We start from the raw sequence: 71,742 nt of genomic DNA on the forward strand, positions 1-71,742 counted from the left end.
CAAGTGTGATCTCAACTTAAAATTTTCATGTTCGGCTAGGCTGGGGTGCCTCGGTATGCCCTTGCCCCACTATGTGGGTTTCACAGGGTACCTTATCCCTATCGTCCGCATTAATTTAGGGCGGACGCATTCGTGCGAGTTTTGGGCTCAAGCTGCCCATTCTTATTTTATTTAATTTATTTTTGTTCTGCGACCGTGTTGCTATGTTGCAAATAACCTACTTGCAACTTTCACGCGGCCTATTCGTATAAATTATGACTTGTACAAATAAGCATTAATATGGAAAAATGATTATAACAATGTTTGACTTTTTCATTAATCTGTCAAAATTACATTGTCATGGCCGTACGGCTTACATTGCTCGGTCAACAGACCTAGCTGTATACACAGCTTTTTGGCTAAGTAATTAAACATAATATTTCTTCAGATTGTCGGTGTTCCATGTACGCGGGATGGGTCGGCCGTTCATGGCTTCAAGACGGTAAGTCCCATCTCTGACCTCTTCCCTGACTCGATAAGGCCCTTCCCAATTTGGGGTCAGCTTGCCATCCTCATTTGCTCGCCCGACCGCTTCCATCTTCCTTAGGACCAAATCTCCCAATTTTATCGGCCGCTTTGACACTCGGCGATTGTATGCCCTGGTCATCCGAAGACGATAGATTTCATGCCTAAGCGCCGCATTGCCCTAGCTTCAGGAAGGAAGTCTAGAGCGGTCTTCATGGCTTCCCAATTGGCCGCTTCATCATATAGCATCACCCTAAGAGTGGGCTCATACATTTCAATGGGAAGGACCGCCTCAGCACCATATACTAGGAAGAAGGGAGTTTCTCCTGTGGAACTTTTGGCCGTGGTTCGTATGGACCACAGCACATTATTCAATTCGTCAGCCCACAAGCCACCTGCTTTTTCTAGCTTGCGCTTAATTCCATTGGAGATCAATTTGTTGTATGCCTCTACCTGACCATTCGCTTGTGGGCGGCCGACCGAAGCAAAGCAATGAGCTGTGCCTTGGTCTTCCAACCATTTTTTGAGTTGAGGCGTTTCGAACTGAGGTCCATTTTCAAACACCATAGACTGGGGAACGCCAAAACGCGTAATGATACTCTTCCATATGAAGGCTGTAACATCTGTCCACTTGATGCCTCGGACGGCCTCGGCCTCTACCCATTTTGTGAAGTAGTCAACTGCTACAAACACATACCGCCTCTGGCCGGACGCTGGTGTGTATGGACCTAAGATGTCCATCCCCCATTTGGCAAAGGGGAGCGGACTACTGATGGCCGAAAGGCTGTTGGCGGGTCGGTGAATTAATGTTGCGAACCTCTGGCACTTGTCACATTTCCTCACCATTTCCATCGCGTCCGACTTTAAGCTTGGCCAGTAGTAACCCAGGCGGGCAGCCTTTTCAGCCAAAGCGCGTCCTCCAATGTGAGAAACACACTGCCCCTGGTGAATATCATCCAAGACATCATACCCTCTCTCAGGAGTAATGCATTTCAAGTACGGCTTTATAAATTCCTTTTTGAACAACTCTCCTTGCTTAACTTCAAACCAAGCCACTCTCTTTTTCATCAACCAGCTCTCTTTAGGATCGGCCGGGAGTAATCCGTCCTTGAGGTAAGACAGGATCCCGTCCATCCAAGTGGAGCTTCTATCAATTGCATGCACTGGCTCAACATCAATGCTCCTCTTCTCCTTTACTTCCCAAAACACTGACCTGGGAGTATCACATGATGCTGAGGATGCTAACTTAGAGAGGGCGTCCGCCTGATGGTTGGACGAACGTGGGACCTGTTGTAGGGTAAAATGATCTAGGATCTCAGCCTCCTCTTTTACAATCTTCAAGTACTTTATCATGGCCGGCTCCCTCGCCTTGAAGTCTCCATTCACCTGGCCGACTACAAGTAGGGAGTCCGAGCACACGTCAATTTTTGTCGCTCCTGCCGCCTTACACATTCTGAGGCCGGCCAAGAGGGCTTCGTACTCGGCCTCGTTATTAGAGGCTTGGAACTGGAATATTAGGGCGTACTCAAACTTATCTCCTTCAGGTGATTGGCATATAACACCTGCACCGCAACCAGTGGCTGTCGCACTGCCATCCACGAACACTTTCCAAATTTGATCTCCGACCGTCTGAAGATCCGGCCGAGTCATTTCCCTAAAAAATCAGCAAAGGCTTGCCCCGTGATTTCTTTTCTTGGCTCAAATGTAATATCAAAACCTCTCATTTCCAAGGCCTAGTTGAGCATACGGCCGCTTGCCTCTAGCGTTGTAAATGGTTTCTTCAAAGGTTGGTCTGTGTAGACCACAATTGAATGTGCCAAGAAATATGGCCGCAGCTTTTTTGATGCCATGTACAATGCCAAACCAAATTTTTCAATGGGGGGATACCTTAGCTCAGCGTTATGTAGGACGTGGCTAACAAAGTAGACAGGGATCTGGCGGCCGTCCCGCTCAGCAAGTAGGACGACACTTAAGGAGTGCTCTGAGATAGCAAGATAGATGAACAACTTCTCGCTCTTAAGTGGACTGACAAGCCGAGGCAATGTATGTAAGCGGCCCTTTAGCTGTACAAATGCTTCCTCGTCTTCCTCTGTCCACTCAAACATAGCTTTCTTTTTTATGGTTTGAAAGAAATAGCGGCACTTATCCCCTGATCTTGACAGAAATCTACCAAGTGCGGCCAAACAGCCGGTCAATCTTTGGACTTCTTTAATTGTCCTTGGTGACTTCATGTCCAAGACAGCTTGGATTTTTTCAGGGTTAGCCTCAATTCCACGTTGATCAATTAAAAATCCGAGAAATTTACCGGACTCAACACCAAAGACACATTTCTTTGGATTTAACATCATCTTATGTCGCCTGAGTTCGGTAAAAGTTTCTCTTAGATCCTTCAAATCGCCGGCCGACTCTTTTGACTTGACAATCATGTCATCAATGTACGCCTCCATATTCCGGCCGAGCTGATCTATGAAGATTGTGTTTACAAGTCGCTGAAAGGTAGCTGGGGCATTCTTAAGGCCGAATGGCATGACTCTGTAACAGTACAAACCCTGCTCAGTCACGAACGTCGTTTTCTCCTGGTCTTCTTCCCATAACGGAATCTGATGGAATCCGGAGTATGCGTCCATAAAGCTCATCAGGGCATGCCCGGCCGTCGAATCAACCAGCCGGTCGATTTTGGGTAGGGGAAAGCTATCCTTAGGGCATGCCTTGTTTAGATCTGTGTAATCCACGCACATTCTCCAAGTTCCATTCAACTTTTTGACAAGGACCACATTAGCCACCCATTCTGGGTAAAAGCATTGCCGAATGAAACCGGCGTCCAGAAGCTTCTTAACTTCTACTGCGGCCGCCTGATTCCTTTCTTCTCCATGATTTCTTTTCTTCTGGCGGACAGGTTTAACGGTCGGATTTACCGCTAATTTGTGCACAGCCAGATCTAGACTTATGCCTGGCATCTCGCCGACCTCAAATGCAAATACATCCTTGAACTCTCTCAATAATTGAATTAACTCATCCCCAAGCACACCCAAAGCTATAGTGCCCACACTGACTGTCCGATTTGGTTGATCGGGGTCGAGCACTATATCCTGGTGACTGCCGGCCGACTGGGGTCGTAACTCTTCTGGCCGACCGACAGTCATTAGCTGCTATGCTTGCTCTATCTTGGCCGCCTTACGCTTCTGGCCGACCTGGTGTGTTGGGAGTGAGGTTCCTTCTTCTTTTGGCTCGGACGATTTTGGTCCGCACGTTGTAGGCTTAACCGCCAACTGATTACATTCCTTTGCCATCTTCTGACTTCCTTGGATTGTACCTATTATCCCGTCCGTCCTCTCAAACTTTAGCAGCATTAGGTGAGGCACAATGACTGCTTTTGCTGCATTCAGCGTAGGACGGCCGAGTATGACATTATAGCCAGTAAGCTCTTTCACAACCAAGAAGCGGACAACCATATCTCTTCCTTCCCCTTTTTGCCCAAATCGGACGGGTAAATCTATCCGGCCCACCGGGTGAATGACATTCCCCCCAAATCCGACCAACGGGTGAGTGATGTCTTGGAGAGCATCCTCTGGCAAGCTTAGATTTTTCAAGGCGGCCAGGCTGATGATATCAGCCGCGCTACCCGTGTCTATCAATATTCGTCCGTCCTTCAGATTGGCTATCTTCATAATGAATACCATGGGATCATTGTGCAAGGCTTTGACCTCCCCCCGATCGGCCTCACTGATAATTACCTCGGGGAAGGGTTCAGCCTTCACTGAATCCATCTGCATCACCTTTCCCAGGTTCCGAGCATCCTGCTTGATCCCTCTCATAGTGGGACCGCCTGAGGCAAATCCTCCTGTTATCACGGCCACAAAGCCCGAATCAGTGCTGTTGCCATCATCCTCTTTATCTTTGTTCTTATCATTCTTCTGTCTCTGCTCGGACTTGTTGTTTGTCCGTGTGTAAGTGAATTTGGACTTCATCACATATGAATTCAGCATGCCCTTCTCGGCCAATTTGTCCAGCAGTCTCTTCAAGTTGATACAATCATTTGTGTCATGTCCCACGTCCTTGTGGTAATGACAATACTTGTTCTTGTTCCTGTACTGAGTCGGGCCTCTCAGCGGCTGTGGCTTCTCAAACTCAAACTTATCCTTGATTTCCATCAAGATAGAATAACAATCCTTGTTGAATTCAAACTGGGGCTCGTACGCCTTGACCTTCTTGGTTTTCTGCGGCTAGCCATCAGCCACCCAGGCTTCCTTTTTCTTTTTTCCTTCTTTCTTTTGGCCGGCCGAGTCTTGCTGAGAAGATTTCTTCTCAGCCCCCTTGGCCGGCGCTTCTGTTTTTGTGAGCGAACAAAAGTCCGCCGCCTCAATGTAAGCTTCGGCTTCCCGCAGAACACCTGCGTATGTCCGAATCTTTTTCCTTACCAAGTCAAATTTAAAACCATTGTGCCTTAATCCCCGGAGAAATTCAGAGTAAGCCATTTCATCCGGTAGATTATGAATTTAGGCTTTTTCTTGGTTAAATCGCTGGACGTACGAGCGTAAGCCCTCATTTTTTTCTTGGACGATTGTCGCCAAGTTAAGGCTAGTCTTTCGAGGTGGTATGTTGTATGAAAAATTTCCCACGAACAGCAAACTAAGAGTGGTAAAACAATTGATACAACCGGCCGACAAACTATTGAACCAGTCCTGTGCCACACCCTTCAGAGTGGCCGGGAAACATTTGCACCACGTAGCATCGTCTACACTTTGCAAATACATCAGGTTCCTGTACGAGGTGATGTGCTCCTCTGGGTTGCCCGTGCCATCATAGGCTCCCACAAGTACACTCTTCACTTTTGGTGGCTGAGGGGCATTTAGGATATCTTGCGAAAACGGGGGCGGCTTATCTCCCAGAGTAAGTAGGCGCATCTGCCAATCAATGGGTTGCGGTTGCACGGACGGTCCAGTCAGATAGGGAGCTTGTCCGTACACCTGCCCATATGGCCCATATTGTACGTATGCCTGGGGGTTTGGCTGCATCAAGCCATTGAACCCCTGAGGTTGATATTGCAGTGATTGGGCCTGAACAGGAGTTGGAGCATGGAAGACTGGAATAGGAGTTGGGGTGCGAATTGCCTGACTTCCACTGGAGGTGGCCGTGTTGGTATGTTGGGAGAGAGAGTGATGTGAAAAATCATCCGGCATAGTTGGGGTTGAAGCCGTGTCCGAGTGGGCAACGCATTCCCGCTGCTTATGCCTAAGATACTCTCTTGCGTCCTTCCATCGTCTGGACGGTTCAGGCTCTTCTCTACGAGGCTGCCTACCCCTCCCCTCAGCCGACTGCGTTTTCGCCAACAAGTCAGAGAAATTAGTCTGCGGTACTCTCGGGGACCTTCCAGTCGGCCTTCGAAATGGAGTGTTTCCGGCGTCCGTTGCATGGACTGTTTTGCTGTGTGTCTTTCTTGGAGCCCTCTGTTCCTCTCTCCTGGGCGGCTGCCTAGAGGTAGAGGCTCCGTTTTCAATTTCTTTTCTGAGTTTGTTAAGTGCGGCCTTAAGAGAGGCTGCAGTAACAGGAGGATCATCAGCTTCTTCAAATGTGGCTATTAGAGGATCACTAGTACGGATCGTAGGGATTATATCCTCTACATGTCCATCCTCGCCTGGATTAGGTGTCTGACCGTCTATCGCCATAACGTACGAGTATCCCCACAGACGGCGCCAAATGTTTCGGGTCTTTTTTGGATCTCCTAGGATACTGGTCACGCTTTGCTGGCAATATGTTGGTCCCACCTGCAAAACCACGAATATTCCGTTCAACAGAATATTCGCCTCCGACGATCAAGTCAGTGATCAGAACGGAAAAAGGGCTAGAGAGAGAAAGTAGAGAGAAGTTGGAGCTATTTACTGCTCTATGTTTTCAATTGTCTGAAAAAATTCCCCCTCATCATAAATGATCGGGGTATTTATAGGGGTGGGATTCGTGCCCCTCTAGGGTTTATACCCTAAATTTGCGTGACGTGATTGGCTGCGCAATCAGCGATCGCCACGTGCCCCCTCTGGGGGCGCTGTTTTGCGGCTTTCAGTGTCATCTCTCAGAATTTGGGCCCTGACATTGTTAGGGCTTTTTGGCGTGCTCTTTTTTAGAAGCATCTTCCCGAGGTACACGTGTCGCCCTATAGCTGGGCCACGTGTCACCATGGGATTGGCCTGAGACCTTAAAAACTCTGGATTGTGTGGCATCTTCCCGTGGTGACACGTGTCACCCCATAATTGGGCCACGTGTCACTGTGGGATTGGTCCACGTATACGGGGTATTTTTACCCTCAACAGGTCTAGTTTCAATAGGCAGGTTAATTTATAAATGGTTAAGTCGAGATTCGAGAGATGAGATTTAATACCAGTAGATTAATTCTGTGATTGTAATACGTAGCGAAAGCCCTTTACAATCTGGTTAATTGATGCATTGATGATTGACTATTATTGATTATTGGTATTGCATGATAATTTCTTATTGAATTGTTTTAACGCTTTACAATTGCGGCTTGTAAAAGTATAGCAATATTGAATTGATGAATCGAGCAGATGTTAATTTGATATTAAAGGCTATTTTCAATAAGAACTTAGATCTAGTAAATTGCGAGAGCCTGTTAGATCTATGTTGATTAATAAATTGCGAGAGCCTGTTAATCATGTTATTTATGCAATGTCAATGATTGATTATTATGTTTTACCCTGGAGTATTATTTATTGGTGAACCTATGCCCTAGATCCTTTTATATATTGTTTTCTCCTTATTCTCAATCTTAGTAGTTTAGTTTCTTATTCAAATATAAATATTGGTTACTTCATAATCTAGATTATTTTAGTTAATTAGGAATAGAAAGACTTGTTTCCCTGTGGAGATCGACCCTACTTCCCTATCTTCTTTAGTTAGAGGACTTAGGAATTATTTTTGATTAGGGGATACGACTTTACCCTGTCATACCGCCACGTATTCAAACGTTAAGGCTATATCAGAAATTAGCAGCGGAAAAACTAAATTAGTTATAAATAAGTTGCAAAACCAACAAACAAAACCAAATTAAGTCTTACAACTTGGAACCATTAAGGCCTTTATTCAAAACTCAAACCAATAGAAGTAGTATAAAAATGAAATCGAGTTTAAGTAACTTCAAAAGTAAATAGCAAATAAAATGAGAAAAGCAACCAACACGTACTCCACTCAAGATCCCACCACTTAGATACGAATGCTGAATGTGTAAGAACCTGTGGTTAATCTGCTCCCCAATATTACAAGTGTAAAAATTGGATCGTCACAGGGTCATTGAAAGGCGAAGGTCATGTCCAAAGAAAGACACAAAGCACGCAATCAGCAAAGCTGAGTACACCAATACAAGTTGCGAAACATAATAAGAAATCCCTAGCATGCTACTAATATTCAATCATCACACATTATCGAACTATAGACTCAACACACGACTCAACTACCAGTTTACTAAGACTTCACTATTTCAAAGTAGTTAACTCATCATTTTTATTCATTGGATTAAGCAATAGACAAGGTTGTCCAACCCATGCTCCATTTGGAACATCAATAAAAGAAAAACCCCAAGCCTCATTTCGAAAACATCAATAAAACATCCAACGACCACGGGCGCGACTCCGTGACTGTAGCTAGTATGAGTTCTCATCCAACTCCTAGTTTTTGAAAAGTATTTGAAATAAGAGACTTGTAGATCAAACGACCTCAAGAAAATTGCACGGCTAATACCCCGTGTACCCCAACCCCTGATTGTCATTACTCTAGATGTGCACAAATCCAGAGTTTTATTGCTCATCCATCTTTCACTTTACATGATTTACATGTTTAGACTTGGTGAGGACTCATTTGCAAAACAATACAATCAATCCAATATCAATTTAATCAAGTAAAGCAAGCTTCCAATTTCAATTCTTGATTTATTAGTGATAAGCAACATTTATTATTTATTCCTTTAACTACCTCGGTGTATAAACACTTGAGTGCATAAAGCACCCCACAATCTTAACCTTGTCATATAAAACTTAAATTTCCTCCTTTACTCATTCTATCTCCATGATCATGAACGAGTAACAAATGAATCATTTCACCAATCACATACCTTTGCCTCTAAGCGCACCGTGCATAATTAGAGCATAAACAATACTTGCAATATAGAATAGTGCACAACATACGAAAATCACAATGTATAACCAAACAATTTAGCCTAGTCTTCTTTATACATGATACTAAGTTCTCGATCCGTCCCTAAACATGCATCTAAAAGCAAGGTTTCGTAACTCGTACATACCTTGTATAAACGATTCGATTCGCCACTTTAGGAACTAGAAGACGCCTTCTACAAAGTCTTCTCCTAAACCAAACAACAAGAATTTAATCAACACCCAAGAAAGTAAATTTACAGCAATACCAAACTACTTTGAACCCTCTTAAACCATCAAAATAAAGCCTTTAAATTGTTCTCATTAGTCAAATTTAAATACTATAATATTCCAACTATAAGTTTCTATGCCAAAATCATGAAAATATAGCGTATAATGTAAAATTCCAGCAAGTTTAACTTACTAACATATGCTGAAAATTTCTAGCATGCTACTAATATTCAATCATCACACATTATCAAACTATTGACTCAACACACGACTCAACTATCAGTTTACTAAGACTTCACTATTTCAAAGTAGTTAACTCATCATTTTTATTCATTGGATTAAGCAATAGACAAGGTTGTTCAACCCATGCTCAATTTGGAACATCAATAAAAGAAAAACTCCATGCCTCCTTTCGGAAACATCAATAAAACATCCAACGACCACGGGCACGACTCCGTGACCGTAGCTAGTATGAGATCTCATCTAACTCCTATTTCAAATACTTTTCAAAAACGAGGAGTTAGATGATATCTCATACTATATTTTTTTATTTAAAATTTACAAACATTGGTTAAAGTAGGTAAAGTGAATACAGGCCCGTCCCTAAGGCAGGGCAATAGGTGCCATCGCCCGGGGCCCAACTGAAGGAGGCCCAAATTTACATTAAAGCCATATTTATAAAAAAAAAAAAAAAAAGAAAAAGAAAAAATCTTAATTAATGATACTACCTACGCATGCTTTTCTCCAGTTTTCCATATCATGTTCATCAGTTCATATTCCCAATTCCCAAATCTCAAGTTCTCAACTTCTAATTCCTATATTCATTCCTAATTAGTTTCCCAAAAATATTTTAATTGTGATTTTCCAACTCCCCTTCCTAAATAATCTCTTTTCAGCCAAATTCAATTGATCTTCTTCCCGTTTTTTTTTTTTTTTTTTTTTTTTTTTGTAATTTTCAACCACATTAATCTCCAAAAACAACTCTAATTCAATAATCAAACGGTCTTCTTCCTTGATTTTCAATGGAATTCGCCTCACATTATTCACCTATAAATAATCCCCCATCCAATTATTCTACATCTCAATTCAATTTTCTGATTTATTTTCTTACTCTTTGTTTTGATTTAAACACTTGTAATGGGTATTACGGTGGACGAATATCGGAAATTTGGAGATCGATTTTGCTATGCTCGAAAAATCTGAGTCCTTTAGGTAATGTCAATTTTTTGTTTTTAATTTTTGAATTTAAGATTTTGTACAATAATTTATAATTGCAAATTTTTTTTTTGGTCTTGGGTAAAATTTAAATCAATTCTTTTGTGTGAATTATTTTATTGTAGTTCATTGCTTGCGGATTTGGAGTCGGAACCTTGGACTTCAATTGTTCAAATTTGAGGCAGCCTTTTTGATTTTGCAATATAAGAACACACAAATCAGGTTCTATTGTTCTTTAATTATTGTTAAAATTGTTGTTTTATATTTTTGTAGAATACTATGTTGCCTAGAAAACATTTATCTGGTAGTGAAAAAAGGAAAAAAAGAAAGCAAATCCAAGATTTTAAAGAATCACAAAAGGGGGCCTTGGACAGATATTTTCCTAGGAGAGTAGGAGAGTCTTCCGTTGGTGATGTTTTTTTTTTCACAAGTTTACTGTTTTTTTTTCCCTTTACTGTAAGTTTGCAAATTTTTTTTATTTTTTTTAATCATTTAAAAAACAAAATTTATTTTTCATTTTTTTACTTCACTCGATAATAAGGGCCCCAAATTTTCATTTCGCCCATAGGCCACCAAAAAACTAGGAACGGGCCTGAGTGAATAGTGCAAAAAGTCCTAATAGGACACTTAAAAAATCATAGGGATATTAAATATGAGTTTCATTCAATAAATCCATATTCAATTCTTCTATTGACATTTAAATCCAAAATATATATTTCCCACCCTCATGCAACCTCACTTGGCAAATTTTTTTTCCTTGTGTGTTTTTCACACTAGTAGAGTATCACACTAGTAAGACCATTCCCTAAGACCACGATCTTCAAATAAATGTTCAACCACTCCTTGTATCCTATCATTTCTATTGGAACGTGTTCAAGGTACCATACCATACGTATACAACCCAACCCTATGGTTTTAAGAGTTTCTCTTTAAAGATATGTCAGTTATACTGTATTAATATCTTCGTCTTCCACTCCCTAGCTACAACTACGGGCATGTTTCGTTCAACTTAATTTCAGTTTAATTCAATTCAGTGTATTTCCTAATTTCCTTCTCTCATTAACAATTTATATCAACTCTAGTCAGTTTATTTCAGTTCAGTTAATTTGTTTTCAGTAAATCGGAATAGACCTTATATCACAACAACATTTGTCTAAGGAATACAAATGTAAATTTTGCAGTATTTTTTTTTAGGAATGAAGCATGTTTTAAGGAGAAATAAGATTTAATATTAAATAAATAAAAAAAAATCCAAGTGTTTAGGGTATTTTTGTGATTTTCCCTGGGACACTGGTCGTGCTCTCTGGATAGACGGCACGGACACCTGCAAAACACGAATATTCTGTTACCGAAATATTTGCCTCCGACGGTCTAGTTAGAAACTGGAAAACGAAAAGGCTAGAGAGAGAAAGTAGAGAGAAGTTGGAGCTGTTATAATGCTCTATTGAATGTTATGTCATAATCCACCCCTCTCATCATAAATGATTGGGGTATTTATAGGGATGGAGAATTATGCCGCTTAGGTTTGCTGCCCTAATATTATGTGCTTTGATTGGCGGCGCAATCAGGAGAGGACATGTGTCCTAAGGGGGCGCCGCTTTGCGGCTTTCTCGGGATTTGAGCCTCCTAATGTAAGGAGGTCGTTTTCTTTCCTTTTCAGGTGCTCTTTATAGGACTTGTATACGTGTCTTCATCCTACGTGTCGCCCTTTGATTGAGCCACGTGTCACTATTGGATTGGTCCACGTTTTGGGTGTAATTTTAACCCTAAACATTTGCCCCTCAGATGGGGTGACTCGTACTCTATGGGCTGCCTCCTCTGATATTCTACTCGTCCAGATGTGTCTGAGTATTCGTAGGAGTTTGAGCATTTCTTTGCTATGCAGACAGTACCGTCCGCCTTAACTGGGGATTCTACCCTTGGGTTGAACGCTTTGTTCAGTTCGCTTGAAATTCCTCTAGGCGACATTCCTGAGTCTTGAGGTCGACGGAACATGTCGACTGTCCTTTGAGGGGGACACCTGTCACTCGAGATTTCGGGATGGCGGTTTGAATTCCGCTGCCTGGCAGTCTATTTTGACGCGCCGTTAGCTTGTTCGTTTCCCCTCTATTTAAATGACGGAATTGGTTTTAACCATTTGAATTCTAGGTTAACTTTTTAAAAAAGTAACCGTTCGAATTCTTGGGCGGAAAAGACGGATTTACCATTTTGCCCTCATAAATTCAACCTATAAATATAGGATATTTGACTTCATTTTGTTACTTTCGAACTTTGAGAATCTTAGAGTGAAGCCAGAGAATTTTAGAGAGAGAAAGTGACTCCTCCTTGAATCCTAAAGAGCTCCGCTGTACGTTTGACGTTTTCAGTCAAAGTTTTTGAGCTTTTCGGTCAACCTTCGAGACTTTTCCAACACCCTCCAATAATGTAATCCCTTGCATCCTTCCAACATCGAGATGGGTTCACAGACGCTAGCTTGTAATTTTTACCCTAAACACCAAGGTTCCATCATGAAGGGCGCATGAATTAAACTTTAATTTCTTTTGTTGTTGTGAGTGGTATGTTAAAATGTAATGGGTTCATGGACATTAGCTTGTAATATTGTCGACTGGTCTTATATTATATTCAAAATGGAAAAGAGAGAATAAAAGTTTAATTTTAAGGTAGAGAGCGAGAGTGGTGTACTTTAGAAATTATAATATAAAAAATGGAAAAACCAACATAACAATTATGGAAGTCAAAGAGCTTTTTTTTTTTTTTTTTTTTTTTTTTTTTTTTTGACATCAGCATAACACAATAAAATTACAAGTCTAAAGTAAAGCTAATTAAACTAGTCCTGCTGTTGTTGGCCAGAAAATGTGCTCGTTGAACCATATCCCTATCAACTTTCAAAATGTTACAACATCGAAAATTAAGTTCCAAATTTTTAATATCCTATAAGATCCAGAAAATACTAATATTATTAATATCTGTCTTTCGTAAGAGACTGATCAGATTTAATGAGTCCGAGTAAAGAAGAACTTTTGAGAAACATTGAGTAGTTCCCCATTTTAAAGCTTCAAGATAGGCTTGCGCCTCCGAGTGCAGAGCTGAAGTTGCTAAACCAAAGCCTGCTCCCGCATCCGTGAAATCCCCTCCATTCAGCTTGAAAGCCCAACAAAAACCACTTCGACCACTACCTTTCTCCCAAGAGCCATCTATCTGAATCGTACAATCTGGCTGTGCTATATTTGGACCAAAAGTAAAACCTTCCCGTCCTATATGTACTTGAGAGAATCCTGGCGGTTCATTGGAAACTAACAAACAAAAGAAGTAAATAAGTAAATGATATTACCTTTCTCCCAAGAGCCATCTATCTGAATCGTACAATCTGGCTGTGCCACTTGTTTAGCTTGAAGTCAAAGAGCTAAAGAGAGATTAGTTACAAACTAACAATCAAAAGGAGTAAATGATATTAATCACCAATAATGAATATTTACTTTATTCCCTTATACCGTCTTAATAATTATATAGATAGTATAATACTTCTCATTGATACAATAAATGTCTGCTTTATAGAATCATGAATTTTATCAATGAATGAGATTTCAATGTTTGTTAGGAAAATCATAACCTAGATAGGCAATAAGTTGACGACAACATAATCTGTGGTCAACTTGTGGCCTCATTTACATCTCATAGCCATCATGTGTGGGCAAAAGAAATCTCTAAGAGCACATGTATTCCTTGTCTTCGCTGGAGAGAAATGTCCCCAAACCAATTAACCTGCCATCCAAACGATTTCGCATATAATTAACATGTATTTAGCCCGAAACTATTAGTTTGATCTAAAATCAAACATTCACCCGAGTTGGCAATGCTATTGTCTATGCATGTGTGGGATTAAGGGGAAAGAGTCCATATTCAAATTGATGATCAAACTACATGAACAACCATTTTGAATGATATAAGTTCAATACGAAATCCTTGTTTGACAATTAGTATTTAGTTGTTGTCATAATTATTTTGATTAGTTGATTGTAATTAGTTCTTTGTGTAAATGTGTTTGGTAATTAACTACTCGTATAATTATAAGTTGTTTTGTATACATTAAACAACGAAAAAGCAAATTACTCTTTCAAAGAACTCTTCATGTGAGCTCTTTTAAATAGCTCCTATCTAAACACCCCAAAAAGCTTTTTGAAATGGTTAAATAACTCTTTAACTTTGTTAAAAAAAAATAAATAAAAAAAAGCTCCTAATCAAACACCTAGGAAGAAGTATTAACTTATTTCAATAGAAAATTGAAGAAAAATGGCAATTTAGCAATATTTTGCTCACTCGGTAAGATACTGCAAATTTAAGAGATTTTGGATTCAACTCATACCAAATGAGGTTGCTTAATTGCTTCAAAAAATAAAAATAAAAATAAAAATAAAAAAATGAGGTTGCTTAATTAGTTAATTTTAGTGAACTCCCTCTAATAATAACCGGTTCGGTCAAAACCCTTATTTCTCCATCCGTTTTTAAATACTTCCTCTACTTTTATTTTTCGGTCGTTTTTAAATACTTGTTCTATTTTCTTTTTTGGAAAGATTTTACAATATTTAATTTATTTTTCACATTTAGTGGAACTAACATAATACTCTCTCTTCCTATTCTTCCACTATTTTTGTTTTTTTATAATTTTTTATTTTCTCAACTACCCCACTACCTCAATATTTTATACTTTATCTAATTTCTCCTAAAACTCCACGCATGTAAGAACAAGTATTTATAAACGGATGGAGTACAATTTACAATGAGTTGGACTAATTTACTACCTCGATAGAAGAGACCACCAAAAGAAGCGCAGGTGTCTTTTTCCAGTTCTGCTCAACTCCCGTCAACAAAATCTGAAAGATTGTACTTTTCTCTTTTGATTCTCAAGCTGTGGTACGTTTACTCTAATCTTTGTTGCTTATACTTCAACATATATTCGTAATTTTACTGGGAATTTCTAGTACAAACTTTTCAAATTCTAAGCTGTTTTACGACCTTCAATTTCTCTTTTTTTTTTTTTTTTTTTTTTTTAATTTATTTTTGGTGGGTGTCGGATATATATGTCTGTAAGTTGGTATTAGATCTCTATACATTGTGATATTGATGGGAGTTAAACATTATGAACTAATTATTTGTTGTTATTTCATTAGGCACAATTGAAGCTTCAAGCTATCTGTTAATCTTGGAATTTGGGTATTTTTTTATTGAAATTGCGGATTTACAGTAGTGTAGTAAAGAACAACTTTGAATTAGAGTTGGAGTTTGATGCTCTCTATTGTAGTTTCAAATAACCATTGTACTTTTGATTGGGTTTGCGGTTTTGCAGATTTTTCTGGGAGTTTGCTGCTCAATGTTGTGGTGTTCATGGTAGTTCAGAACAGCAAGTCTTTGCTAGATTGGGTTTGCGGATTTAAAGCTCTCTATATATCGTGCTATCTGTTGTAGTGGGGATAGTTAGCTAAGTAGCTAGTGTACATTTGATTGGGTTTGTGGATTTGTGGGTTTGATGCTCTCTATATATTGTGCTATTTATTGTAGTCCAGGACAGCTATTGCATGTTTGATTGGGTTTGCGGGTTTTTGGGAGTTTGATGTTCACTATTGTGCGCTCTATGGTAGTTCAGAACTGTTAGTGTACTTTTGATTGGGTTTGCGGGTTTTTGGGAGTTTGATTCTTACTACCGTGTGCTCTATGGTAGTTCAGAACTGTTAGTGTACTTTTGATTGGGTTTGCGGCTTTGCAAATTTTTTGGGAGTTTGATGGGATGTCTTCCAATATTAGTGATAGTTGAGTGAATTATCTATTGGGGATGAAGAAGTGGTCTGGGGGCACCCTTATTTTAGTTTTGTCTTTCGTTCTGGTGGTGAGGTATACCTACTTTGGCAATCAACCACCTAAGCCAATTAAACAATCAGCTTATGACTTCTTTAGAAACCATCCTAGTAATGATTCACAAGCACAGGAAATCAGTTCGAGTGCAAAATCTTCTGAGATCAATGTGACAAAAGTAGAAAAGATTAAAGTGAAGCCGCATCTAATTGATGTTGAAGGGCTTAGTGACTTGTATAGTACTGTAAATGCATCGAAAGAAGATATGAAAAGCTTTGCAACATGGCCTCAGTTGCGTACTGTGTTGTTAAGGTCAGATGGGTTGCCTAAAACAAGTAAGGGCGTAAAAGAAGCTTCTGTTGCTTGGAGAGAGTTAATTTCAATAATCAAGTGGGAGAAAAGTAAATCTGCTGGTGATGACGGCAATGTTAACAGAACCAATGAAATAAAATGTCCTTTTAGTGTTAGCACTTTTGATGCGCCTTTGAATAGTAGCAGGAGACTTCTTGAGCTCCCGTGTGGTCTGATTGAAGATTCTTCTGTTACTTTGATTGGTATTCCCAACGGACGGAATAGAAGTTTCCAAATTGAGCTTGAGGGTGCGGGGTTTCCACATGAGCAAAAGCCTCCTATCATCTTGCATTACAATGTCTACCTTCCAGAAGAAAACAGTACAAATTATTCTGTAATAGTTCAAAATACATGGACTAATGAAGTTGGCTGGGGCAAGGAAGAAAGATGTCCTGGAGGAAGGTCAACAAACTATATACAAGGTGAATTTCATCTCATGTGTGTCAGAATATGTAACAATTGAACTGCTGCTAATTGCATCCATAAATATAATAATCTAATATTGAGATGCTTTGGATTAGTCCCTCACTATCTTTTTTGTATTATGGAGATTATACACAATCAATTAGGACAGTATAAATCATATCCTCATGTCTTGCAGTCCTGCACAGACTATTCATCTGTCAGAGAGTACAATGAACCACTTAATAGTTCAGAAACATTTCCCTTGACTATATAGGAACCCCTTTCCCACTCTCTGTCTTTTGGATGATAAAGAAAGGCTAACTATATTGTAATTGTAGTTGATGGACTGGCTAGTTGCTATGAGCAACTTATTAGAAGCGCCATGGAAGAAAATCAAAATAAGAGTCTTCCTGTTGGTGACAAGAAGATTAACAATTCCGTGGCTCATGCTCATATCAGAGCTAATTTCCCATTCAGTGAAGGGAGTCCATTCACTGCCACATTGTGGGCTGGTTTGGAAGGATTTCACATGACTGTCAATGGAAGGCATGAAACTGCCTTCAAATATAAAGAGGTGAGATCATAATCATAATAAACATATAATGATCTTTTGGTAACTTTAAAATTTAGATGACATATATGCACTCTGAATTATTGTGACCAGCTCATGAAGATAAAAAAATAAAATAAAAACTCAACATAATATTTCTGGACAAATTAATAGTGACAGCTGTTTCTTCTTTCTTTATGGTTGCAGAACTTGGAGCCGTGGCTGGTTAGTAAAGTCAAAGTGACTGGAGGTGTGAGCATCTTGTCTGGCATAGCCAAAGGTCTTCCTGTATCAGAAGATCTTGATATAGTTTTTGACGTTGATCAACTCAAAGCCCCATCATTGCTTAAAAGCAGAGTTGTGTTACTTGTTGGAGTTTTCTCAACTGGAAACAACTTTGAACGCAGAATGGCCTTAAGGAGGTCTTGGATGCAATATGAAGCTGTTCGCTCGGGGATTGTAGCTGTACGCTTTCTTATTGGTTTTGTAAGTAATGCTATTATTCTGAAGCATCTTTTTAAGCAATAAACTTATAGCTGATCCGGATGAAAAGTGTATTTATTGCTGCTAGTATGTAATAGGTACTTATAGCTGATCTGGATGAAAAAGTGTATCTAATGCTGCTAGTAAATAATAGGTAGCTATGCTTTAGAGATTTACACCCCTTTTACCACTTATTTTAAAGCTATGCTACTATTCATGAGCAACTATATGATCTTTTCATCTACTTTATGCAGCACAAGAATGCAGAGGTAAATCTTGACTTGTGGAAAGAGGCTCAAGCATATGGAGACATTCAGCTGATGCCTTTTGTTGACTATTACAGTTTGATCAGCTTGAAAACAATCGCGGTTTGCATACTTGGGGTAGGTGGCTGCTAATGCATTTTATTAACCAAGATATTCTTCAGTGAACAATGTTTAGAGACTATCTTTATTAGCTTTATAACTCATGCAGCTACTGTTCGCTTCTACCTGCTTAGATTATGCTCCAATCAAATATTGCCTTATTTTAGGATGTGTCTTTACCTTATCTGAACATCTGTGAATTTATTAGTCTTTAACTTGACTTATCTGAAGCTATCTATTGGCCATGAACTTGAATTTCCCAAGCTTGTTAAAACTTGTAGTAATTGTGAATTTTGCTTGTGTAGCCCTTGTTGGTCTTGAATTTTGAGTAGTTTGTGCTTATGAACCCTAAACCTAACACATCAAAACATATTAGCCCTTAAATTAACTTATTGGTAACATCTCGCTGAGTGGGGTTTGCAGAATTTGTTTGCTTTTACCATCTCGCTGTATGTCAGTGTTTAGTTTCTAAGCTTCAACCCCTAATCAGTCCAATATTTCCCAATATTTAAGAAAAAGCAAATGAAAGATTAAACTTGTATTAGTACTTAGCAAAATGTTCATGTATGAAATTGGGAATTCAGTACCGGGGCAGCAGAGATAATAACGGAGATAGGCTCCAGCAGTTTATGTTTATTTGGATGTTCACTCAGTGAAACGGTAAAATAATGAGAGGCAGTGAACAAAGATGGTAAGTTGTACTCTGGTAGTATCAGTCAAAAAGGATAAACACAAAGAGTCAAAGATTGTACAAGATTAGATTGTACAAGTTTATAATATATGGTAATATTATAAAGGGGTGAATAAAATTTGATAGATGACTTGCATGCATGACCTTCTTTTTTTCCAAAGAGATTATTATGGTATAGTAGGGATGTGAGAAATTTCAAACGGTGAAGTATTGTTAGGGTTATAGCTAAAATTCTTAAAAATAACTGCAAATCCAATGTACCTGATGCCTAATACTTTTGGGACAGTGGGAGTATTTCATGGGGTTTATCTTCTTGATTCTGCAAAAAAAGCATCCAAGCAAGTGCTATCTTAATTATAAATTATAAATTATGATTGACTTGCTTTTGACAATAGATGCAACTGGCAAGTAATGACTTCCAACCTTGTGCACGAGAAAAAGAAAAGAACAAGTTTTCATTTTTCTGTTATAGTGAGAAAAAGATGAGTTGCAATGAAACTGTAACAAAGGATTTATTACATTTAGATTAATTCAGAAGAGTATCTATTTACATTTTCCGCTAAATTGCAGACCAAAATTATCCCAGCTAAATATATAATGAAGATCGATGATGATGCTTTTGTGAGAGTTGATGTAGTGCTTTCAAGTCTTAAGGAGAAGACTGCTAGTGGTCTCCTGTATGGTCTCATATCATTTCAGTCATCTCCCCACAGGGACCAAGATAGCAAATGGTTTGTTAGCGAAGAGGTATCATTTATTGTCCTATAATGTTCATTAAATTTTATCTGAAGTGTGACATTTATGCATTACCTTAAGTCCTTTACCAAGCTCCTGCTTTGTAGGAATGGCCAAAAGATTCATTTCCTCCATGGGCTCACGGTCCAGGCTATATAATTTCCCGTGACATTGCCAAATATATCGTGCGTAGTCATCAGGAAAGAGATCTTAAGGTAACTGGTTATGTGAGATTTTCCCCCCTTTTATTTACATGAAGTGACATGGAGCTTAAGAACTAAACAAGGAAATGGGATATATAAACTAAACAGTATGGATAGAATTGTTTAAGAATACAAGTAAGGATAGAATTGTTTAAGAATACAAAAAGGTTTCCTTTTGTGTCTCAAATGATTATTCCTGTTGTAGTTTAATATTCTTATGACAGCCATCATAATATAAAAAGTAAAGACATGTAGATATATTTCCATTAAAACATTATGGAAAGGTGATGTAGCCCTTTAGAATTAACGTGTGCCCTAGCTGTTTAGCTGGCCTAGCTTTTCTTCAGTTTTTGCATTGATGGAGATTTCTCCTGCCTAATTGCACTCATTTTAATGCATGTTACTATATTAGTGATATGTTGTTTTTCACTGGATTAAACTTTCTTTTTTCTACAAGACCATGAACTGCACAAGGGCTAAGGCATATCTTCTAATACCACTTTATTTGGATTTGAAATTTTTTTATAGTAATTCTTGATTTGATACCTTGACATCACTTTATATCCTGGTACCCTTAACTTTTAAATATATTCATTTCTCTCCCGACATGTTGGAAAAACTTTTTTTAACCCCTACTTTCATGTAATACCTCCATTTTTTTGTGTTCTATTCAGTTTCATCACTTCATGTGTAGATTAAGAAAATTTTGGAAAACATGAGTGTTTGTAAGGAAAATGTTGTTTAAGTAGGAGAGAGAGAGAGAGTAAAAGGTCGGTGACTATTGTGAGTATAAGAAAAAAGATAAAGTAAGAGAGAATTTATTTATTATGCTGCATGTTTCTTTTTAATTTAACCATTTCCACTTTTCATGCAAGTGCGGAACTTCAACTATATTATTGATTTTCAATAAGTAAAAATTATAAAATGTTGATATTTCGAAACCATACATTGAGATGAATCTAATAATGTCTCATATGACTGTTTTTCACATTATGTAAATCACCAATATAGTCAAAGTGGGAAATGTGAATAGTGTAAAATGTCAAAATGGGTTAAAAAATAAAACCGAGGGACTATTATTAGGTTTTTTTTTTCTCTTCTCTAATACTTTTAAATTCAAATGAACATAAACTTATTATGTTAAACATTTATTTATCAAAGATCCTATTAAATTTGTTTTTAATGCTTATGTTTGATACTCTGACGATTATGAACTAATGTGTTTTCTTGGTTAACAGATGAATAAAAATCAAGTATAAATAGTGCATAAAGTGAATATTTATCTTTTGTATCAATACTATTCACTTTAATGTAGTTTTGCTTACTTTTGAGGGACGAAGTTGGATCTCATTTTGAACTTAATTCTAATTGGAACTTTGTTCTAATAAATAGAAAGACACCTTGGGAGAGTTTTTTTTTTTCCAAAGCAATACAATGGACATTAAAAAAGGACCCTGAAACCTTGATGTATTAGCCTGCTTTAATATTCTTTTTAACTCCCATTTCAGCTTTTTAAATTAGAGGATGTTGCTATGGGCATTTGGATTGAGAAATACAAGGACAGTGGCCATGAAGTTAAATACATCAGTGATGATCGTTTTCACCATACTGGATGTGATGCTGATTACATCCTCGCACATTATCAAAACCCAAGGAAGGTGCTGTGCTTATGGGAGAAGTTGCAAAAGGAACACCAGGCTGTCTGTTGTGAATAAGTACTGCACCAAGAATTTGCTTTCTTATATCCCGGATTTTTGAAAAGTTTTGACTTTTGAGACTGCTAGAAACTGCACCTTTTGTATGATATATCTGTAATTCTTTTATTTTAAAATTTTTAATTCAGTTCATTTTTGTTTGGTGCAAGATGCAGCACGAAAATTGTTGGACTCAATCTTGATATCTTTGTTACAACCTGCAACGACTTTCTAATTGACTTCAATGGAGTTGTCTGCAAATGTAAGAACCAGTGCACATTATACACATGTAGATATACTGTATTTTCTCTTGTTAACAATTTATTACAGTATTCTGTTTCTTTCGTCTTGATATATCTGGTTCAGTTCTTCCCGTTTAGACATTTGTGTATGGAGATTTGTTTTTTTTATTTTTTTATTTTTTTATTTTTTTATTTTTTTTTATTTTTTATTTTTTTATATTGGTCTCTTGCACCGATAGAAAAGTGATAGTATTTTTAAAGGGACATATAAAACTGATAAATGGGCAGTTCAACTACATGTGAATGCAGTTTTAAAAATATTAAACTATATGTCAAAAAAAAAAAAAAAAAAAAAAATTAAACTGATATACTAGGGAGGATAAATATTAAATAAATTACAGTGTTCATACAACTTTGGAAGTTTGGATACTTGCGCTGAATATGGAGGATTGATTCATTCCATGCGCGCGGGTTTGCGTTCGGTCTTCAAACAACCAACCAAATCATGTGGCTTTTTACTGTACTGTGAATTAATTTAAGGGACTTGTATAAAATTGGTCATTAGGCAGTTCAAATGCATGTGAATATAGTTTTTAAAATGTTAAACTTAAAATTTCTTTCCGTTAATCTTAGAGAGGACCGTTAAGCATCCTATGTAATCGAAACTAAGGTTCATCCGTTATTAAAAGACCATTGTAGAGCTTGCATTTCTCACCAACCAAAAAGATCTGAGTACCATACTACACTTATTAGCTTCATCCTTTTTCTGCCTTTTCTTCTTGAAAACTTTACCGTAACATGGACGCTGCTACTGCACTTGCTGTTGCTCAGACGCTGTTTGCGACGTTACAGTGTGCAGAAGTGCGAAAGCTATGCTCCACCATCAAATATGAATCTGAGCTTGAAAAGCTGATCCAAACTGTCGATACCATCAAGAGTGCTCTCCGGGATGCTGACTCCGAGTTTCAGGAACTCACAAATGGAGGCCAAAACTGGGTCAAGAACCTCAAGGATGCTGTCTACGAAGCTGATGATCTGTTGGATGAATTCAACACTGTTGCTCACCAGTTAGAAAAAACGCCCGGTGGTAAGGTTATGAAGAAGGTACGCCGTTTCTTCTCTTCTAATAACCAATTGAAATTTGCTATCAATATGTCAAAAGAGATTGAGACTCTTAGGGAGAAGTTGGATGGCTTGGCTAAAAACCGTAGGGATTTTGGGTTTAGTGAGCTTTATAAGCCTGTGAAAAGGAGAGAGGAAACCTGCTCTTATGTGTACGAGCAGGATATTATTGGGAGAGATATAGACAAGGAGGCTATTGTAGATTTGTTGTTAAAAGATGACTTGGAGGATAACATATCTTTTGTGACTTTTGTGGGTATTGGGGGGTTGGGTAAAACTGCTCTTGCCCAACTTGTGTTTAGTGATAATAGAATTAAAGAAGTATTCAAAGATGACATGTAATGGGTTTGTGTGTCTGAAAATTTTGATACAAAAGATATTTTAGGTAAAATGCTTGAGATGAATGAGCTAGGATTTGAGGGCCTGCACAAAGAAGTTCGAAATAAGATAGGAGGGAAAAGATTTTTGCTTGTTTTAGATGATGTATGGTATGAGAACGGTAGAAAATGGGATGAGTTGAAAAACTTCTTGATTTTAGGTGGAAGGGGAAGTAGGATTTTGGTGACTAGCCGCTCCAGAAAGGTTGCAGGAGCTATTGGAAACTATCCAATTCATGAGTTACCAGGTTTATCCGTAGAGGATTCTTGGGCATTGTTCAAGAAGATATCACTTGGTCAGAAGGAAGACGAAGCAACCACTGGCCTTGTCGAGATAGGAAGAGATATTGTGATAAAATGTGCCAATGTGCCTCTCTCCATAAGGGTGGTGGCCAGTTTGTTGCGTAATCAGGATATAGCAACTTGGCAGTCATTCAAAAGTAATGATTTGGCTAACATGTGTGACGGTGAGGGCGGCATAATGCCTACATTAATGTTTAGCTATTATCACCTTACTCCTGAGTTAAAAACTTGTTTTAGCTTTTGTTCACTCTTCCCCAAGGACTATAAAATTTATAAAGTAGAGTTAATTCAGCTTTGGATGGCACAAGGATATCTTGTTCCAAGTGCTAAAAATGAGAGCATGGAAGATGTGGTGAAAAATATATATCAATTTTATTGCATAGATGTTTTTTCCAAAACGTTGGAAGAGACCCACGTGGTGAGGTTTATTCATTTAAGATGCATGATCTCATGCATGACCTTGCTCGAAATGTAGCAACAAAAGAGTCATTGTCAATGACGGCTTATATAAATGATTTAGAAGGGAAAGTTCGGCATCTATCTATTGATAGTATTGAAAGTCTGACTACCTGGTTTCACTCAAGTAAGTATCCAAGTAAATCATTACGTACCTATTTGAACTGTCTTGTATCTATTATTAGTGATATGAGTGCAATTGCTTCAAATGAAGTGGATGCAATTATTTCAAATTTTAGTTGTTTAAGGGTATTGGATCTGCATGGATATTTAAGAAGAAACTTAACCGATAAAGTAGGTAAATTATTACACTTGAGGTACCTTGATCTCTCATATAGTGAAAACTTGGAGATGCTCCCTAAATCGATCACCAAGCTTCACAATTTGCAGACATTGAATCTGTTTGATTGCTGGAAACTAAAGGAGTTGCCAGAGGACACAAGTAAACTAGTAAATCTTAGGGTGTTGGATATATATGGATGTGGTAGCTTGACTCATATGCCAGCAGGGATGGTTAAATTAACAAATCTTCACACACTAACGATGTATGTAGTGTGTGGGGATGATAATGATTTGAAGCAAGATAAAGAAGGTAAGCTCAGAGACCTGATAGCTCTTATTAATAGTAACCTCAGAAATGATCTATACGTTAGACATCATGTGAAGTCAGATAATGTGCCATTAACTGAATGTATGTTTGTAAAACTTGAGTCTTTGAAGTTATGGTATAAACTTGAGTCTAATCACAAACAAAGTCAAGAAACATTTCTCAATAGCCTGCTATTTGTCCACCAATTTCAATTTCAGAAGTTGAGTGTGAAGAAGTACGGCGGTACCAAATTGCCAGGTTGGGCGTCAGGGCTTGTGAGTATTGACTTGACACGATGTAAAGAGCTGAAATATCTGCCATCATCACTGAGTCAACTTTGCCTTCTCAAAACCCTTCACCTTGAGAGTCTGGAAAATGTTGAGTACATAGAGAGCTATGCACCATCTCCATCAGCTTTATTCTTCCCGTCTCTTGAGAATTTAGAGCTCGTTAGAATGCAAAAATTAAAAGGATGGTGGAGAGATGTTACAGGGATGGAGAAGGAAGCTGTTTTCATTCCGTCATTTCCTCGTCTCTGTGAATTGAATATTAGACGTTGCGAGAGATTGACGTACATTCCTCCATGTCCACTTGTAAAAAAAATGCATCTTTACAATGAATCACTGACAAATTTTATGCGACTAGGTATAGTTCACAGCAATCCAATGTCTCAAGAGAGGTTAGTCATAGATAATTCATGCGTTTTCAATTCCCTGTGTAAGGAGTTTGTTAGAAGTGCTTTTTGTATAAAATTTAATGAGATAGATAATTTGGGAACAATTATGGAGAGATTACAAAGTTTCGCCTCTTCTCTTCAAGACCTCGAAATAAGGCATTGCTGGGGATTGGAGAATCTGGAAATAGAGCATCTCACCAACCTAAAATCCCTTACATTAGATGGCAATTCACAAGGGATTCCCTGGAAATCTCTTCACTCTCTTTCTTCCTTGAGATTAAGTAATTTCAATGATGTAATACTGCCAAAGGGGATCCAATACTTGACATCCCTTCAATCCCTCAAGCTTGATGGATGCTACAAACTGAAATCATTGCCAGAAGAAATGCGCTGCCTCACCCCTTCACTACATTTGGAATGAAGTTTTCCAACACTGAGCTCCGCTTCAGATGCCAAAATTCAAAGGGGGAAGACTGGCCCAAAATATGCCACATTCCTAATCTTGAAATTGCAGATTATTGAAGTCAACCATCATCATCAACATAGTTACACAGCAATCATCATCAAAGAGTTTAAGGTAACGTAACATATCATCTTTGTTAATCAATTTACTACTTGAAATAGCGGTTTCCCTATACAATGGTATTTTTCCCAACATAGTGGTAAAAAATGGTTAAAATGGTTTTACAGTTTTACTAGTAAAAGAGCCATTTCTCATTCAGCTGATGATTATGGATCAGTGAAGTGGTTTCTCATTCAACTAATGAATTAATTGCATTATCGAGGGAAAGGGCTCAGGTATTTGTGTTTTTTAAAAGACAAAAAAGTAAGAGTGATGCTCAATTGCTCATTGTTGACAGGGTAATAGCACATTTCTACTCCTAGTCAATCTGAAATGGAGCTTCTTTATGGATGTCATAGCAGCTTCCCAAAACTGTGTTAATCATAACACCTATGTATGCTTTGTATCGTCTTTAACAAAGCTATTGACTCATTGAGCGATTACAGTTTTGTGGTTGGGGCTGGCTAGTAACAGCTGACATGGGGTAAGTCAGTCCTTTAGTTGGGATATTTTCACAAGTAATAAACAGACATTGTGGATATTGTACTTCTATCTCAAACAAATTTTTTTCCTTATGGTCTTCTGAACTTTACAAGCAGGGGAAAAAAAAGCAGCATGTTGTTGGCTTAACTTGTCTTTGTCAGATATATTTAATGCTGTTGATGTTGAGTGTTGCTTTTTTATTTTTTATTTTTTCATTTTTGTTTATCTTACTCTTTGAATTAGGTGAGGGGAGGTCTACGTTCCCGACTGATTGGATGGTGGTATTGATCAACGTTCATGCTCAAATACAGAAGATTTTTTTTATGTTTAGAGGTATTTAAAAACATAGTTTATCATCAATCAAATGTGAATGAGTTTAAGATTAGATCTACCTAGGAAATAAGAATTTAACTAAGCGAGATAAGAAGGTTACGTGGACAAGTATTACATTTCCATTTGCTTTCTGATGCATCTATCAATCTAATTGTTTTATGATTCTGCAGAAACTATGCTGTTAATGGTTATTTGGCATAAGAATTTTCAGTAATGATGATGACCTTGGCAGGAAGCTCTAGCTGTCTTACATGTAAGCTGCTTTATTACTTTATCACTGCAACTTTTGTTCCTTTGAAGTACGTTGTCATTTCAACCAAAGATATAGTACTAATCAATAGCCCTACTTGCTCTGTGTTTGTAAGTGACTATTAGTAATTATTATTTCTGTGCGCCTTTGCAGAACATTCATTTGTGATAACGCATTAGATCAGATATTTCATGTGTTACATGAAGTGAAGCTTTTACAATGGGAGGAAAATTTACAATTTGCTGCAGGTTATTATTGTGACAAAATTATTCCAAAGAAAATGAGTTGGAGATGTGCATGCAGGTAAAATAGTGCAACGGACTAGCGTGTTTCACTCAAGAGATAGATAAAATAGAAGGAAGGTTGTAGTTTGTATTAGCTTAAAGCTTTCGAAAATGCGTTAATGGCTTTAGGCCATTACTTTCAAATGTCAAAATACAAATTATTTCTGGACAAACTTCTCTACTCTAGACCACTTCTATTTATACTAATACTACCTTACAAGGGTTGGCCAACACAGCCTTAATTGCTACTAGTACTACTCTTGTCTTCTTCTAACTTTACCACAGTAACAAACAATAGCCAAGGTTGCTTGTCTGTTGCACTTTAACGGTCCTCTGCCTGACCTTGTAGTGGGCACGGCTTGTTGTTGTTGTTGGTCGGCTGCTGCTGCTGCTTCTTCTGTCGCCTGCTATAGGTTAAGATAGTGGGTGGTGGTGTTGGGTTCATTTGCAAATAGATGTAATTTTGTCAAGCTTGGCTGCAGCAACTGAAGATCTTTGTACTAAATAAATTTCTGATTTTAGCAGTGCCTCAAAGTCTCGAACTATAGATTCTCTTATAAGCTCAAATCCCTTGGGCTTATGTAAGTCCAATGAACATGTACGTTTAATTGAACTTGGTTTTCACTAGTACTTTATGTTGATTCTGGTTTTGTGGCTAGTGCTATAACATTCTAATATTCATCTCTGCATTGCAGGGTATATATATAACCCTTGAAAATGGTGGTTCATGGGTGTCCCTACTTATATTGGAAGCTCATTGTTGACAGGGTAATGCATATTTCTACTCTTGAGTTTGAAATAGAACTTCTGTACAGTAGTCATAGCATCTAGCCCTTAGGCTATTAGCTTAACTTGTCTTTGCCGGATAAGTTCTGTGTAGTTGATGTTGATTTTTTTTTTTCTTTGCATGAATGAGTCACTTAGGTGAGGGGAGGTCTACATACCGAGTACCTGACTGATTAGATGGTGATATTGGTCGCAAATCACAATTCATACCTGACAAATTGGATGCATGTCTAGAGGTATTTAAATACATAGTTCATCATCAATCAAATTTGATGATTGATTGATTGATTGATTGATTGATCATCAATCAAATTTGACTGAGTTTTAAGATTAAACCTACCTTGGAATTTAACCAATAGAACTAAGAATATTACATGGATAATGTTGGTCAAGCATTTCATTTACATTTGCTCTCTGATGTATCTATCAATCTAGTTATTTTATGGTTCTGTAGAAACTCTGTTGGTAATGGTTATTTGACTTGAATTTTGAGCAATACCGTGAAGCGGTGGTGATTGTGAGCTGCAAATTGATGATAAATTTTTGTGATGACCTTAATTGGCAATAGGCTCTAGCTTTCTTACATGTGAGCTGCTATATCAAATAGTTTGGATTATTTGATAATAAACCTTAGTTGGGATTATTAAAAGTAAATCGCCTATAATAAATTTGTCATTGCAACCAAAGATTATTAAAAATAAATGAGGGTGGATATTGACTTGAAAATTATCTGTATTCTTGATTTCTTGTTTTTCAGAGAAACTCCTAGCTAACTAGTGTTGAATGTTGCTCAATTTTTATCAACAATCCATAGCTCTAAAATTTAAGCCTGAAAGTATTTCTATTATCTCAAACACATATAAATGAAAGATTTTAAAGAGTTTGCTTGATCAATTGAATTTGACGTTAGAACCTTACAGATTATATGCATCACACTAATCTATTATTATCTGTTTTCTTTGTAAGAGACTATTAGTAATTTTATTTTTATTTTTGTGAGCCCTTGCAGAAACATTTTCTTGCAATGATGCAGGAGAGAATTTACATGTTATATATCAATCAATCAATCAAAGCCTTAATCCCAAAAGTGGGGTCGGCTAACATGAACCAAATTTGATTATTCCGTGTAGTCATCAACATAAAATTATTCCAAAGAAAATGGGTTGGAGATGTGCTCTGCAGGTAAAACAATTGTGATTGCTGCAGCAACTGAATATCTTTTTACTAGTATATTTCTGATACTGCAGTGCCTCAGACCTGAGATGCCTCTTATAAGCTCAAAACCCTTGGCCTTAAGTCCAATGAACATGTATGTTCACTTCAATTTGGTTTTCATTAGTTCCTTACGTTGATTCTGATTTTATGGCTTATCCTGCTATATTCTAATATTCATCTATGCATTACAGGGTATAACCATTGAAAATGCTGGTTTGTGGATGTCTCTACATATATTGCCAATATTGGACGCCGTGAAGCTTGAATTTCCTTATTGGTTTCTCTTACGCTCTTACCATGCGTCCATGTGATGACTACTGCCGTACAAAAGATATAGAAATACCAAGTTACAAGCAAAATGCCGTCCAATAAGGTTGGGAATTGGGATTGGTAGATGCTGCACAAAAGATATTCCTAGAGTCCTAAATATACAAGCAGAATACCTCCTAATTAGGTTATCAAAGGTAAATGCACCACCAAAGCTAGTCATAGCTATAGAAATACCAAATTTACACACTGCATATCCGCTATTAAACATCAACATGACCCCAAAACCTTTATAATACACAAATCTAAGGTAATAGACATGATTAAGTCCCTGACAAGGAAGCTCCAAGCTCTGCATCATAAGTTGTATGCCTTGCAGCCTTGGCACGACACTGACATTGTCGTTTATGTGCAACAACATTCAGGGGATTGAGAAGACCAGTCTCTCTCAAAAAAGGTAATGAGGGAGCTCAAACTGAACATGATTGTAAATACTTGACAAGCATCAACACAAAACTATTGAACCGATTATTTGCTGGTCTCCAATAACTCAAAATCAATAGTAGTTAGATGCATATTGACAAGCATTTATTACAGTTATGTTGACCTTAAGTTTTGATGATGACTCAAGGAACCTAAGCAAACCCATATAAGTTTAACTTTCGTTTTTAGCTTTGATTAATAACAGGTTTATGCTATGAAATTCTGAGTAAGAATGGAGTATGGAACAAGGTCTAAGTCAGCTATGGAAGGATAAAGAAGCCAATCACAAGTCGTGTTCCTTTAATGAGGAACAAGCTCCAGAGTTGAATCTTCAAAGGCGAGTTCCTTGCATGAGGAACTGAAGCTTCGAGCTCAGAGTTTCAAGGAGTCTAATGTATTTTTATCTTTATTTTAGGCTTCTTGTATTTATGCTAAGTACAATGATAATTTAGGATTTAAGTGGATTTAATTTTATATGATATAGATTTAATTTTCCATATTTTAACTTGTTAATTTTCGAAAATATCTTTTTAAGTTAAAATATCTTTTTTGAAAAGATTTTCTGTTTTGTTCGTGCCTATCTTTTTGGAAAATCGGTTTTTGGAGAATCTTTATATCAACATATGTTTACTTTGTCAAAAGTGTTTTGAGAAAATTAAGGTGTAGACATCTACTTTTGGCCTCCTGTCTCGACAGGAAGTGCAATGACGATAAATAAAACCATCTTCGTGTTGGATCGAAGTTAAGAATACTTATGGATAATTGGATAAGCCACAAAACACAAAAGACTAGCCCAAATTAAAGAAAAAGCCAAAACAAAGGTCCAATTAACTATAGATGTTTTATAAAGAGTGATACTCTTAAAACATTCGGAAAACCATTTATCATAAGATGAACCATTCAGGTTTTGGAGTAATTTAAAATTTCATGCAATTTTTTATCACTCCGTTTGCTATTTAATTGTGGTTTAGAATTAAATAATGAGTCCATTCGATTCTTGGAATATTCAAAATATAGGGTATCAAGACCAGTCTTGGTAAGTGAACATTGAATATTATAATCGAAAATTATCCCTAATCGAGGTCATTTAAACGATGGACGATTAATGACCATTTGAGATTAGTGTGTAGTTTGATTTATAGCACCGTTTCTTGTGCTACAAGGACATGATTGTCATGAATCATTTGCACATGTATTGGTTTAGAACCATACTGGATTGACCTATAAGAATACTTTAAGAGATAAAAATCGTCATAAGTATATATACTTCTCATTATTGCTATCGGAACCTTTTTCCCCGACCATGAGTATTGTGAGCTTTCTTGTTGAGTACTAGTCTGCTTTGATGATTGTCAAACGTCTGCCGTAATAGGGGATTATAACGGCATCACTCGGGCGGCTATGTCCTCTTAGTAAGAGAAGCTACATTACAAGACTGGAAATGTCCCCCTACTAAAATAGGGAAGATGTCTTTGTTGTTTACAAGGCCTCTCGTAGAGCGAGACTGTAAAAATGCATGGCCGTGCTTGGATGGATTTTAGAAATAATTTGTTTATTGATAGTCGGACTCGGAATCGAGAAATAGTTCTGGATGTAATAAGGATGAAAAATAAATCTTACCTTGTAGTTCATGAAGAGGCATTAAGCGACATAGGAAAAGGGCTCTACACTAAAAGCATACTTGTTCGGAAGGACAAGAGGGAGATTGAAAAGAATGGTTTCCTTCGAACAAGTGTATTATTCTGATAGTGGGTTCAGAATTATTAGAAAGCTAATATATTCAGTAAGGTCAAGTGATCGGAATGCCTGGGTGGAGGCCGCTTCCGATCAGGAATATTAATGCATAATTAATATTACAGCTTAATCTTGACTGAACCCTTTGGGTCACACCCAAGCAACTAATGATCCAAAGCGACGAATTAATACGGAAGTAATTAATGAGTCGACCGAGTAATTTATATTTAGACGTCGGAAATTCGAGCTTGGAGCTTCGAAACCGAGCGTCGTAGAATCTTAAATGTCAAGCCAAAATTCAGGAATTGGCGAGACGGGAAAATGCTTCAAGTAACAAGCAAAAACCCTAGTCATGCAAAAATAAGGGAAGCGCGCCAAATAGGAGCGTGCCACGTGGCAGCAGCCACGCAGCATGCCACGTTGGAAGCGTGCCATGGTGGCAGCGCATGTGGCAAGGGGGTCATGGACCCGGGTGACGGGTCATGGACACGGGCCAAAAGAAAGTGGCCCAACCGAACCCAACTTGGGGCTCAAGGTTGGGTGACACATGGTTAGCTCACAATGCATGTGAGTTTCCTTGGGGACCAAGTGAGAAAGTGGTCCTCACCTAACCATGTGACACTTGTTACTTGTTCATATTGGTTTATTTAACTAAGGGTTGAATTCATCAATCTTTCCATGTGGGATATTTTTGTGAAAAAGTCCCACATTGAAAGATGAGTGGAATTTACAAGGAAGCTTTCCTTATAAATAGCCAAGGCATGGCTTGGGATTACTTGCTTGAGTAAGAGTTGGAAAAGGGATCACTAGATTTTATTTATTACTCGGGTTTCGGTCGGGCCTTGCTAACTCCAAGGCATTGGACCTAGTCGGTGTTCGAGTTGTGGGTGGATCATCGTTGGAGGCCTTCGTAATTTCAAGGCTAGCTATCAAGTAAGAGCCCTAGTGGTCGGGCGAAGCACTCTTCAAAGTTAATCTTATTATCTTAATTTTGTCATTAAGTTAATTATGTTTATGGTTTTATTTATTGCGAGTGAGGTCTTGTTTTTTGGGTATGTTTCCGCGGTGAGTCGGACTCACCAAACCCCAACATTGGCTACTGGTCCTATTCCCATGGAATTAGCAGCCGCAACAGTGGAAAACATGTGGGAAACTGATCATGGCTGGAGGTGGAACATCTTTACCCCTTACTTAGATTCGGATACCTTGAAGCTCTTACAAAATCATGAAGTTAGAGCTGACCCGCGAATATCAGAGATTTGATTTATTGGAAGGGAGACTCCAAGGGTAAATTTACAATCAAATCTGTTTTGAGCATCATGCACCATGAAACTGACAGCCTCGAGGAAGAATTCTGGAACCTTGTATGGAAGGAACCTGTTCAGCAGCGTGTGCGTGCGTTTTAATGGTTAGCTTGCCATGACAGAGTCCTTGGGAATCAAAACAGGTTCAAAAGGCAACTCACTAAAGATCCCAATTGCTTCATTTGTGGTCATATGGAAGAAAGTTCCCTCCACATCTTAAGAGATTGCCCAGTAGCAAAGCAAGTATGGAATTTAGTTCTCACTCCCTCTCTGGCACGTGATTTTTTCGGCCAGGAGGCTGCTTCCAGTTCAAGGCAAGCAAAACAGCAACAACATATCTCCTAGTTAGCTCCTAATTGGGGGTGGTATGTACTCAATTGTGATGGTACGGTGCTGCTAAAGGGTGTCCCGTGTCCAGGTCTGGCAGGGGATGGAGGGATCATCATAGATCATGAAGGTAACCTCATATCTGGCTTCTCTACGAACTTTGGTCGTTGCACAACTTTTAGAGCTGAAGTTCTAGCTCTTACACGAGGCCGAGGTCATAAACTAGCTAGAAATCTACATATTGAACGCTTGGAGGTACAATTAGACAACCTTGCTTGCATTCAAATCCTAAAGCAGGGGAAAGCATCAAGTGGTGAAAACGTACATGAACTTAATTGATGCTTGGATATGCTCAATGATGAAGGATGGGAAGTCAAGGTTGCTCATATTTATCGTGAAGGAAATCGCGCAGCGGATTGGTTGGCCAACCGCGGAGTCACTCAAGACACGTATTTTGATATTCTTAATTTTGTTCCTTTAGTTCTTAGTAGTATCTTAGCGGAGGATGCTAGGGGGGTGGCTTTCCCACGCTTAGTTCCTCCCTAATTTTTTAGTTCTTGCTTTTTGTTCTTTTTTGGGTTTTTGTTATTTTGTTTATCCTTGGCTTTGTCTCATTTTGAATAAAAAAAAAAACTACCAAGTATAACATATTATTTTCCTCCAAAAAAAAAAAAAAAAAAAACATATTATTGATATGTTGTTCCTCACTAGTTAAATTCATTGAACTTTACTTTTCTTTGGACCATGAACAACACAAAGGATAAGGCATATCCGATCCTTTCATACCACTTTATTATTTCATGTCTTTTGGATTTGAAATTTTTTATAAAGTAATTCTTGATTTGATACCTTGACATCGCTTTACATACTCTACCTGTTAATTTACAATAAATATTAAGACGTGAGCTATTGTAAGTTGCAAGAAAATTTAAGGTTAAGTAAAGGTGGGTGGGTGTATGAAAAACGATAGATCAGAGAAAGTTTGAGAGGGATTTCAGACACCGAGTATTACTCTGCAATTACATGCGAAGTATTTATTTTTACTTTACCCAATTTCACTTTTTACGCTTGTAAATGCGGAATTTCTACAAATATCCTTTCTTTTTGTTAAGTAGAAAGTATAAAATGTTGATGTTTGGAAACTATTTATTGGGATGTGTCTAATAATAATGTCTGTCTCATACTATAATGATTTTCCTTATACATTATATACTTCCTCCGTTTTTTTATTATTGCACCATACGGGTTGAGTTCTAATATTTTGGTAGTGGAAAAAAAGTAAGAGAGAGAAAGGTAAAACTACAAAATTACCGATAAACTAAAAAATAAGTGTGAAAAAGCAAGGGTATGTTGGGTATTTGTAGTGTGAACACAAATCATTTTTTTCCTACAGAGGACATGGTGCAATATTTGTAAAACTTCCTAAAAAGACAAGTGGTGCAATAATAAAATAACGGAGGAAGTATATATTACCAATATCACTAAAAGTGGAGAACGTGAACTTGACACAAACCTAAGAATTGTCCAACTTAATTTATTTTTAATAAGTTAATAAGATGGACCCTACTAAACCAGCACATTTCACAAGTTAAGCTAATCCAGCTCCGCAGGTTAATGCTTGAGAGTAGAGGGAGATGCAAGGAGGGGTGATGAATAGTGTAAAAGTCAAAGCGAGTTAAGTAAAAAAGAACGGAGGGAATATTTCTTTCCGCCACACAATAAATTACATAACATTCAGTTTTTAAAGCATTTGTCAATAGATAAACTAACTAATAATTACTATACACTCCTTTTTTTAAAGCATTTGTAAATTACCCTTTTTTTTTAAAAAAAAATGTTGGAATAAAGCTTATTAGCTTGATAAAGTTAAACTAACAAATAATTTCTTTCCTATGTAGGCCAAAAAAAAAAAAAAAAAGCTAAGGTCACCCTTTATTTATAGATGGACGTAGAGCTCGCATTTCTCACCCACCAAAAAGAAAATCATTCAATTTTTATTAGCTTCATACTTTCTCGCTCAGGTTTTTCTTCCTAATCACTTTACTGAATAATGGACGTTGCTACTGCACTCACTGTTGCCGAGATGTTGTTTGCGACATTACAGAGTGCAGAAGTTCGAAAGCTTTGCTCCATTCGTAATTACGATTCTGAACTTCAGAAGTTGCTTGATACTGTTAATACCATCAAGAATTTCCTCCTGGATGCTGACTCCAAGTGTCAGGAGCTGACAAATGAAGGCCAATACTGGGTCCAGAACCTCAAGGATGCTGTCTATGATGCTGATGATCTGTTGGATGAATTCAACACCATTGCTCATCAGTTGAAAGGAATGCCTGGTGGTAAGATTTCTAAGAAGGTACGCCGCTTCTTCTCCTCTAATAACCAGCTGATATTTGCTGTGAATATGTCAATAGAAATTAAGAAGCTTAGGGAGAAGTTAGGTAGCTTGGCTAAAAACCATAGTGATTTTGGGTTTAGTGAGCTTTTTAAGCCTGTGAAAATTAGAGAGGAAACATGTTCGTATGTGTATGAACAGGATATTATTGGGAGAGATGCTGACAAGGAGACCATTGTGGATTTGTTGTTAAAAGATGATTTGGAGAATGATGTATCTTTTGTGACTATTGTGGGGATTGGAGGGTTGGGTAAAACTGCTCTTGCCCAACTTGTGTTTAGTGATCGTAGGATTAAAGATGCATTCAAAGGTGAGATGTACTGGGTTTGTGTGTCTTTTAATTTTGACACGAAAGATATCCTCAGTAAGATACACAAGAAGGAGGAGCGTACATTTGAGGATCTATCTAGGAAAGTTCGAGAACAGATTGAAAGGAAAAGATACTTGCTTCTTTTAGATGATGTATGGTCTGAAGACGGTAGGAAATGGGATGAGCTTAGAAGCTTCTTGATTTTAGGTGGGAGGGGAACAAGGATCTTGGTGACTAGCCGCTCCAGAAAGGTTGCAGGGGCTATTGGAGTCTATCCTATTCATGAGTTAGGAGGTCTATCAGTTGAGGATTCTTGGGTATTGTTCAAGAAGATATCACTTGGACAAAGGAAAGACGAAGCCGTCACTGATCTTGTTGAAATCGGCAAAGAAATTGTGAAGAAATGTGCTAATGTGCCTCTGTCCATAAGGGTGACAGCTAGTTTGTTGCGTAATCAAGATATAGCCACTTGGCAGTCTTTCAAAAGTAATCATTTGGCTAACATGTGTGGTGGTGAGGACGGCATAATGCCAACGTTGATGTTTAGCTATTATCACCTTGCTCCTGAGTTAAAAAGTTGTTTTAGCTTTTGCTCACTTTTCCCTGAGGACTATATCATTAATAAAGCATACTTGATTCGTCTTTGGATGGCACAAGGATATCTTGTTCCAAGTGCTAAAGATGAGAGCATGGAAGATGTCGGTGAAAATTATATATCAGTTTTATTGCATAGATGTTTTTTCCAAGACATTAGAAGGGACGCTATTGGTGAAGTTTGTTCGTTTAAGATGCATGATCTCATGCATGAGCTTGCTAGAAAAGTAGCAGCAAAAGAGTCGTTGACATTGACAGCTTGTACAAATGATTTAGAAGGGAAAGTTCGTCATCTATACATTGACAGTAATGATGAAGATATGATGAGTACCTGGTTTCGCTCAAGTAATTGTCCAATTAAAACATTACGTACGTGTTTGATGAATTCTAAATCCACGGCTAGTCATATGGATGCAATTATTTCAAATTGCCGTCGTTTAAGGGTATTGAATTTGTGGGAATTTTCGAGTATTAGGAACTTACCAGATACACTAGGTAAATTATCACACTTGAGGTACCTATATCTGTCAGAATTTTATGAATTGGAGATGATCCCTAAATCGATCACCAAGCTTCACAATCTACAAACATTAATATTGAGTGGTTGCAGGAAATTAAAGGAGTTGCCTAAGGATACAAGCAAATTAGTAAATCTTAGGGTGTTGGATATGCATGGCTGTAGGAGCTTGACTCATATGCCAGAGGACACAAGAAAACTAGTAAATCTTAGGGTGTTGATTGTATCAGGATGTAACAGCTTGACTAATATGCCAGCAGGGATGGGAGAATTGTTACAGTTGAGGTACCTTGTTCTGCCAAGTGATTATAAATTTGAGATGCTTTCTAAATCGATCGTCAAGCTTCACAATTTGCAAATGCTAGACTGTGATTTCAGTATTTTAAAGGAGTTGCCTGAAGATACATGCAGATTAGTAAATCTTAGGAGGTTGGATTTATCTAAATGTAGGATCTTGACTCATTTGCCACAAGAGATGGGAAAATTGTTACATTTGAGGTACCTTAATCTGTCAGGTAATGAGGAATTGAAGATGCTTCCTAAGTCGATCACCAAGCTTCACAATTTACTAATTTTAAATTTGGATTACTGTTTACGTCTAAAGGAGTTGCCCGAGGACACGTGCAAACTGGTAAATCTTAGGGTGTTGGACATAGAGAGATGTCTCAGTTTGACTCATATGCCAGCAGGGTTGGGTAGATTAACATGTCTTCACACGCTACCAACGTTTATATTGAGCAAGGATGATGATAAAAAAGGCAAGCTTAGAGACTTGGCAGCTCTAATCAATAATCTCAACGGTGAACTCGAAGTTAAAGATTATGAGTATGAAGAATATCTGACATCTAGTACATGGTTGCATGTAAAACTAAAGTCTTTGAAGTTAAGTTGTGACCTTTTGTCTTGTCACCAATTTCATGAGACATTGATGGAGAGCCTGTTCTGTAATAGCCAATTCCAGAAGTTGGAGATGGAGAACTATTGTGGTACCAAATTGCCAAGTTTTTCGTTAGGGCTTGTGAGTATCGAATTGAGAGATTGTGATAAGTTGATATATCTGCCATCATCACTGAGTCAACTTTGCCATCTCAAATATCTTAGGCTCTGGTCTATGAAGAAAATGAAGTACATAGAGTGTAGTGCACCATCTCCATCAGCTTTATTCTTCCCGTCTCTTGAGATGTTAGATGTAAGATGGATGCCAGCATTAACGAGATGGTGGAGGGATATTGGATGGACGGAGAAGGAAGCTGTTTTCATCCCGTCATTTCCTTGTCTCTGTGAATTGTATATTAGAGGTTGCAAGAGATTGACATACATTCCTCCATGTCCACTTTTAACACATCTGGAGCTTATAGACATCAATGAAGCGCTAACATTTTGCATGAAAGAAGGCGCAACTCAAAGCAATTCAATCTCTTTGAAGTTCTTGAGTTCAGATAATTTATGCGTTTTCAATTCCCTAATTAGGGATGGATTACAAAGCTGCTCCTCTTCTCTTCAAAAACTCAGTTTTTCGAATTGCAGGCAATTGGAGAGCCTGGAAATAGAGAATCTCACCAATCTAAAATCCCTCTCATTATCAGGCAATATAGAGGGGATGCCATGGGAATCTCTTCACGCTCTTTCATCCTTGGAAATAATCAGGTGCAAAGAGGTAACGATACTGCCAAAGGGGATTCAGTACTTAACCTCTCTTCAATCCCTCATTCTTCGTGGCTGCGACAACTTGGAAGACCTTGGGGAATGTTTCAACTCCCTTACATCTCTCAAACAACTTGATCTTTCGTGGTGCAAAAAACTCAAATCACTGCCTGAGGAAATGCGACACCTCACCTCCCTCACAGCCCTTAAAATAATATATTGCGACAAACTGAAATCACTGCCAGAAGCGATGCTACACCTCACCTCCCTCACTACACTTGAAATAGGTACTCGTAATGAGCTTGCCGAAAGATGCCGGAAACCAGATGGGGAAGACAGGCCCAAAATATGCCACATCCCTAATTTGCGTATATATTGAAATCGCCCACTTTCTCATGTGAGGCATTTTCGTAAATAAACCAATAACTTTATTCAACTGTAAAGCCTACATGATTTATTTACGAAAATGCCCGTATGAGAAACAGCAAATTTCCCATTGAAATCTACCATCGTCAACATTATAGTCACATACGCCTCAAAGAGTTAAGGTAACATCATATTATCTTTTCAACACATTTATTAATATACTGTAGTTTTTGCTTAACCTTCTTAATAACTAGGTTATTAATGTGCAACTTTGTGGTATATGATTTATGTATTTTGAACACTTTTTCTGAGTTTAAATTTATATTTTTTATTCCAATATATTTTTATTTTATTAATAAATTAATCGCATTATTGAGGTCTTTTTTAAAAAAAAAAATAAATAAAGTAAAGTGATGCTCAAATGTCTGAAATGGAGCAGCTTCAGTATATTATATAGTCTTCAACTTGATTTTGTCAGATAATTCTATATTATTGATGTTGAATGTTGCTCTTTTTTTTTTTTTTTTTTTTTTTGGAATGAGTTAGGCAGCGAGAGGAGGTCTACATACCTGACTGATGGAGGGTGCCCATGCTGGTATTCAGATATTGGTAGCAGTTCATGCTCGAAAACAGAAATTTACTGATGTCTAGAGGTATCTAAATACCATTACATAGTTCATTATATCAATTTAATATAAATGACTTTAAGATTAAATTTATCTTTGAATTTAACCAAGGGAACTGAAAATATTATACTTCCATTTGCTTTCTGATGCATCTATCAATCTAATTGTTTTGTGATTCTGCAGAAACTGTGTTGGTATTGAATTTTGAGTTGCATTGTAAAGCCGTGGTGATTTTTAGATGCAAAGGATGATAAAGTTTGTGATGACCTTGTCAAGAAGCTCTAGCTTTCTTTCATGTAAGCTGCTTATAGTTTTATCACTGCCACTTTTTTCTTCTTTGAAGGACCTTGTCATTTCACCAAAGATTATAATATATGCATTTCGATTTCTTGCAGCTCTCAAGTAGGAAATATGATTAGATGATTGTAATTTTATCACACTTGGCTGCAGCAACTGAAGATCTATGTACTAAATAAATTTTTGATTTTAGCAGTGCCTCAAACAACAGATTCTCTTATAAGCTCAAATCCCTTGGGGTTATGCAAGTCCAATGAACATGTATGTTTACTTGAATTTGGTTTTCATTAGTACTTTATGTTGACTCTGGTTTGTGGTTGGTACTACATTCTAATATTCATCTCTGCATTACAGGGTACATAACCCTTGAAAATGCTGGTTCATGGATGTCTCTACTTATATTGGAAGCTCATTGTTGACAGGATAATGTACATTTCTACTCCGAATTTGATATGGAGCTTCAGTACAGAAGTCATAACATCTGGCCCTTAGGCTATTAGCTTAACTTGTCTTTGCCGGATAAGTTCTATGTTGTTGATGTTGATTTATTTTTTTTCTTTGGGTGAATGAGTTAGGTGAGGGGAGGTCTACATACTTGAGTACCTGACTGATTAGATGGTGGTATTGGTCGCAATTCATACCGACTGATTGGATGTTTAGAGGTATTTAAATACATAGTTTATCATCGATCAAATTTGACTGAGTTTAAGATTAAACCTGCCTTTGCTTGGAATTTAACCAATGAAACTGAGAATATTACATGGACCATATGTGTATGCTTCAGCATTAGATTTCCATTTGCTCTCTGATGTATCTATCAATCTAATTATTTTATGGTTCTGCAGAAATAATGTTGGTAATGGTTATTTGGCATTGAATTTTGAGCAATATTGTGAATCCGTGGTGATTTTGAGCAGCAAAGTGAGGATAAAGTTGTGTGACGACCTTGGGAAGAAACTCTTGCTTTCATATATGTAAGCTGTTTTAACAAATTTGTCATGCAACTTTTTTTTTTTATTGAAGGTCTTTGTCACTGCAACCAAAAATTATAATATATGCATTCCATTTCTTGCAGCTCTCAAAGAGGAGATATGCTTAGGTGATGGCCTTATGTTGGTTTGCAATCTGAGTTACTAGATTTACACAGTGCTTCTTTTCCAGTGCCTTGTCATAACATTGCCTTAGAAGTAATTCTCAAGAACGGGGAACTCCCTAGCTAATTCGTGTTGAATGCTGTTCAGTTTTGAATCAGACCAGGGGCGGCCTGTACACTTGGACTGATTGTCTGCTTTGGCATTTGTCGAAGTAAATATTGGAATTGTGAGAAAGATTGACCTAAGCCTGAGGATTTCCCCTGTTCGTTCATAATTTATCAACAATCAATAGCCTTATTATTTAAGTCTGAAAGGATTTCTGAAAGGTTGTTATTGTTATAAAATATTCCAAAGAGAATGAGCTGGAGATGCACTCTGCAGCCTGCAGGTAAATAGATGTGATATCTTTTTATTGACTGCTGCAACCGAAAGATCTTTGTACTGAATAAATTTTAGGTTTTTGCAGTGCCTCAATTGCCTGAAACCAGAGATGTTCTTATAAGCTCAAAACCGTTGGGCTTATGTAAGTCCAATGAACATGTACGTTTACTTGAATTTAGTTGTGTTTATGTTGAATCTGATTTTAAGTTTGTTGCAATGATGCAGCAGAGATTTCATATCTTACATGAAATGACACTTAAAGTTTACTGCAGGTTGTTATTGTGATAAAATTATTCCAAAGAGAAGTAGGAGATGGTAGAAAAATTGTGATGGCTCAAAACCCTTGGGCTTATGCAAGTCCAATGAATTTGGTTATATGAACATGTACGTCAGTACTTAAGTTCACTTGAATTTGGTTTTCAATAGTTCCGTACGTTGATACTGATTTCATGGCTTGTTCTGTTATATTCTAATATTCATCTCTGCATTACAGGGTATAACCCTTGAAAATGCGGGTCTGTGAATGTCTCTACGTATATTGGAAGCCCTGAAGCCTTGGATCTTACGGTTTCTCTTATGCTCTTACCATGCGATGACTAGTGCCGTTTGAAATGTCACATTAACAAAACATGCAGGTTAGAAGCACTATCTGTTATTTCTGTTTAATACTTGCATAACTGCTTAACTTGTATACATGTGAAATATTGCTAATTTTTGTACATGGTTTTGCACAGTGGATATTCCAGCTCGTTCACACAGAAATCCATGACGACTCAGCACATGGGAATCAATTTTCCCAAATCGACGTAGAAGATCATGTGGCAAACTTGAGATCATGGTGCTAATAACTTTTGAATCAACAGCTGCAGTTCCAGACTTCCAGCAGCACGTTTTACCACTTTGCTAGAGCAACAAGGAGATAACAGCTACTGATGATCCAGCCCACTTAGGCTCTATATAGCAGTAAAGTTGGAGGTAGTGGTTATTAGCGTTTTGATCAGGTCGAATGGGCTACATCCTCCAAGTAGAAGAGAATAACCCCAACAACGCTGATATTTTTACCGTTTGACAAAACCTACTCAAACGTTACCTCTATCACTATCCGCTATTTAAACCACTGAGTTGTTGGAAATAAGGAGCACACAGAAGCATCTCAGACACAAAATAGAGGAAAGTCGAAGAAGAAGAATGGGAGGTTCCCCATCGAATATGTCTGGTTTTTCACCTGATCGGGACCCAAACGAAAGTCGGTTGACGCCTAATTTTGACACGTTTCTGCCATCCCATGCTCTATATCCAATGGTTAGATTATACTTTTGTCTCCGAATGTTGATAATCTCTATTTGTATGGAGAATGGTTTGTTCCAAACATGTTGTTTGATGTTGTAAAGCCTCCAACATTTTTTGGAGGACAACTTGGTGTACCCATTAATTATTGAAGTGGAAGGGCTTGGTGCCGGCTTACGGTACCCGTGGTTTTTTCCCGGATTGGGTTTCCACGTATATCTCGGTGTGCTTTACTTTTATTGCATTTGAGTTATTTAGTATTGTTTGTTGTTGTCCATATTGCGTTTGCTCAAGATTAGTAGTATTTTTCACATTCTACAACACATTAGGAAAAATGAAATCGTTGTGCTTTCGCTTTTGATTATGTATTGTGTGTGCATCTTTCCCATTTTTCCTAATGTGTTGTAGAAATGTAGAATGGAAAAAACTACTAACTTTTGTATTGTGATTATCGTTGTGCTTCCGCTTGTGATCATGAATGTGTGTGCATCTTTCCCATTTTTCCTAATGTGTTGTAGAATTGGAAAAAAAAAAAAAAAAAAAGCTACTAATTTTATGTATTGTGTGTGCTTTCCCATTTTTCCTAATGTGTTGTAGAATGGAAAAATGAAATCAGTGTGTTTCCGCTTGTTATTATGTATTGTGTGTGCATCTTTCCCATTTTTGTGATTATGTATCGCAGTTTTTTGTTTACATCACGTTAGTTATATTAGAAGCACAAACCCATTTGTGCCGCCAGTGTAGTACCAAATATAGTCAAGTTCAAGTGCCAAATTAGGTCGTTTCAGAATACAAAACGTTCTAATTTGGGTCTTGCAATGCTGACTTCTACTCATCCATCACTCACATTAAATAAATAAATTAATAATAGGCAGAGAAATGCTTGTCTTTAGACTCTGAACATTGACCAAGCAGAGGATTGAGAGGACTAGCCTCCCTGCAATTAAGGAGATGAGCTCAGAGAGCTAAAACATGCAAGCAATTGTAAATCTGGATTATTTGCAAGTTAAGAGAATACGTTGTTTGTAAATACTGGACAAGCATCAATGCAAAACTATTGAACCGTTTATTGGCTCGTCTTCATAACTCAAAATCAATAGTAATGAGATGCATATTGACAACATGTAATCATGTATCACAGTTATTTGCTTCTGCAAAGATAATTATCATCGTATGTGCCACAATGGCATCAAAAATCTTGGAAATTAAGAAATTTGGGACAGTAATGAGAGAGTAAGCCATGAAATCTAAATGTGGATGGCTTTGTCATAAGTTGCCATCGCAGCTTCCTTCAAAGCCTCACTCATGGTTGGGTGTGCATGGCATGTACGTGCGATATCCTCGCTCGATGCCCCGTATTGCAATGCTAGAACAGCTTCATGGATGAGTTCACCGGCATTAGGTGCCATAATGTGAACTCCTAGAATCTTATCAGACTCCTTCTCAGCCAAGATCTTGACAAGTCCTTCAGCGTCATCGATTGCCTTGGCTCTACTGTTGGCCATGAATGGAAATTTACCCACACGGTACTCAACGCCAAGAGTTTTTACCTGCTCTTCGGTCTTACCCACAGAAGCCACCTCAGGATGCGTGTAACAAACCCCAGGGACCAAGTCATAGTCAACATGTCCATGCTTTCCTGCAATAAACTCAACACAGGCAACCCCATCCTCCTCTGCCTTGTGGGCCAACATGGGTCCAGGGATCACATCTCCAATGGCATAGACTCCAGGAACATTTGAAGAAAATCGTTCATTGACCAAAATCCGCCCAGCCTTGTCCATTTCTACTCCAAGGTTTTCAAGTCCAAGCCCAGATGTAAATGGTACTCTGCCAGCAGAGACAAGAACTACATCAGCTTCAAGTACTGTTTGTTCACCACCAGCTGAAGGCTCAACAGTCAGCTTCACACCATCCCCAGAGGTGTCTACGCTAACAACCTTGGTCTTCAGCTTAAACTTCATTCCTTGTTTCTCAAGCGAGCGTTGAAATTGTTTGCGCACTTCACCGTCCATGGAAGGAACAATATCTGAAGCAAATTCAACAACAGTAACCTCTGAACCAAGCCGGCCCCACACAGAACCCATCTCAAGGCCAATATAGCCAGCACCTATCACTACAAGCCTCTTGGGGATTTCTTTTAAAGCCAAAGCTCCTGTTGATGATACAATTTTCTGTTCATCAATGGTAACTCCAGGTAGAGACTTGACATCAGACCCAGTAGCCACAATGATATGTTTGCCTTTCACAACAGTATTTTCGCCTTCGAGAGTATCCACAGACACTTCAGAAGGAGAGAGAAATTTGCCATAGCCCTTCACATACTTGACTTTGTTCTTCTTAAACAAACCCTCAATACCTCGGGTCAGATTAGCCACGGCTTTGTCTTTTTGGCCCATCATGGCAGGCAAATCTACCTCAACTGAAGAGAATTTTACACCGTGGGAAGCAAAAGCATGCTTCGCTTCATGATACATGTGGGAAGAATGAAGAAGTGCCTGAAAAAATCATGCAATACTACAAAGGCTAAGATATACAAGAAAACTAAGGGAAAAAATAAATTGGGAGTAAAATGCAGAGCAAAATTCATCATAAATGAAACTAAAGATGAAAGTTGCCTCTAGCATCTGATTATATAAACTTTGAAAAACAGGCACTAAACTTTTGAAGTTTTGATAATCAAGGAGTATGTTTGATGTGCAAGTGACTAGTAAGAAGCTAGCTTAGGGCACCCCATTTCAAACTCACCCTTCAATTAAATCTAACCCCTTTGCAAATTTCAGCCAGCAAACTCAACAATTATGAAACCTAACACTTTATCGATATACACAACAAATAGACACAACCATCCATCCATATAATGGGTTAGTCAACATCATTTTCTTTGGCAACCCATTAAAATTATAAAAGTAGAAGACAGTAAAAGGAGAAAAAAAAAAAATCACCACTACAACACAGCTATACATAATAGAACCATACAACCCAAAAATCATATGTTTGGATAATAGGGGCAAAAAAAAACAAAAAACAAATCCAAGTTATCCAGCACAACTGAATCATACATCCTCCATCCTTTAAAAAAATTTAGTTTATTGCAACATGTCCTTATTGCACATAATTAATCTTACTCATCTCATCACAAGAGTACCTTTTAATTTCTCTATCTCTCTCTCATCATCACATGGACTCCTAAAATGTTGCAATACAAAAAGAATGGAGGAAGTACACCTCTGATAACCAATTCCCTCCCCCCACCCAAAAAAAAAAAATATTAAAAAAAAAAAAATTAAAAAAAAAACAGAAATTTCCGGTGCGACATCATACATACCATGTGTACAGCTGACTTTAATCAGTTACTATCATACTCCCGAAAATTCAACTGTACACATAAGATGGTTTGCATCCCTCCTCTAATGAAATAATATTGCCCATTATGCTTTCTTCCTTATTTGGGCAAGTTCATGTCTCTAATGCAATGGACCAGCATGAAGAATGGACTAATTACAATCAAACTCATTAATAAACACGATGGAAAAGTCATTACTGGCAAGGACTAGTGAATAACAGCACACTCAACTTATAATAACTACTTCAACTCATTAAGTTAATTTCAACAATAGTGGACTCCAGACATGCTCCTTCATTCTTATTCCCTTATCTCCTACTTAGAGACATATATCCCCTTGCCCATCCTAACACTTGACAATCTTTCTAATTTTGTTGAAATTTAAATCTTTAGAATTTTCTGTCGTAACATATAAACGACTCATACAATCTATAGAGACACTTCATATGTTATTCAAATTACTATCGCCATTTCTTATTATGTGCAACAAAGGGGTATCATTTGTGAAACATAAAGATATTCTTTTGTTGCACATAATAAGAAACGGAGGAAGTAGAATTTATTCTATCTCAGAAACAATATGCAGCAAAGACTTCAACCAAATATGTTATACACATGAACACCATGTCAACACTCTAGAGTAAGGGATTCAAAGAATAACACAAGCAAAAAAAGGTCAATGACCCTAGAATCAGTAGCTTCTCAATGATAAAGAAATCTTGTCATATTTTTAGTGCAGCACGAACAAGATCCCACGCAGACTGCAAGAATGGCACTACTCAAATAAAAGAGGAAAATTATTTTATTCTAATTATGAAATACGAAGTACGTAGCTAGGCATAGGCCCAAGCACATCCCTAGGTTTGTTGTGGCTAGTAATATAAAAGTTTAGCCGGTGAATACAACTTATGTCTTTCTTACATTCCCCAGACGAACAAGAAAGAACATAGTTTTAATTAGTAAAGAATTATAATTTTGCATCTTAGTTTCTAAGACACAGGATTCGAGTATGGCTAAGAGATACATTCCAAATGCACACACTGAAACCTGGTAGCCATATGCAAGGATTGTGAGCCTAACTCGGATAGGATGATGAAGAGGAACACATATTGAGCTAATGTGGAAGGATAGGCCTTTCAAAAGAAAGATATAGATGTTATAAGAATACAAGAAGAGATAATAACATGTGTCTATCACCAACCCAAAAGGGATTGCATTCTCGCGTCAATTACATACCTTTCTAACAATCATTGTCACAAATCAATCATTTTTGTCATGAGTTACAATAATATTAAGCTTAGGTACCCTTACACCAGATTAATATCACTTCCAATTCATAATAAGCATCAAAATTGCAACAATCAAGCACAGCATAAACTGAAATTCTATAAATACTCATTAAAAACCTAAACCACAGTTGAATTAATAACTTTATATGTTCTCCCCAAATAACTTAAATTTCCTTAGATTAAACATACAAGCAATCTCCATCAAACAATCCTAAAATCCATAATCATAAAATCAATTTCCATTAAATTAGATAACTGAAAAAACAGAACAAATCAACCCACGTGTAACCAAATCTACACTATCGCAAATTCACAATCCAGTTGACCAATTAAAACAAACACAAAAACACCCAGATTCCTTCAACTAGCTAAAATCACCCCCAATTATCATACCCAGATCTAAATCAAGCCAAAAAGATCAAAATTCAACAAACCCTAAAAAACCAAAATCACTAAAATATCCACCAATTACCTTAGAAGGAATACAACCAACATTAAGGCAAGTACCACCAAGAGCACCACGCTTCTCAATACAAGTAGTTTTAAGCCCAAGTTGAGCAGCTTTAATGGCGGCAACATAACCACCAGGACCACCACCGATGACGACGACATCATTGTCATCGGATCCAGAAGAGAAGTAGCGAGAAAAGGAGGAGAGAGAAAGTGTGTAGCGAAGAGATTCGGTGGAGCTGCAGAGGTTTTTGGAGAGAAGGGTGGATTTTCTGCGGGCAATGCTCGACATCGCCATTGTTGACGCTTTTTTTTCTTCTTTTTCTGTCGCTTTGGTTTTGAAAAATGAGGAAATAAAAGGGCTAGAAAATGTGTAGTGGTATTGTTATTGTCTTTTAGGCTTTGGTGAATGGCAATGTGTGAGTGTGTTTTTTTTGGGTTATGTAATTTTTTGGAGGAGATGATAAAGTTTTCAATTTTTTGCGGCCGCTAAGAGAGATCATGTTATAACGTTTTAGTGGAGTGATAATTCTAAGGAAATTTTGTCAATAACTACCAATTAAAGCACGTGTTTTGAAAACAACTATCTATTAAATTTTTTTTTTAAAAGAACTACCATAAAGATACAAAAAGTTTAACTAGCACTACCACTTTAACAATTTTGGCTAAAATCTCCGGTATTTGGGTCTCACTTTTTATCACTTTTTACCTTTATGAAGGGTAATTTAGTTAATTTAGATGATGATTTTATGAGGTAAAGGTAAAAAGTAGAACCTACATGCCGAATATTATAGTTGGAATTGTTAAAGTGGTAGTGCTAGTTAAACTTTTTACAACTTTGTGGTAGTTCTTTTTAAAAAAAAATTAAATAGGTAGTTGTTTTTAAAACACGCACTTTAATTGGTAGTTTTTGACAAAATTTCCTAATTCTAAGGTGATCAAATATTTCCTCTGTTTTTTTTACTTGACCCGCTTTGACTTTTACACTATTCACCATTCTTTTTTTGACCATCTTTTGTAAATTATATGTAAGTAAAAACGTATTCATCTGGGATCTTATTAGATTCATCTCAATAAGTACTATCATAATATATCATTTCGATAATTTTTACTTATGAGGAATTAAAGTTATTGGTCGTTAAAGTTTTGCATTGACAAGCGTGATAAAAGAAACAGGTCAAGTTAAAAAGAACGGAGGAAGTAGTTTTTATCACCTTAAGCCATATGACATGACTTCATCTAAGTCACATACTACCTCCGTTAATAGTTATGTGCAACTTTTACCATTTTTGTCCGAAAACGACAAACATATATAGCCGTCGTGTTATTGCAGAACATCACCATAGCCTTTATAAATTGAGTGATTGGAGTTCGTATTAATGGAGTCACCGACGGCCTTCCGGAATCTCCTCTCAACCATGGAGATTCTCTCTCTTTTAAAAATCCCTTTTCATGGAGTCATCCACAAAGATTGTCGTGATGATGGAGTCACTTTATTTGTATTTATTGAACTTCTGGCAAGTTCAGACTTCAGAGATTGTCGTGACGATGGTCGAATAAGTTAAAGAAGATGATGAACAGTAACTGTTGTTATTGGTGATTGCCACATAAACACTTGTACATCACCAACGAAAAATTGGTCTATGTGATGGGGTGGGTGGGCGGGGGGAATATATAAACTACGTGGATATAAGGCTTTTGCCAATACACAATATGTAGGTATTATCCACAAACAAAAGTGGTAGTTACCAGAATATATTAGTGGTGGTGGTCATTCAAATGAGAATGACATCAGTAACTTATATTTCATTATTTCATCACCGTAACAAAATCAATGACACACATGTTTCGGATAAACTTGAACTTTATATTACATATTGCTATTAACGTATACAACATATACACATATGTGTATAGGTGAATGCACTACATATATATACTATAACCGCGATGCTGCAACATGTATACTTATGTAGTAGGGGTGTAGACATCTACTTTTGGCCTCCTGTCCCGACAGGAATGTGTAATGACGATAAATAAAGTCATCTTCGTGTTGGATTAAAGTGAAGAATACTTATGGATAACTGGTTAAGCCACAAAACACAAAAGACTAGCCCAAATTAAAGAAAAGCCAAAACAAAGGTTCAATTAACTAAACCTGATCATAATTAGGCTTAAGCCCGTGCTTAAACCCTAATAATGACAAATTTAGGAACGCCTAGGTTAAAACTTAGTGTTGCCGCAGAAAAAGCCGCGCGCATCTCACAAAGTCGCGCTGGGCTGCCGCGCGCAACTATTTCAGTTGCGCACGACACCCAGCGAAACTTCCAGAGTTGCGCTGCAGAAGATTTGTAATTATAAGGAAATTATACGGAAAATATAAGATCGAATCTTACCATAAAGCCACGCGCAAGACCAATAGTTGCGCTGCACATAGCAACGCAACTCTATAACTTGCGCTGGGTTGCCGCGCGTAACTTCATCTATTGCGCGCGACACCTGCTGCGGCAGATTGCTCAAAACCCTAAACCTAATCCTTCTCTATAAATACGAGCTTAAACCGAGGCTTCAATAGACAGAAATTAACCTAAAAACTCTGGCGAATTAACTTGTGAACTTGTGCAACCTAGCCCTCTTGTCCTAAACACTCACCCTTTCGATACTTTGTTACTAAGGTGGTGGTTCCCCAACAAGAAGGTGTCCATAAGTGTTCTAAACGGAGATCTAGCAAAGAGAAGTGGTAAATTCCCGAGCACTTAGTTTAATCACCTTTATTTTCTTGTTTAAAAGGACTTTAACAAATTAATTAGTGTTGTTTGATCACTTTTAAAATAATTAATTAATCAATTCCATATAGTATCTTGCGTTAAATAAAGACTAGAATTGAATTAAATAATTGTTGGTTGATCACCTAAGCCAAGGCGAATCTTGTTTATGTATTGTTCTTCCACGAATTTAATTAAATAAGAATAACGACTTTGCAATGTAATTCCTACATGAATTAATGCTTGTAAATAAAATCAACTAACATAGTTTTAGGTATCACGTTGCATATATTGTTTGGTGATGAAATTGTGAAAAAGGAACGTTATCTTAGTACCCTCGCTCCCGAACTCATTTCTGGTTTATAGATCAATTTGGGCATGGGTAAACTTATGATTTGGGCTAATTATTCCATGAACTCCACATGGAAGAAAGGCATAAACGAGGTTTATGAGTTTTGCCTAAAGCTCATTGGCGACTCCTACTTGTTTCTTATAAAAAAGGGTGATGATAGAATCAATTCTAATTCAAGGTCCCTTAAACAGTTAGGAATTCAAATCCTACTACACCTTAACAAGTGTAAAGTCCTAGGCTTTTAAGTGGCCAAGGGCATTTAAGGAGAGTACTCCTTACGATGGGATCACCCTCCTTACAGTGGCGACTCCGCTGAGGACTTAGAGGTTACATGATTAATTCGTATTTATGGTCCAAGGTATCCAACACTAGGTTGCCTATGGGTTGTAACGAGAATTAACTTGGATAATCTCTAGTTAGAGAGCGAGACTTGAACGCATAATATCTTCCTTTTGCACAAAAGTAAAAAACCATGCATAAGCATAGCACACTTAAACCATTGGGGATTGGCTCATTGACTAGGGGTCGCCAACATTAGGCGTCTATCCCAAAATCAATAACAATCATCCGACCCATATCACCAACAAAATGTTGAGAGGGCGATGTCATGGGTCAACACGTTGAGTGATTGATTTATGCGTCGTTTCTTAAGGTATGGTACCTTTGGACATCTAAGCCTTTTTTTGACCTAAGAATGGCATTGCGTGAATCTTGACTTATAACATGCTTATGTGATTATGTGACTATGTGCAACGTGTTAGGATAGTCTTCTTTTTCTTTTTTTGGTCTAGGTTCCCAATTACGAAGTTTTCTCTTCGTGATTTAGCGTCATATTCAAAAGGATAACATAAAAAAAAAGGGGTCAAATAAAAAATCGATTAAAAAAAATGCTCGAATTTAAAAAAAAATACTACGAGCAGGTGGCGCGCGCAACTCACGAAGTCGCGCGCCCTCCCAGCAAGTTATTTTGTTGCGCGCGATAGCCGCGCGCAACTTAGTAACTTGCGCGTGCCCACTGGACGAGTCAGTTTTGATTTCTCAAAAAACAAATTGACTTGTCCGAATAATATCTTCATTGAAGAATTGTTAAGGGCAATGTTATCTGTTTGAGTATATTTTGCGTCTTTTTTCTTTTTTTTTTTCTTCAAAATCAAGCGTATCGATTTACTTATCCTTTCGTACTCCTTTAGGGCCGGTTTTCAAGCTTGGGAAAGAGGACCCCCGGGCACTCGAATTCTACGTTTACCACCCAAAGATCAACCCCTTTCAAACCACTTTCATTCGACAACTAATCCTAGTCCAACAACAATGACAACCGTCGAAGAACTTCAGCAAGAGATTATTCGTATGAGAGAGGAAAAGGCTCAAGAGGCCGAGGAGAGGAGAATTAAGAAGATGGAAAATGCTGGAAAGAAAAAAGTTGAAGCATTAGCCTTACAAGAAAAGATGGAGCAACTATCCATCAAAGAAAAGTCGTTAGAGAAGCTAGTTCTTCGTTCTACAATGGGGAACAAGTACTTTGACGCAGAAAAGTTTGCTCCTCCCCCAGGACTTGCTTTACCAGAAAAGTTTGTAGCTATGGACTTGCCAATATTTAAGGTGACCAATAATCCACAAAATCACTTAATATGTTTTACTGGCACTATGGCACTAAAGGGAGTTGATCCTAAGCTCTATGCTTTGACTTTCCCTTTATCACTAGTACTAGACCCAACTGCGAGAGAGTGGTACTATGGGCTAGATCCAAAATTCAAAGCAACATAGGAAGATGTAGTTTCGGCTTTCATCACCCAATACGAGAGTAACGTAGAGTTCAAGTCAACTTTACGTGAGCTCGAGATGCTTAAGCAAGGCGACGATGAAGGTTTCCTTGCTTTCTATGGTAGATGGCGAGAAAAGGCGGCCCACCTTGCCCAAAGGCCTCCTGAACTCGAGTTAGTACAAAAATTCTTTGACAATTGTCATGAAAAGTACAACAAACATCTATGTTACCTTGGTCTAGACACTTTTCAAAAGGTCTATTATGTGGCTTCTAGGATTGGAAATGATCTTGCTAAGGAAAAAACAAACAAACCTCATTATCATCATCAACCTAAGAATAAATACAAGAAGGGGAATGATAATGCATCATCCTTTATTGACGTATTTGCGACTTCCACGCAATACAATAACACTAATCGATATGATGATCCTAGGAAAAGATGGACAAAAGAGAGAAAATTTACTCCATTTCCTGTAAGTTATAAAGAATTGCTAGAAAAACTAAATGAAAAAGGCTTACTTGCCCCAACAGGGCCAACACCACCCACTTCACCAGAAAAGAGGTTTCCTCAATGGAATGGTAGTGCTTATTGTGCTTATCATAGAGGCGTTGGACACGATACTGAACGTTGCTGTGTTTTAAAACACAAAATACAAGATTTAGTAGACGATGGGAGAATTCCCACGCCTAAACCTAACAATAATGCATCCCCCTTAGGGGTGTTTCACATCGAGGAATACTGTTATGGATAAAAATATGTAAGAGTTAGTCAACGGTAGTCAATGAAGATCAATGAAGAAGACTCTCCTCGACGAAGCCGTAAGCTCGACGACGCACTGTTAGCATCGACGGAAGACCAAGTCAAATAACAACTCCCTATTTTTTAGGAACCCTATTTTCAGTAACTAAAATCCGAGAATCAGGGGCATGAACTTATCTCCTTGCAACGGCTAGGGCATAACTTGGCAGACCGTCTATATAAGGGTTGCAGCAACAGCAAACATGGCATCAGTTCCAAGTCTTCATCCTACATCACAAACTTGTAATTCAATATCATTTTTTGGCATAGTGAAATTTTGGTAGATCCTCATTCTACCCGCGGTTTTTACCTTCTTTGGATTTTCCGCGTCACCAACTCCTTGTGTCATTTATTTTTCTCCTTTATTTTACATTATATTTTGCTTAGTTGATCCGTAGCCTAGATTTTGATATTCAATCCCACTTAACAAAAATTAGCATAAACAATTTGGCGCCCACCGTGGGGCTACAACTAGGTAAAATCAAAAAATTTCTCACTAAGCCTTCATCATGTCAGCCGACGAAATGACCCCAGAATAGTTAAAAGCTGCCTATGAGAAAGTTCAAGCCGATCTCGAGGCTGCTAGGGAATCTAACGAGCGTCTCAGCAAGGAAAAAGAAGCGTCAAAGTCCGATGCCGCCGCTCTCCGCCAACAGCTGGAATCCACCCAAAGCAATCGTCGCCGCCAGCCGAGGCAGCTAGACCTGATCCCCAGAATGCCGTCGTTCGATGTCATTGAGTCCCCCCATGATACCGATACTGAAACCAGTGGCGAGGAAATGGACGTGGACCCTCCCGTCAGAAATCCTGGGCAAGGAAGCATCCGGACTCCAGGCGACGACCAAGGTAACCCGCAACCTGATCGAACTGAAATCCTACTCCAAAGGTTGGTTGCCCTAGAAAAGCAGAATTCCAGGGTCCTGTCAATGATGAAAAAGATGCCCGGCGTGCCAATCCCCGTCCAGCGAGAAGCCCCGGATGGATTTGCAGCTACCCCTTTCTGCGACGAGTTGGCTTTGGCCCGGATTCCCAGAAGATTGTCGCTCCCGACGTTTACGTCGCTATATGATGGAACGACCTGTCCAGAGCAGCATGTCGAGTATTACAAGCAGCGAATGTGGCAAGCTTCTATCCCGTTCGAGTGCTGGGAGGCATGCATGTGCAAGTCATTTGGTGCGACGCTGACAGGCCCCGCCCTCAAGTGGCTCGGCAAGCTTGAACCAGGTAGTATAACTAGTTTTGCTATGTTAGTTAACAAATTCTACTCCCATTTTGAAAGTAGCAGGCAGTTCGACAAGCAGACCAGCGATCTATATCGGATCGTCCAGGGTCCTAAGGAGACCATCAGAGCCTATTGGTCCCGGTTCAATAAAGAGAAAGTCTCGATCAAGAATGTCGACAACAGGACTGCCATTGAAGCCTTCCTCTGCGGACTGCATACGGATTCGGATCTGTATAAAGATATGGTCAAATATCCATGCTCGACGTTCGAAGAGGTCAGGACCCGAGCCGTGGCTCAAATGCGCTTCGACGAAGATATCGCCAATCGCAGCTCCTATCCAAGCTCCAGAAGTTCGTCCGATCGAAAGGCCGCCAGCAACCCCCGAGGGTCATGGCGACCTCAGCCTTACGAGGCGACAGGTAAATCACGTTCTGTTAATGCTGTGCAGGTAGAGGATATTCTCGACGCCCCCCAGTATCCCGATATATCGGAGTATGGCTTTGACGCGAATATCGTAGCGGTAGTGAAAGAATTGGAGCCTTTGGGAAGCAAAGTTCGTTGGCCGTCGAAGAGCAACAAGCCAGAATCAGAGAAGGATATGAGCAAATGGTGCGAGTTCCATAGTGATCATGGCCATAAGACGGAAGACTGCTATGCCCTGCGAAGAGAAGTCGCCTTCCAGCTGAAGAGAGGCAACCTCAAGCATCTGCTAGGAAAAAAGAAAAGCAGTGACGCAGGTCGCCGTGAGCCAGAAAAGACGACGACATCCGGACCTCCCAAGCCCCCTGTACCCAGGGTAATAGTTAATGTTATCACTGGTGGTTCCGATATTTGTGGACTAACCTACTCTGCAGCAAAAAGGGTCGCAAAGTCGACAATAGAGAATGCAGTTGTCCCGGACGAGATCAGAGACCCCCTGGAAAAGAAGCTAGAAGCAATGTCGATTACTTTCGACGATGATGACGTCAACAACATCAGCAGGGATCATGAAGATTCTTTGGTAATTTCTTTGGTCGTCGGGAATTGTCTGCTTCGAAGGGTGCTGGTCGACGGAGGAAGCTCCGCAAATGTCTTGTTCAGGAGAGCCATGGAAGATATGGGGTTGAAGGATAGCGACATCACCAGAAGGTCGACGACTCTGGTCGGTTTCAGTGGGGAAAGCATGTCAACTCTCGGAGATATAACCCTCCCAACCTATGCAGGAGGCCTAAACCCTCAAACCAAATTCAATATCGTAGATTGCCCATAAGCCTATAATGCTATATTGGGACGACCCTGGATCCACCGATTAAAAGCCATACCTTCCACTTATCACCAATCAATCAAATTTCCTACCCCGTGGGGAGTCCAAGAAATTAAAGGAGAGCCCCGCGAAGCCAAACACTGCTACAAAACAACCCTTAAACCATCCATGAGAACAGCATAGCAATTACAGCATGGCCCGACACCAGACAATCCCAACGACCTCGAAATCGACGAAATACCCTTAGACCCTGATATGCCTGATCAAACCGTTCGTGTCGGAGCCAACTTAAAACCTGATCTCAAAAACAGCATATTAGCCTTTCTCCGAGAGAACAAAGACTGTTTCGCCTGGTCGCATAAGGACATGACTGGCATAGACCCAAGCATCATCTCGCATAAGTTGAACGTCGACCCCAATCATAAGCCCGTCAAGCAAAAGCGTCGAAAGTTTGCGCCAGAAAGGAATAAGATCATCAATGACGAGGTGCAGCAGCTGATCGACACAGGAAAAATAAGAGAGGTGAAATATCCAGATTGGCTCGCAAATGTTGTCGTCGTCAGCAAAAAGAATGGCAAGTGGAGAGTGTGCATCGACTTCACCGATCTCAACAAAGCATGCCCTAAGGATCCGTTCCCGCTCCCGCACATCGACGCCATGGTAGATGCAACGGCAGGTCACGAGCTCTTAACATTCATGGACGCCTACTCCGGTTGCAACCAGATCTTGATGCATCCCGATGATCAGGAGAAGACGGCATTCATGACCGACAAAGGTATATATTGTTACAAAGTTATGCCATTTGGACTAAAAAATGCAGGTTCGACGTACCAGAGACTCGTCAATAAGATGTTCAAAGACCAGCTAGGAGAGACAATGGAGGTATACATCGACGATATGCTGGTGAAATCTAAAAAAGCCAAGGATCACGTCGATCACCTCAAGCAAACCTTCGAGGTATTGCGGAAGTATGGTATGAAACTTAACCCTACTAAATGTTCATTTGGAGTATCTGCTGGAAAATTTTTGGGCTATGTAGTAACACAAAGGGGAATTGAAGCTAGCCCTGACCAAGTCAGAGCCCTAATAAATATTCAATCCCCTCGAAATGTTAAAGAAACCCAAAAATTGACAGGACGAGTGGCAGCATTAAATCGCTTCATCTCCAGGTCATCAGACAAATGTCACTTATTTTATAAAGTTTTAAGAAAAAATAAAGGTTTTGAATGGACTGACGATCATGAGAAAGCTTTGCAGGATTTAAAAAAATACTTAATGACGCCACCCCTCCTGTCGAAACCCAAAACTAACGAACCTCTGCAGCTTTATATTGTCGTCAGTACTGTAGCCGTCAGCGCAGTCCTGACCAGAGAGGATGATGAAGCTGGGAAGCTTCCGGTTTACTACGTAAGTAAAACCTTGCTCCCAGCCGAGGTAAGGTACACTTCCTTAGAGAAATCAGCCCTCGCCTTATTTACTGCTGTTAAGAAACTGAGGCACTATTTTGAAACCCACCACATAGTGGTGATGACTAACTACCTGCTTAAGTCTGTCTTGAGAAAACCAGATCTGACAGGGCGTTTGGGTAAATGGAGCATCTCGTTGAGCACGATGGACATCGAATACCAACCTAGGAAGGCAATTAAGTCCCAGGCTCTCGCAGATTTTGTGGCTGACTTCAGCCCCAATTTACAGGTTATAGCCGACAAAGAGCTGGAAGAAATAAATAGCGTCCAAGGCAAAGAAAATTGGGTCTTATTCGTCGATGGATCATCCAATCAACGAGGAGCAGGACTGGGAATGGTGCTAAAGTCGCCACAAGGGGACATGATAGTAAGGTTTGTATCTTGTGATTTTAAAGCAACTAACAATGAAGTAGAATACGAAGCTTTGATTGCAGGAATGACCGTCGCCAAGGACTTAGGCGCAACATCCCTGGATGTGTACAGCGACTCTCTCCTCGTCGTCAGCCAAGTAACAGGTGACTTCGCAGCAAAAGACTCCAAAATGACAGCATACCTTGACATAGCCAAAGAAAAATCCAAACACTTCGATCCTTTTACCATCTCTCAAATTCCAAGAGATCAGAACACCCAAGCCGACGCACTAGCAAACCTAGCCTCCGCCCTCAAAAAAACCGCCTTCACAAATATCCCTCTAGTCCATTTACAAAAATCGTCCGTATCTTTTAAAGAAATCCTACCAGTCGACGACGTCAACAACGACGATGACTGGACCAGACCAATCATAGACTACTTAACCAAAGATATCCTACCCAAGGACAAAGCAGAATCGCGAAGGCTAAAATATAAAGCCTCCCGGTACCATATCATCGACGGAGTCCTATTCCGCAAATCGGCGTCGGGGTTATCCCAAAGATGCATCCGAAAGAGCGAGCAACAGTCCATCCTCAGCCATTTACACGATGGGATATGTAGCAGTCATGTCGGAGGGAGAAGACTAGCCAACATCGCGAAGCGACAAGGGTACTTTTGGCCTACACTTCATGAGGAAACAATGCAGTACGTGATTAAATGCGATAGTTGCCAGCGATTCGCCAACACCGTTCATAAACCATCGGAGCCCCTCCACCAAACATTATCTCCGTGGCCCTTCATGAGATGGGGAATGGACATCGTTGGGAAGCTACCCGCGGCGCCAGGTCAAAGAGTATATATGTTAGCACTAACTGACTATTTTTCTAAATGGATTGAAGCAATTGCTTTGAAACAGGTGACAGATAAAGAAGTTATTTTGTTCATATGGACTAACATCATATGCAGGTTTGGAATTCCATCGGTGATCGTCTGTGACAATGGATCACAGTTTATTAGCGACAAAACTCGTTCTTTTTTGCAGAAATTTCGCATAGAGTTGAGGACGTCGACACCAAGGTATCCACAAGCCAATGGACAAGCTGAGTCAAGCAATAAAGTAGTCATGAAAGCCATTAAGAAAAGGCTGAAGGCAGCAAAAGGCAAATGGGCTGACGAGCTCCCAGCAGTTCTATGGGCCAACCGGACAACGCCGAGAGAGGTAACGGGGCAGACGCCCTTCTCCCTTGTCTATGGATGCGAAGCCGTTCTGCCAGTCGAGGCCGACTTTCCAACGTCAAGGTTCGGACTCATGACGGAGGAAAGGAATCAAGAGGAAATGGAAGATAGTCTGGACGCGGTTGAAGAACTAAGAGAAGCAGCTTTAATCAGAATGGCAGCACAGCAGCAGATCGTCGCTAGGAGCTTCAACAAAAACGTCAAGGCTAAAACGTTCCAATTAGGGGACTGGGTACTAAGGAAAGCATTCCAGAATACAAAGAATCCGGCCGACGGAAAGCTTGCTCCCCCATGGGAAGGGCCATATGAAATTACTCAGGTCATCGGCAACGGTGCATATCGATTAACTAATCAGCAAGGTAATCCTGTTCCACGAAGTTGGAACGCAACCCATCTCAGAAAATACTACTTTTAAGCAGACGGTAAAGAGTGTTCGTCGACAAAATGGTAATGTCTAAACTAAAATATTCTACTTATTTTGTTCTGTCAAAGTTTTTATTACGATTAAGCGTACTGACTTAAGCATCGGAGGGCCGTTGGCCGTGCCAACGGCCAACGGTGCTTTAACCACATTTGTTTTGCAGTACAAGCGACAGATGGAAACGTTCCGCTAAGAAAAGAGAAAGAACGACGACGGACGACAGCACCCCTAACAAAGCAAGCATAGAATTTTTACAACCGACAGTCGAAAGCGCAACGAAGCCCAGGGCAACATTCGACCTTAGCGTCTGACGCCAAACACCCGATACCTGAACCAAGAACTAATCTTCAGGATTCAGCGTCGACGCTGGGACGCAAGGGGCATTGGCAAACAAAGCAACAATAGGCCTAAAATCACAAAGTCTTCGACAAGGCATATTGAATAGCTACAAAAATATATTATTAGTAAAGTGTGTTATCTTAAAGAGTTAATAAAAAGTTTTTGTTTCTCAAAACATTTTCACTTGTTGATTTCCCATTTTTTTTTTAACAAATTTTACTACCCATTGATTCATCCCATTTTTTAACACTTTTTGCCTTACGTCCACAGCAAAAGTAAAGGAATACTTAGCATATTAAGAAAAAGCAAATCGTCAAAGGGAACCACTTGCCCCCAAGTGGAACAAAAAGATACAAGTCAAATCAAAACATAAATTCTGCAAGCAAAAGAAAAACATTGTTTAAAAGCACACAGCAAAGGTGAAACCGTCACAAACGACGACCTTCAAACATCGGCCTCATCAGCAGCGAGACCGTCGACGACCTCCTTGACGACCTCATTAACCCGAGCATTATCGTCGACGACTTCAACCCGCGGCTCCTCAGCACCGTCGACGAGTTGGTCAGCAACAGTAGCAAGCTGATCTTCGACAATGGACGGCTGGTCGTCGGCAATCATAGGCTGATCCTCGACGGACTGAACATCAGGTGCAGCGACCGACGATGCAATAGTAACAGAAGGACCAGGACCCGAATCCGCGGTCGACGCCACCGCAGCATCCTCTTCCAGCTCGTCAAGCATCCCGCCATTTGCAAGGAAACGGTCGATCATCTCTTGAGGACGCCACTCTGAAGCCTTTCCATCCAAAAACTGTTTCATCAGCTTGGCCCTTACCTTGATATCCAATTCAGCATAGTCGTCCAACGCGTCGTCCAACTCCTTCTGAGTTGACGTCAGCTCGTCTTGGACCTTCGACAAAGCCTCGTCCTTGGCAGCAATGATCTCCACCTTATCCTCCAAGTGCTTGGCCTGTTCTTTCAGCTGATCCTTGAGTTTTTGAGTCTCCTCCTCCGTCGCCTTCGACTGATCTTGCAGTTGCTTCTCCAGGTCCTCTACCTTCTTCTTTGTCTCGTCCAGTTCATTCTTGGTCATCTGAAACACATTGACGGCAGTTTTGCGTTGAGCCTCACTGTTCTTAGCAGCACCATCCAGCCTTTGCATCTCCTTGGCTAGCCCAATCACCCTATCCCTCAACAACAAAGAATTTTGCAGACACTGACCAAACACATACCCAATTACCAACTTTGAAGATAACCAAATCAACAGGTAAAAACAAAGCTAAAATGAAAGCTTACATATAAATGGACGGAAGCCGCCTCAGATGCTATGTCCAGAACGGACGAACCAGCTAACATCTCCCTAGACCTGGGAAACAACAGTTGATTCAGGGTAGGAAACAAGGAACGTTGATCATCCTTGCGACGATCCAAGAAATTGGCTGGAAAGCGCATCAAGATGTCAGGAGCCGAGGGCTCGTCGTTAGTTTTCTGCTGCTTGCGTGGAGGGGTTGCCGACAGCGTAATAGTTCCCGATTCGTCGACCGTTCTCTCAGGCGGCGAAGCCAGAACAGGCTCCACCTTCTCGGCCATTGGCGCCGGTTGCTGCTCTTGAGATGCCAACCCTCGCTTTCTCCTCATTCGCAAGTCAGCCTCTTGTTGAGTCAAGCTTCGACTTCGACGAACGCCTTGAGCAGCCGATTCTAGCAAAGCATTAAAGACCGTTAATCGCAAAGCAACGACATAAGTGTAACGTAATCAAGCAATTACTTACGAGGCGACATTGTCTCCTTAGAATCTTCCGCCTTGTTTGGTGTGCTCAACGGAGTACTTTGCTCTTGCCCTGCTTGGTCACCCGTCGACTTCTTCTTCCACGCAAACGTTCTTGCTGAAGGGTTGATGGCGAGGAACTTTTTTACCTTCGACGAAGAGGTTTCCGACGACTCGAGAAAGTCCAGATCCAACTCTGCATCATGGAAAAAAGAATCAAACCATTTTAGCTAAAATCAAGCCGTAAGAATACGAATGCCATAGATGAACTTACCCTTTGTCGGCCATCCCTTCGTCAACCACAAACCATCGTTACCCAACGACACCCTCTTTACAAACAGGAACCACTTCTTCCAACCCCTGTCATTCACATCAGTATTTAAAACCAACCGATCTCCTTTTTTGCACAAACTGACGAAACCACTTTCCGCCATTTTTATCTCATACCCTGCCGCCAAATCTTCCAAAGTAAAAGGATCCTCCCAATCTTTGGTCAACTCCACTATCACCGACAAAATCCTCCAGCCAGACGGCATTAATTGCCCCGGGCTAATGCCTAGAACCTCAAAGAAAGAACGAACCAGAGGTGGGAAAGGGAATTTAATCGTCGTTTCAGCAAAAGGGTATCTAAAGAAAACCACGAAATCCTCAGGACAATCCGCCACCGTCTGGCCGGGTCCCGGAATATAAGCAAAGGTAGTGCCGGGGAAACCCGCCATCTTGATGAAATCGCTCGTCATGTTTGGAGCCATCAACGACCTAGACTGAGACTCTGAATTCTGTTGTGAAACAATCGTTCCTTGTTTTTCAACAACGCGAAGAGAAAACCTAGTTCTAGTTTTGGGAATTTTGCTCGACATTGCACCTAAAATTGATTAATGCAAAAGGAAATAGAGTAGATTACCTGGAAATTGAAGATGCTGGAAGTTTGAAATCGCCACCGCACGCTGCCACCAAACCACCGGAGAAAACTCACAAGGAAAAGAGGAATTGAAGAGAAAAGAGTGGAAGAGAGTAGAAGTTTGGGGAAGCGCGAAGCGTGTTGCAGAATTAATAAGGGATGAAATGACGGTTAGAGTGAGGAAGTGGGAGAAGTTGAGTAACTGCTCTGAAGAACGTGCGAGTCAAAAGACGAAATCGCCCTTCAGATAATTCGAATTCTGGTCATCTTTTGTTTCTTTGTTTTTTCAGTCTTGCATTTTTTGTATTTTTATTTTTTAGTAATTGCCCAAAAAGTGTATAGTCGCCCACGTTTTTAGCAATTAGGGGCAAATTGTTATGGATAAAAATATGTAAGAGTTAGTCAACGGTAGTCAATGAAGATCAATGACGAAGACTCTCCTCGACGAAGCCGTAAGCTCTACGACGCACTGTTAGCATCGACGGAAGACCAAGTCAAATAACAACTCCCTATTTTTTAGGAAAAGGATAAGCAAGGACTTAGTCCAAACTCAGCCAAATTAGTCCGATAGAATTCAAAACAGAAGAAGAATATTTTCAGCAACTAAAATCCGAGAATCAGGGGCATGAACTTATCTCCTTGCAACGGCTAGGGCATAACCTAGCAGACCGTCTATATAAGGGTTGCAGCAACAGCAAACATGGCATCAGTTCCAAGTCTTCATCCTACATCACAAACTTGTAATTCAATATTATTTTTTGGCATAGTGAAAGTTTGGTAGATCCTCATTCTACCCGCGGTTTTTACCTTCTTTGGGTTTTCCGCGTCACCAACTCCTTGTGTCATTTATTTTTCTCCTTTATTTTACATTATATTTTGCTTAGTTGATCCGTAGCCTAGATTTTGATATTCAATCCCATTTAACAAAAATTAGCATAAACAAATACCATATGGGAAGTGACACGTTCAACCCATTGGACTATATCACACCCATAAGAGAACCTCTATCCACAATACTCATAGGGGCAACTAATGAAGTATGTGGACTATGGGACGACGACTTTCAAGACTTATATGTCTCTAAGTATGCCGCCATCCCCCCTCCATCTTGTTTGCAAAATGAAACAAATGGAGCGCTTAATTGAGATCATTTCTTGGGGAAATCGCAAGACTTATCAAATCTCTCCTTAGATGAACAATGGCATCAAGCACAACTCATGGAGCATCTTGAAATGGAGGCACATCCAAAGCCTCTAGAAGAAAGTTGGTTTATGAGTCCTATGATTAACCCAAGTGAGATAGATCATTTAACTCGTTCTGGGCAAGTCTAACAAGCACCACCACCAAACGGATCTTCGACCACACAAAATAAAACTCAAAGTCAAACACAAAATACAATACCACCTCCACTTGAGGTGGAAGATCCATTGGTCAAACAACTTCGCCAATCCAAGGGGAATGTTAGCATTTGGGAACTCCTAAGTACTTCTAAAGGACATAGGAATTCTCTCATGAACGCTCTAACGACTTTGTCTTTAAGTACAAACACAACCCCTCAGGATCTCGTTAGCTTGCTTACTAGCGAAAAATCCGACAAGTCAATCATTTTCACTAATGATGATTTGCCTTTAAAAGACATTACCCACAACAATGCGTTATACTTAACTGTGGGATGCAAGGGATACAACATCCCTCTAACTTTGGTAGACAACGGGTTGGCTGTAAACGTATTCCCATTACGAACGACATAATACTTAGGCCTAAATCGAGAAAAAGATTTCCAATCAACAAAACAAAGCATAAGGGCCTATGACAATTCGAGAAGATTGGTGTGTGGAACTGTTAAGCTACCAATTACCACAAGCCCAATTCAAAAGATGGTTGAATTCCATGTTATGGACATAAAAACTACATTCAACCTTTTACTTGGACGTCCTTGGATACATGAGCTTGGTGCAATACCATCCTCACTTCATCAAATGATTAGGTTGAACTATCAAGGGCTTCCTATGGCTATACATGCTCCTCCACTCAAAATAGAAATAAATGATCAATCACTCTTAGAAATAAACCATGTTAATGATGAAGAGAACATGTGGGGATTTTCCGTGGAGCCAATATTCACAATCGAAATGGAAGAAGACTCGGAAGAACCATTCAAGCTTGATCCATATTCCACTCGGATAGTGTAGACACCTAAAAATGTCTCCCCAAAACCAAACCCGATGATGAACAACCTTTCACCGCCATTATTGGTCGGGTTGAGTATTTAATCTTGGAGTGCTTAAATCCATATTTCCATTTCATAAAGCAACCCAAATTCTAGCCCATTTCCCCAAACCATAACTTATTTTCCTCTTTTCGTGCCTTTAAACCCAAAATAATTCATTTCGTGTCCTTTAAAATCATTCATTTCGTGTCCTTTTTATAAAAATGTTTAATACAGTTTATTTTGGTCCATTATATGGGTCCAATGATTAAATATTTGGATGGGGCTTTAAAAGATCTTTCCAACGATATATTATAAGCCCAAATCCGAGTTATAACGAATAAGTTATGGCCAAAATATTAAACTAGCCCAAACCGAACCTAATCCCACCTTACCTACGACCCAATGATCATGTGGAGGGTCCAAATTATTTGATCCAATTCCTAAACCAATTAGGATTAATTAGTAGCTTCTATAAGTTTCTAAAAGATCTTAATTATTCATTTTTGAAAAGATAAGATTAAAGAGTTTGAAATTGAATAAAACTCATTTTTTTTAAAGTCCTAATTCTATCCGAATTGAAAGACGTTCAAATATAGACAGATATGAACTTCGTGCCTCATATTTTTTATCTTAATTTTATATTTTTGGATAGCCCTTGAAATTATCTTTCCAATGATATATTATAATATCAATTCCGAGCTATAACGGAAAAGATATGAATAAAATGTCAAACTCTATCCAAAACTGACACCGTCTCACTATTTCGGCTATATCTTTTTTTATACAAAATATTTTAATCTAATTATAATTGGGTTAGAAATTAGACTTCAACAGATTTCCAACGATATCTTATTTGTCTTATTCCGATGTCTGGATCAAAAGATAAGATAAAAACAAAAACCGCAAAAACTGCAGTCTATCGAGTTTTATTCCCATTTAATTCGGATCTTATCTTAATTCTTTGACCCCTCTTTTTTCTCTATAAATAGAGGTCATATCACCCCTTTTTCAATCATCAACAAGCTTGATGACCAAATCCTTCTCTCTTTCTCTCTTTGACACCAAAAATCATTCTTCTTCTCTCTCTCTCATATTCTAAGCCTTAAACCTATATTCCTAATTGCACCATTCTTCCCTTAAGCACTCCAAGGAGTCCATACAATACCCGAAGTTCTATACTTAAACCAAGGCGTGAAAGGTATAATTAACTGAGGGTTTGGACCAAATTAATTCTACTTTTATTTAGTTTAAATTAATTTTCATTTCATTTATATTTTTTTTTATTGAAGTTACTAACAATTTATTCATGATGTAGCAATTTAAAAGAACGTGCGGAATGTGAGTAATTAATTAATTTAATTACTTATTTTATTTTTTTATATTGCTAGTATCATGATTAGGTTATTTTATATTTGATTTAACTAACAATTTATTGTTAAATTGCTTCCAATATTAATGTTGATTCTATTATTTATTATGATCACCATATTACATATTTAAAGGGAATATGTAATTGAAAATCACGCCTAATAAGATAATTTGGACAATCGATCGGTTTAGGATCCTTTTTAATCTTGTTGTTAATTGAAGTGATCACAATATTTTAGAATTATGTGTTGCATTAATAATTAAACCAATTTAGCCTAATAATAGTTTGGAGCAAATTGAATATTTTGTTTGTATGCCTTTGAGATCACAGGAATCACTTTTCACTATAAGAATCGAGTAGAGGCCAATACGGGCGAATGTGACTCCATGACTCACTTCGTACCATTATCCCCGATCCTCCTTTCGTGGTTCCGAACCATATGGAGTTAGTAATCTCATGGATTATGAATGGGGTGTAACCTTCACGGGTCAACCGTTGTTGCCTTTCGTTGTCCCTTAATTGTGGTTGCCTTAAATGATCCGTGAACGGTTTACAAGTTCCTTAAAAACTTGTTGGCGGCTACCTACTTTATTTGTCCCTAATCGTATTATGTCAATTCCCATTTCCTATGAATGTTAAGCATACTCACAACATGCTTTAACGTAGGCGCACTTCGAGCGACGCCTACATATAGTAAACAACATCTTGCTCAAGAATAGTAACTTTCCTGGGATGCCTTTGGGAATAGGAATGAAGAAATCTCTCTTACTTCATATCCCAAAGAAAAGCTTCTCCTTTGGATTGGGATATAAACCAACCAAAGAAGAATTGGAGTCTCACGATGCCAAAAACAAAGCACGTAGAAACAATAATAATAAAGGGATAATCACTTTACTCCCATCCTATCAATAAACCCTTAATGGACAATTCATTAGGGAGGGAGAAGATTACCCATGCTACGACTTTCCGGAACCCTTAGTTTTGGAAGGAATCAAGAAGCTTGGATTTGAGATATTTCATGATTGCTACTTCTTGGATAACGATCTTAGTATCGATAAATCAAAACACCCAACTCTAGGATGCTATGATGGGCAAGCATTTAACTTGCTATTTGGACTACAGCAAAATCATGTCGCAACAATGACCAATCAAAACGTCATTCAAGATGAAGCCTTTGACCCAACCTCATTGATCACCCCTTCAAATGAAACTTTTGAGCATGGATGGAGGAAATCTTTCAAATGGATCAATCACAAAGGCGATAAACTGGAGATCATCACAGGCGAAGGGAAGATGTTTGAAGAATCGGATGATGAATCTATTGTAAACTCTAAGGAAGCTGAAAATCTAGGCCTTTAGTCATTACTGAGTCTTTATTTTCTAGTTCTAAGGACGAATATCCCAAAAAGGATTCTTCTCTTTATATACTCTCTTTTGATTTTAATAACATGAGCTCTATTTCCGAGTATATGCCTTCTCTTGAATCTTTCGAATGCTCTAACAATCAATCTAATGAAGATGATAACAGTAATAAATTGGTTGAATTAATGAATGAACGAGAACAAAAGAACCCTGTAGGGAATAAATTTCAAGCTTTAATCCCACTAGCTTGAACCCCACTGTGATCATACACTAAAGTACGGTGGCATCCAAAAGGGAAGAAGATAGAGCAAAAGAGTCACCAACAAGTTTTTTTAGGAACTTGTAAACCATTCACGAGGTGAAGGTTACATCCCTTAACGATCCAAGAGATCGTCAACTCCATAAGGTCTAGAACCAAATAAGGGTTCGGGGATGAAGGTACAAATCCAACCTAAAAGAGATTGAACATGCCTAATAATAGGCCTCTACTTTATTCTGATCGTATTCATGTGCGCTTTTTAATTAACATGCAATCAATAGGATTAACCCTAAACCTGTTTATCTATGTTGGTTGAATATAATGCACAAATAAACTATTATTGGTGATCACTTGAATTATAATCACATTAACCCTAAACAAGATTATTAATTATCTTATTAAGCGTGATTACAAGTACCAAATTCCCTTTAAACATGCATAAAAAGGCGTGATCAAGCAATAAAAATAAATATCAAGCAACATAATAATACTCATAATAATAATTATAATCGTGACAATAAAATTATAAATAAAATAATCATCATCAAAATAATAATAATAATAATAATAATATTCATAATCATCATAAATTATAACAATTATAATCACAATCATGATCATGTTAATATTAAAGCATAATAATAGCAAGATCCTAGGCATGATACTAACAAGATTAATAACAAACCCTAGCATGTCACTAAGAAATAAAAATCAAATCTTTAGCCCTAACATGATACTAACAATCATAAATATTAGGAAGAACATAGGAAGCATCGCAACAATCATATTTAATATTAAATTACCCTAAGCATGATACTAGGAATATCATAATAACAATGTAAACATGATTTCTACATTATAACATCAATAAATCAATTAAAGCACTTACTTTGATGCTTCGTACCTCTTTCTAATAACAAAATACACACGTTAGTAACTTCAAGGAAAATAATAAACAAACAATTAAATTAAATAATTGAAATAGAGATTTGGGACCAAACCCTCAGAAATTAAAACCTTTCACGTCTAGAGCGAAGGCAACTTCGAATATGGCTAGGTGTATCTAAGTCTTGTGAATGCGAAATTTTGTATGTGAAAACAAAGGTTAAAGAGAGAAAGAATTGAAGAATTAAAGAATGCTAATTAAAAACTGATTGTAGGTGAATGTAGATGATTGATGATTGAAAACGGAGTTTTTAATACGATATTTATAGAGAAAATCAGCCAAAAAGATAAAATAAACAAGACAGAGTCTGACGCACAAAAAAAAAGTTGGCGCAAACCCTGGCTAGCTGGCGCTAGGCACCAACACTGGCGCCAGGCGCCAGACCTGGTTTCAGGCGCCAAAGCCTGGGGTCAGGCGCCAAGCCTATTTTCAACGCGTTTTCGAAAATCAGATAAGTTTGCCGTACTGGAGGATAAAATCATATAATTTCCTCGAAAATGCTATTTGATTTTAATTAAAACTCTGAAAAGTCAAAAGTCAATTTATCAATGCTAATTGAATTAGAAATGAAAAGAACCTTCTGGAAGAATCTAGAAGACTAAAACCATTCCTAATTGCATTAGGAAAGATAAATCATATTAGGCCCTTCCCTAGATCATTGGGCCGCATATAAAGCTCAAACCAGGCCCAGTTTAGTAAATTGGCCATAACTTCCTCAATATTCATCGGAATTGGGCTTATAATATATCATTGGAAAGGTCTTTGCAAGCCCCATCCAACTACACTACTATTGGACCCATATCATGGACCAACCAAACTGGATTGGATGTTTTCTTAAAATAAGTTTTCAAAAACAGAGAGAAGAGAAAAGAAATTAAAATTATCCGCAACACTAGACTTTCCACACTTTCACTTCATTCGATTATGATTCGACGTGAAAGGTACTCATCACTGGGTTTGGTTTTGGGGAGACACAAATGGGTGTCTACAGAAGCCCCCACTTTGACTGAGTTTGGAGAAACGCGAGTTTCCAAAAAAAAAGTCAAAGTAGCGATAGGGACGGAGAATGATTCAGAACGTTATGCGATCCTAAATCACTCTTGTAACGCCGATACCTGCAAAACTAGCGTTAGTTAAACAGATAAAAGAGTTAAGAAACGCGTATCTTGCACCGTCGAGCACACGTCTCTGAAAGTAACCGATTTGCTGTTGTATCCTTGTTGTTTTGATGACCTCCTTCAAGCTAGAGAATGCCATCCCGCTTGAAAACTGCTACGCCTGTAACCGCTTCCAAATTTGGAAGATTGCTTCGCCTGAAACGATCCTCCTCCGCTATGATAGTATTCCATGTCCAAGGGAATACCGTCGAAGATTATTTCTCTCGAAACAATCCTCATCCGCATTGATAATATTCCACGTCCAAGGGAATACTATCGAAGATTGCTTTTCTTGAAACAATCCTCAGTTGTTTGTGACAACCCTCCACAATCTAGGGAACGCCATCTTGCTGTTTGTTTTGACGATCTTCCGCAATCTAGGGAACGCCGTCGATCAATGTTGCTACATCTCGAGCCTTTTCTTGTATCATAGTGACAACCTTTCTAATCATAGCAAAAGTCGTCGAAGACCGCCTCATCATGAACCGCTCTTCTCATATCTTGGTGACAACCTCCACAATCTTAGCGAACGCCGTCGAAGACCACCCATCTCGTACTATCTTCTCAAATCTTGGGTGACAACCTCCACAATCTTAGCAAATGCCATCGAAGACCGCCCATCTTGTGCTATCTTCTCAAATCTTGGATGACAACCTCCACAATCTTAGCGAATGCCGTCGAAGACCGCCCATCTCGTGTTATCTTCTCAAATCTTGGGTGACAACTTCCACAATCTTAGCGAATGTCGTCGAAAATAACTTTACTTGAAGTCATCCTCAGTTGTTGCGATAATATTCCGAAGAAAAATTTCCGAAGACCAACGCTTGTCGATCTCTAAAGCTCGCTTGAACTTGCTTTCGCTATGCCTGTACGTCGGCGCTTTCATTGCTTTGAACCTATACGTCGGTGCCTTTTCTGCTTTTGAGCCAATGCTTAGGCGCTTTAAGCTAAGTGAGACGATCTTTCATCAGGTCGATCACTTATTTGTTGTTGTAATCAAACCGACTACTTAATCATGTCAAATTGCTTATAGGGGCTAACTGGCGTACCAAGGAACCCGAAATTGCTGTATGAGGTCAAAATCACCTTTATGAGAGGCTTCGAGCTCTGTCGCTGCTGAAATATCTCTAGCGCCAAGAATTGACTCTGTCGCCGAACGCTGTGATAGGGTCTTCCCTGTTCTGCTGCACCTGTATTTATTTTGACTATAGAAATTTGTCAATCTCTTTAATTATCTTAGGGTTGACCTAAGGTTTAGCATTGCTTGACTCATCGACTTGACACGACTCAAGGTATAAACTTGACTCTCTGTGATCGACTGACTCGAGGTTGACTCGACTCGAAGTAAAATGACACGTGTGACTCGTGACACGTGTGTGCATAGTGTTGACTCAATGTGACTCAAAAATGCAAAAAAGCAAAAATTTTCCGTCATTTTTGTGGAGGGTACCGACTTTCTCCCAAAAAAGAAAGACGCGAAAAAGAATCGAAGTTTGAAGATGCATGTTGAATGAGCTTAGTCAAATGTCGTTTGATTGATACTATCTCTCAAGGTGTAAGGATTAATCCATCCTAAGCTATCTCAACTGTTGACTCCATGATGAAAGTATTTGGGTAACTTAGGCACGGAGGCTAAGTACTTCATACTTCGTGATGCAATGACGATTATGATTGATGAGTGATGTGACAAGGCATGCTTCAGCGTTATGTTAAGATTTCATGACGAAGGGTTCCTAAGGGAAGTATATTTGGTCATGTATCTGTGCAGTGTGTGAAATTGACACTAAAGCTAGGCCGCAAGATCTAAGTGTGTGGAGAAATATTATTTCAAGAAGAGTCAAATGGTGGTGACTCTTAGGCTAGGTAAGCTAATGATATAGGGATCAAGCCCCCAAGTCTAGCTCTAAGTGAATAGAGATGAGCATAGGATATCCCTTGATATGATCATGGTGCAAGTGTGTGAATGTGAATATGAATGCATGTGAACGATTTATT

The 71,742-nt window shown here is 38.7% G+C and overlaps 5 protein-coding genes across 11 annotated transcripts; 4 read left to right on the forward strand and 1 right to left on the reverse strand.

Annotated features, from left to right (window-relative positions):
- The first annotated feature begins 14,896 nt into the window (after positions 1-14,896).
- LOC145631960 (hydroxyproline O-galactosyltransferase GALT3-like) lies at positions 14,897-21,813 on the forward strand. 5 transcript variants are annotated; one of them, XM_081684202.1, is made up of 10 exons: positions 14,904-15,017; positions 15,275-15,317; positions 15,451-16,726; positions 17,048-17,283; positions 17,467-17,745; positions 17,997-18,125; positions 19,369-19,545; positions 19,641-19,748; positions 21,245-21,451; positions 21,601-21,813. In XM_081684202.1, exons 3-9 carry the CDS (start codon positions 15,934-15,936, stop codon positions 21,449-21,451), a joined length of 1,929 nt encoding a protein of 642 aa, XP_081540328.1. In that variant the 5' UTR covers positions 14,904-15,017; positions 15,275-15,317; positions 15,451-15,933; the 3' UTR covers positions 21,601-21,813. The 5 variants fall into 5 exon arrangements, with proteins under 5 accessions (XP_081540326.1, XP_081540328.1, XP_081540327.1 ...); XM_081684201.1 differs by having other exon boundaries at positions 21,607-21,813; XM_081684199.1 differs by having other exon boundaries at positions 21,245-21,813.
- Positions 21,601-30,228, forward strand: LOC145631961 (uncharacterized). 3 transcript variants are annotated; one of them, XR_014112430.1, is made up of 7 exons: positions 21,601-21,692; positions 22,525-22,776; positions 26,484-26,573; positions 26,744-26,826; positions 26,977-27,705; positions 27,803-29,202; positions 29,300-30,228. XR_014112430.1 is itself a non-coding variant. In XM_081684203.1 (3 exons), exons 1-3 carry the CDS (start codon positions 21,675-21,677, stop codon positions 26,526-26,528), a joined length of 336 nt encoding a protein of 111 aa, XP_081540329.1. In that variant the 5' UTR covers positions 21,633-21,674; the 3' UTR covers positions 26,529-26,649. The 3 variants fall into 3 exon arrangements, 1 of the variants encoding a protein (XP_081540329.1); XR_014112429.1 differs by having other exon boundaries at positions 21,633-21,692; positions 22,504-22,776; XM_081684203.1 differs by lacking the exons at positions 26,744-26,826; positions 26,977-27,705; positions 27,803-29,202; positions 29,300-30,228 and having other exon boundaries at positions 21,633-21,692; positions 22,504-22,776; positions 26,484-26,649.
- Positions 30,229-35,273: 5,045 nt separating this feature from the next.
- Positions 35,274-42,942, forward strand: LOC145632644 (uncharacterized). The gene is made up of 11 exons (XM_081684993.1): positions 35,274-39,231; positions 39,596-39,702; positions 39,859-39,971; positions 40,071-40,233; positions 40,327-40,400; positions 40,548-40,634; positions 40,818-40,946; positions 41,048-41,606; positions 41,720-41,831; positions 41,941-42,082; positions 42,182-42,942. Exon 1 carries the CDS (start codon positions 35,274-35,276, stop codon positions 39,060-39,062), a length of 3,789 nt encoding a protein of 1,262 aa, XP_081541119.1. The 3' UTR covers positions 39,063-39,231; positions 39,596-39,702; positions 39,859-39,971; positions 40,071-40,233; positions 40,327-40,400; positions 40,548-40,634; positions 40,818-40,946; positions 41,048-41,606; positions 41,720-41,831; positions 41,941-42,082; positions 42,182-42,942.
- Positions 42,943-43,781: 839 nt separating this feature from the next.
- Positions 43,782-48,235, reverse strand: LOC145631963 (dihydrolipoyl dehydrogenase, mitochondrial-like). The gene is made up of 2 exons (XM_081684204.1): positions 47,842-48,235; positions 43,782-45,232 (listed from the first exon to the last, which is right to left on the reverse strand). Exons 1-2 carry the CDS (start codon positions 48,115-48,117, stop codon positions 43,982-43,984), a joined length of 1,527 nt encoding a protein of 508 aa, XP_081540330.1. The 5' UTR covers positions 48,118-48,235; the 3' UTR covers positions 43,782-43,981.
- Positions 48,236-54,213: 5,978 nt separating this feature from the next.
- Positions 54,214-55,968, forward strand: LOC145632645 (uncharacterized). Its single transcript, XM_081684994.1, has one exon. It carries the CDS (start codon positions 54,214-54,216, stop codon positions 55,966-55,968), a length of 1,755 nt encoding a protein of 584 aa, XP_081541120.1.
- The last annotated feature ends 15,774 nt before the right edge of the window (positions 55,969-71,742 follow it).

Source organism: Chenopodium album, chromosome 5, assembly GCF_948465745.1.
Source record: "Chenopodium album chromosome 5, dcCheAlbu1.1, whole genome shotgun sequence".
Classification (NCBI taxonomy): Eukaryota; Viridiplantae; Streptophyta; class Magnoliopsida; order Caryophyllales; family Amaranthaceae; genus Chenopodium; species Chenopodium album.

Excerpts from the sequence above, each read along its gene's own strand:
- LOC145631960 (XM_081684200.1), top strand. The coding sequence starts at position 15,934 with ATGAAGAAGTGGTCTGGGGGCACCCTTATTTTAGTTTTGTCTTTCGTT. Across the intron at positions 17,746-17,996 it reads TACGCTTTCTTATTGGTTTT|CACAAGAATGCAGAGGTAAA; the intron begins GTAAGTAATGCT and ends TACTTTATGCAG. Across the intron at positions 19,546-19,640 it reads AATGGTTTGTTAGCGAAGAG|GAATGGCCAAAAGATTCATT; the intron begins GTATCATTTATT and ends CCTGCTTTGTAG.
- LOC145631961 (XM_081684203.1), top strand. Across the intron at positions 22,777-26,483 it reads GTGGTAAGGTTATGAAGAAG|GTGAGGGGAGGTCTACGTTC; the intron begins GTACGCCGTTTC and ends TCTTTGAATTAG.
- LOC145632644 (XM_081684993.1), top strand. The coding sequence starts at position 35,274 with ATGGACGTTGCTACTGCACTCACTGTTGCCGAGATGTTGTTTGCGACA.
- LOC145631963 (XM_081684204.1), bottom strand. The coding sequence starts at position 48,117 with ATGGCGATGTCGAGCATTGCCCGCAGAAAATCCACCCTTCTCTCCAAA. Across the intron at positions 45,233-47,841 it reads TTGGTTGTATTCCTTCTAAG|GCACTTCTTCATTCTTCCCA; the intron begins GTAATTGGTGGA and ends TGATTTTTTCAG.
- LOC145632645 (XM_081684994.1), top strand. The coding sequence starts at position 54,214 with ATGCCGTCGTTCGATGTCATTGAGTCCCCCCATGATACCGATACTGAA.